The sequence below is a fragment of the Juglans microcarpa x Juglans regia genome, chromosome 6S, assembly GCF_004785595.1.
Source record: "Juglans microcarpa x Juglans regia isolate MS1-56 chromosome 6S, Jm3101_v1.0, whole genome shotgun sequence".
NCBI classification, from domain to species: domain Eukaryota; kingdom Viridiplantae; phylum Streptophyta; class Magnoliopsida; order Fagales; family Juglandaceae; genus Juglans; species Juglans microcarpa x Juglans regia.
Window position 1 is genome coordinate 10,904,779 of NC_054605.1, and position 72,089 is coordinate 10,976,867.

At 38.3% G+C, this 72,089-nt stretch overlaps 3 protein-coding genes across 5 annotated transcripts; 2 read left to right on the forward strand and 1 right to left on the reverse strand.

Annotated features, from left to right (window-relative positions):
• The first annotated feature begins 3,497 nt into the window (after window positions 1-3,497).
• LOC121237510 (boron transporter 1-like) lies at window positions 3,498-9,481 on the forward strand. Of its 3 annotated transcripts, none has more exons than XM_041134255.1 (12): window positions 3,498-4,854; window positions 5,071-5,153; window positions 5,306-5,498; window positions 5,589-5,727; window positions 6,002-6,167; window positions 6,406-6,572; window positions 6,697-6,870; window positions 6,999-7,094; window positions 7,566-7,703; window positions 7,790-8,109; window positions 8,460-8,730; window positions 8,912-9,481. In XM_041134255.1, the coding sequence occupies exons 1-12, from the start codon at window positions 4,751-4,753 to the stop codon at window positions 9,203-9,205; spliced, it is 2,145 nt and encodes a 714-aa protein (XP_040990189.1). In that variant the 5' UTR covers window positions 3,498-4,750; the 3' UTR covers window positions 9,206-9,481. The 3 variants fall into 3 exon arrangements, with proteins under 3 accessions (XP_040990189.1, XP_040990190.1, XP_040990191.1); XM_041134256.1 differs by having other exon boundaries at window positions 8,918-9,481; XM_041134257.1 differs by having other exon boundaries at window positions 5,109-5,153.
• Window positions 9,482-17,825: 8,344 nt separating this feature from the next.
• On the reverse strand, window positions 17,826-21,139 carry LOC121237908 (topless-related protein 3-like). Its single transcript, XM_041134837.1, has 2 exons — window positions 18,352-21,139; window positions 17,826-18,238 (listed from the first exon to the last, which is right to left on the reverse strand). The coding sequence occupies exons 1-2, from the start codon at window positions 19,315-19,317 to the stop codon at window positions 18,233-18,235; spliced, it is 972 nt and encodes a 323-aa protein (XP_040990771.1). The 5' UTR covers window positions 19,318-21,139; the 3' UTR covers window positions 17,826-18,232.
• Window positions 21,140-21,735: 596 nt separating this feature from the next.
• On the forward strand, window positions 21,736-41,158 carry LOC121237666 (GDSL esterase/lipase At5g62930-like). Its single transcript, XM_041134509.1, has 6 exons — window positions 21,736-21,910; window positions 22,017-22,094; window positions 29,645-29,785; window positions 39,652-39,728; window positions 40,224-40,388; window positions 40,770-41,158. Exons 1-5 carry the CDS (start codon window positions 21,812-21,814, stop codon window positions 40,258-40,260), a joined length of 432 nt encoding a protein of 143 aa, XP_040990443.1. The 5' UTR covers window positions 21,736-21,811; the 3' UTR covers window positions 40,261-40,388; window positions 40,770-41,158.
• Window positions 41,159-72,089: the final 30,931 nt, after the last annotated feature.

Below are 72,089 nucleotides of genomic sequence, written 5' to 3' on the forward strand. Positions count from 1 at the left end.
TCGCCTTTCTGGTTTGCTATTTCGATTTGTCACCGGTTTTCTATTGTTTTTCTTTCTTTTTCCAGTAGAACATAAATGTTTGGTCTGTCACTTTTCGGTTGTCAAACTACCACATGTGCTCCACCATTGTGCTCACTAATCGTCGATCTTCAAAACCCCAGTGGAAGAGCTGCCAAACGTGTTGTGCAAGCTGTGCAGCTTCTTGACACATCGGTGCATTTTCCCATCCTACCAACACACGCGCAACACAGTTGGACTCCTCATCTCTAGATCATTTAGATCTCGATACCTCTGCTCCATCTCCACAAACACGTGTAGCATGGTCGTGCAGCTCTGTCGCCCATTCCTCAGAAAGGCCTCTAGCGATCCGAACTGCCTGATTTTAGCTATCTGGTTATGTTACAACTTTGCCTAACTGAAAATCTAGGGGAAAAGGACCTGAAGATCTTCACCAATGACTTCAAAACAGATGGTTCCAGTGCTACTTTCATAGATGCAGATCGCTACCGCATTTTACAAATCCACCAATTGAATTTTAGAACTGCTACTGTAGCGATCCCTTCCTTGACAAGCCAAGGAAACAAGGACTCAGGTCCAATTTATTGGTCCTACCGCCCGTTTTTTTTTTCTACTGTATTCACTGCACTTTTTGTAAAATGGGTTTTTGTTATGTCGCTTGTACTCTCCTCTTGTAGTCTGTCTTTTAATTCAATGCAAGTTTGTTGAAAAAAGAAAAACTGCTAAGTTCTCTGTAAAGTACTATAGTTTTTTACCATTTTTTAATAAGTGATGCTACTTATAAATGTGTGTAAATATACCATGTATTGTTAAATCTATTATAATTAAAAAAATATTTAATATTTAATTTACTAGAATTAAACCCACTAAAATAAGGACTTTTACACTCTTCAATAGAGAGCCAGCACATAAGTATTCTATTGGAGAGAAGGAAAAAACCCACTAAAATTTAAATGAAACCACCCTAAATATAAAATATTGAGATTTATTATACATCAACTATTATTCACTCGCACACCTTACGCTTAAAACTTTTTCTAGATGTGAGTGTATTTTTCATAAGGTAAGGAGTGTGGGGTGTGGGATGGTGACAAAATCCACTTGGGTCCGAGCCACTATAGGGTAGTCCAATAGCCCCTGGGTGGTTCTAAATTTTTCTTGTGATGAAATTTGGTGTGATGCAACTCTATTAAAAAAAATAAACTGTCGTGACTTTATGTGACAATTAACTTGTGAACAAAAGGTGTAAACTAAAACTTACACCATATCTAGACAATAGCAACTCTCAATATCAAGATACAGATGTTTTTTTTTTTAATGTTAGTTGATATACAGGACTTCTGTATCAATAGTGCGTTTTGTGGGTTGACAAGCAAATTTACAAATAATTTTTTTTATTGAATGGTATTGGGAGAAGTTGGTTTAGCCATGCCTAAGGGGTAAGAATGCAATAGCAAGGATAAGGAATATCATGATGACTATAATAAGATAGTGATTCGGAAGTTAAACTCAAGATGTGCTGTAGATGATAAGGTGATGATAAAGTTGCAATAAAATTAAGAGTTAGGTATGTGAGTGATTAATTAATAATCTTATGATAATGGTGATGTATGGTACCAATTAGGAATCTGCGCAAGCAGACAGAAAGTTTTGAAGCTTCTTTTCTTTTTATTTATTTATTTATTTATAATTTATTTATTTATTTCAATAGCATTCTGAAATGGTTTCATTTAACTCTTTGACGAACAGTTATGATATTAAATGCTTCATCTTTTTGGTGGAATGTTTTATTATTCTCCTGATTTTTCACAATAGTCATCTAATTTATTATTATTATTTTATTAAATGCCTTGGATTTTATACAAAATTAAAAAATACTAAAAAAAGTGAAACTTAATACAAAAATTTCAAACTAATCATTACAATTTTTTCAAACTAATTATTACAACTTTTTCAAAATTTTAAATAAAAAATAAAAAACAATTCTAACTCTTTCAAATTCAAACAAAAATAATATAATGAAACTATATTCTTACAATATTTTAACTTTATAATATTTTTTATTCATTTTTTTCTTTCTCTTTTCTCAAAATCTAAAAAATACTCAACTCAGATTATCTTACTACTATTTACAAACTGTCTTACTACTATTTACAAAATTCTCATCTTATCTCACTCTCCAAACGAGCCCAAATTATGTTTGAGAATAAAATGAGATGAAATAAAATAAGATTAGATGATAATTTTATGTCTCATCTCATATCCCAAACATACCTTAATTGAATTTTAGAGTGTTAAGAAAGCATAATGCACATCAACATTCATAATTTAGATGAATTACATGGGTATTTAATTTTAAGATAAAAACTTAAATCCTAAATCTTTACCATAGTGACTAAAAAAATGGATTTTGTATAACTCATGGAATGAACATCTAATACTCCATCCGAGAGTTATCAGTATTTATCAAATATATTCTTATCTAACGGAGCGCTATTGGATCAAATGATAAAAACATTGTTAAAAAAAAGATAGCTCATGTGACAAGATAAATATTCCTTAGCTGGAAAGATATGTGGCCATGAAATAGAGATTAAGCGGAACAAAATTGACTAAGTGGTAGAGTCGTGAAAACACCTCTTTTTTTCATATTTTGAATCTTAATTCCGTGGAATAATATACTACTACTGAAGTACGGAAGAATTGAAAAGGAAAAAAAGAAAAAGAAAAAAGAAAAAGGTGGTGTGTTCATTTTATAGCAAAACTTCAAAAAAAAAAAAAAAAAGAGTTCAAAATTATAGCCACAAGCGTAGCAAAGTCTCTGATATGGGCGTTTCAACTTTCCTTGATCCGGGTCTTTTCGGCCGCTTTGGTGGCTATTCGGAAGAAAGCTTTTCAGGTCATCAATGTTTTTGTTTTGAGTCTCGTTTGTTTGTTTTTACGTATTATTTCAATTTATCTTTATTATAATTTTTTTAAATTTTTATATAAAATAAAATAAATAATTCAATTTTTTTTAATTTTAAAATAAAAATAATATTAAAAAATATATTAACAATATTTTATTTAATTTTTTAATTTTAATGTCAATTTATCTCATTTACAAAAACAAATAAGCTTTCCTCTCGGCAGTTCCTTGAAGCCCAAAACTTTTCGTTCTTTGCTGTTTAAACACAACCTTCGAATAATGGAGCGAATGGTGGTAACAAAGCATTTGAGGCCTCAAAATAAGGATTAGGATAAATAATATACTCTTAATGACGTCATTAAAAAGTATATACCCGTACTATAACATGTTTTTGAGAAGGGAAGACGGGAAGTACACTGAATACTTTAGCGATAGTTTACAATTCAACAGAATCCGAAGAAGGTAAGTTAAGTAACATCTGTTTTTTTTTTTTTTTTTTTTTTTTTTTTTTGTCAATTTTTTTTCTTATTTTCTCAGCAAACGGCAGGTTTTTAGTGAGTTTTTTTTACTCTTCCTGTCTCCATCTCTCTCTCCGCTTTCTCTCATCATTTTCTTTGTTCTTCTCCACTGCTGAGAGCCCGAGAGACTTATTTATGCTTAGTCATCGCACACTGTCTTATTCACGCGAAAATCCCTCGCAAGTTTGCTGAAAGATCTATAAGTTTCACGTTCTTTGCTCGTTTATTGCCTGAGTTGTCAGTAGAACCTTTCCTGCCTTCTTTTATATCTCTGTGCTCTCAGTCTCTCGCCTTTTGCAACTCCAAGCCTTTTTTTATCTGCCAGTTCTCCAAGTGTTCGAGTTGTTGCTAAGAAGGGTCTTCTTTGAATAATGTAACTTTGGTTTAGCTGTTCTGATTGGTTCTTTTCCCAGTTTGGTTGATGCCCATTTGCTTAAAAGTGTTCTGAATCAATCTTGTTTGTGGTTTTAATCATGGGTTCTCGCTAGTCTTGCTGAATAGATAATCTATGTTCATCTTTCTATTGATACCCATTTGCTTCAAATAGTTCTGAACCATTGCAAATGCAGCTTTTACTAATGGGTTCTCCTTAGTTTGGTGCTTGTTGCTCTTTTTAATTTCCGAACTCTAGAGCTTGACTGCGATTTCCACCAATTTTAGGATGTAAAAGTTATATCCTGTAATTAATTCTTAGCATTCCGCTTCATTTTGTTATGTTGATGTACTTCTTGATAGTTAGAAGAGAGGGACGGTGATGGATCTGAGCTTTGTCAAAGTCAACCGCTAGTACTGATCTGAACATATGCAGAGCGTCTGTCAATTTTATTAAAGTTTAGAACTTCCTAATTCACTATGAATTCCATTCGTTAATATCCTTGATTCTTTACCAAGATAAGGAATCCATGTAGTTGCATCCATTACCAACTAGTTTTTTTGTTCTTCCTCGTAGCAATATACTCCAACATTCTTTCTAACTCACTAGAGATGTAAATTCTTTAATTGTAATCATTTGCCGATGGATATTATCAAGGGTCTGTTATACTTGATGAGTCGACATTCTTTTTTCCTTCTCTCTCAAACTCCAACGATGAAGAAGAAATCATTGCCTCTCTGCCCATAATTTTGCCTATACATACACAGATATATTTTCTCATGCAAGTCTAGTTACCATGTTGGCCTCTCGAGTCCCTTAAAATCCGAACCTGAATTAAGCATCTTTCATTCCACATATTTCCCGGGTTACTTGTTACTCAAACAAAAAGCTAAATAAGTTATCATCCCTTCTTCACAAACTATTCGACCTATCATGGAAGAAACATTTGTTCCCTTTCGTGGGATCAAGAATGACCTCAAAGGAAGACTTTTGTGCTATAAACAAGACTGGGCCGGTGGTATCCGGGCGGGTATCAGGTTTGTGACTCTTGTAATTCTTATCCATATATAACAATTTAACTAATATGTTGGTAAAGATATTGAACTTAGTAACTTACTACCGCAATTTGCTAGCCATCACAGTTTCTGATCCATGGACAACAGTTTCTGATCCATGGACAACTTTCAATTCTGTAGATATTGCCACTTTTATATTTTTACTATGAATATATTATCATTATCTCCAATCACTAGGATCCTGGCTCCAACAACGTACATATTTTTTGCTTCAGCAATTCCAGTTATATCTTTTGGGGAGCAGCTGGAGAGAGAAACAGGTGTGCTGGATTTTCCTTTTTTGGCTGCCAACTTCCTATTCTAGTTACTTATCCCCCCATCGCCCCAAATAAAAAATACACAAACATATTATTATAGCTGATAAATTGGGAATTGTTTTCTCAGACATGCTTCGTTTGATTATATGTTGCAGAAGGAAGTTTGACTGCTGTGCAAACTCTTGCATCAACAGCACTTTGTGGTGTTATCCACTCAGTTGTTGGAGGACAGCCCCTACTTATTCTAGGAGTGGCTGAGCCAACAGTGCTGATGTATACATTCATGTTCAACTTTGCTAAGGACCGGAAGGATTTGGGGCAGGAACTCTTCTTAGCCTGGACTGGATGGTATCACATAAACACTTGGGTACTTGAAAAATGCAAAGGGCTTGATGTTTAGTGATATTTGACACTCTTTATACATAATTGGGTTTTCAGGGTCTGTGTGTGGACGGCACTTTTGCTCTTCTTGCTGGCTGTTCTGGGTGCCTGCTCGATTATCAATAGATTTACACGCCTTGCTGGTGAATTGTTTGGTCTGCTAATTGCAATGCTATTTATGCAGCAGGCCATACGGGTGAATATCATTTATGGTTTTAATTTTTTAAATAATAACTTCATTTTGATTAATGAGGACTGGAAGGTTCTTGATATAACATTAGATCTGAAAGTTGGTTGAAAAGCTTCTATGGTATTGAGTAGTTTTCATGGTGGTGATAAGTCCTCAAATACCAGACCTTTTCCTCAAGTCACTTAACAAGCTAATTTGCTTTGTTAACATTCTATTTTTTATCAGTACTTGGTAAAAATTCTTTTCGCTGGACCTTCAATTCATGGATCTTATGATACAGGGACTTGTGGAAGAGTTTGCCATACCCAAGAGAGAGAATCCAAATCAGACTGCATTCCAGCTATCCTGGCGATTTGGCAATGGAATGTTTGCATTGGTTCTGTCCTTCGGCCTTCTTCTTACTGCACTAAGCAGTCGTAAAGCTAGATCCTGGCGCTATGGGACTGGTATGCGGAGTTTGCTTTCGAAGTATCAAGCATAGGGTCAAAAGATTAAATTTGGTCTTCACCAAGTGTTCTTCAATTAGTAATTTGATATCATCTTTTTATTTTTTCCCTTTTGATTGTCTTTTTAATGAAATTGTTAGTTTCTTGCTGTCAGGGGAAATAAATATTTTTCTTTATCTATGCTGTGCATCATATATGTTATTAGTTTTCTTATGTTATAGGTGTTTCAAATTTATAGGTTGCCTACGGGGATTTATTGCGGATTATGGAGTTCCTTTAATGGTGCTTGTATGGACTGGTGTCTCTTACATGCCTGTAAATGATGTCCCAAGAGGGATCCCCAGGCGTCTTTTCAGTCCAAATCCATGGTCTCCAGGGGCATACTCAAATTGGACGGTTATAAAGGTGAATCTTATGGTTTGTCAAATAGCTGCTAAGACTCCTCTCTGGCATCTGCTTCAGGGACGCCCAAATTTTGTTTCTTTGTGTCTGAAGCTTGGCTACAAACTCATGTTGTTAAGTTGTGCAGGACATGTTGAACGTTCCTCCATTATATATAGTTGGAGCATTTATACCAGCAACTATGATAGCTGTACTTTACTACTTTGATCACAGTGTTGCATCCCAACTTGCCCAGCAGAAGGAGTTTAATCTGAAGAAACCTGCTTCATATCATTATGACCTTCTTCTTCTGGGTTTCTTGGTGAGCTGTCTCTAAGGAATACCAAATTCACTTGTAATTTTGTCAAAAAACTCCATCTTTAAAAGAATTTTTATTAATCTATCGAAGGAAACTTCTCATTTTAGTTTTTGAATTATTTTCCTTGCCAGGTCATATTATGTGGGCTTATTGGCATTCCTCCTTCCAATGGCGTAATCCCGCAATCTCCGATGCATACAAAAAGTTTAGCCACTCTAAAACATCAGGTAAACCACCTTATTGTGTTCTGGAAGTTAAATAGTCTCATTTTACAGTTCTAAAATCCCGTTATTTTTGTTTGCAAGTTTATCAGAGCATAGAATTCAGATCATTAGAAAAAAAAACTCTCCCTATGTTTTGCAATCCCAGCACAAAGGACAAACCAAAATCCAACCATTCTTTGAATTCACTCCAATGATCCTAATCATCTGATATACTCGTTGCATTGGTACTAATTGGACAGTTGAGAATACCTGTCTCTGACAGTTTGAACTCTAAAATAAATCCTTGTCCTATCTTCCAATTTTGACTTATCCTGCAATGAGAATGCATCTCCTTGCCTTTTTGTTTCTTTGCCTTCCTCTTTGAATGACCCTTTTCTGTTAGTTGCTTTCTGAATTCTTTTTGTTTCTGAATTCTTCTTTCTCCTGACGTATATGTTAATAAATACAATGGGCCTTTTGGTTTCTCTGGAGCAGCTTTTGCGGAATAAGCTTGTAGTGACAGCCCGACAAAGTATGCGTAAGAATTCAAATTTGGGTCAATTATACCAGAACATGCAAGAAGCATATAATGAAATGCAGACTCCACTAACCTACCAAATTCCATCCACTCTGGTAAGCGAATGATTTTTTATATTTACAAAGATATATATATATATATATACACATATTTTCTTTTCTTAGATCTGTGCTTCAAACAGGGTCTTAAAGAGCTGAAAGAATCCACTATTCAATTAGCCTCCAGTAATGGCTATATTGGTGCCCCTGTTGATGAGGCAGTTTTTGACGTGGATAAGGATATTGATGATCTTTTGCCTGTCGAAGTTAAAGAACAACGCCTCAGTAATCTGCTTCAGGCATTAATGGTTGGCAGTTGTGTTGCTGCGATGCCTCTTCTAAAGAAGATCCCAACTTCAGTTCTTTGGGGCTACTTTGCTTTCATGGCAATTGAAAGCTTGCCTGGAAATCAGTTCTGGGAGAGGATATTGTTGCTTTTCACTGCTCCAAGTCGAAGATACAAGTAAGTTTCTGCTCATATTTCTAGTTACTCTTGTTAATCGCCATGGGTTTGAGGACTTCAAGTTCTTCCGTACTGGGAAAAACATATTTTCATATCTTCGTGTTCTCTAATGCTTATCTCTTTTTTTCCTTAGAAAGTGGCTTTATAATTCTAATTCTCATATGTAGAATGGTCTCATATACAATCATGGATATTTTTTCTTTCAGTTTTAATTTCTTATATATCCATGGATTTTTTTTTTAATTCCACTGACGGCTTTTCACTGCTCCATATGTGTGTGAAATTATGAACATAATTAGCCTTCTTATTATTTTTAGAAGAAACAAATGATATTTACATAATTTTGTTAGGGTGCTGGAGGAGTATCATGCAACCTTTGTCGAGACTGTGCCCTTCAAAACAATTGCCACCTTCACCTTGTTCCAGACAACTTACTTGCTTGTATGTTTCGGCATAACATGGATACCATTAGCTGGGGTCCTTTTCCCACTGTTGATCATGCTTCTTGTACCAGTGCGACAGTATTTTCTCCCCAAGTTTTTTAAAGGTGCCCATCTGCATGAGTTGGATGCTGCAGAATATGAGGAAGCCCCTGCGATTGCTTTCAACATGACAGTTCAAGTAAGTGTCTTAACCATTCTGTTCATTTAGGTAGACATATTTAAATATCATATCTAGAAATTTCGTTCTTGCGTTCCCTTCCATGATGATGATTCAAAATTGCATTTCATTCTAAAACAGGCCTTTATCAGCTAATCTCCTGAAGCTTATCACCACATCTTGATGTTTTATGCACTATCAGGGCCAGGATGCTCAGGCAAGAATTCCTAACATTGATGGTGCGGAAATTCTTGATGAAATCATCACAAGAAGCCGTGGTGAGATCCGTCTCACTCAGAGTGCTAAGGTAACAAGTTCGACCCCTATTTTGGATATCAGGCCTACTCATAGCCTGCAGGCATCACCAAGAAAATACAGCCCCCGTGTAAATCAACTGAGGGGGGAACAGAGTCCCAGATCGAAAGGAAAAGAACTTGAAGCAAAACAAACTCCCAGTCCCGGGCCATCTGTTCTTGGACAAAGCCCTCGTAGTTAAGTTTTAAGCTAAAACCTAAATTTGTGATTATTGTGAGGTTAGTAGTCAAGGGTGCTCGAGAGGTCCTGTTCTAAATCATGTAACCAAGTGTTATCTTGTAGATGCGTGTTTCTTTTATTTCGTCCAACCTTCTATAATGGTGTAGGTTGACTTTCAGTACTAATACTACTCTAGCTTTGTATTTACTTATAAAAAAAACTACTCAACTTGTATCTCTCATATAGGCTGGGCAGAGAATGCACTTATGATAATGGATAACAGGTCTATTTATTTTCATTTCTTCTGTTGGTTGGTCATCTTATATACTTCCCTCTTTAAGTAAATCTGCGTTCTGAAAGTGGTAGTGGGATCAGGAAGAGATGAAATAGAGGGAAGATCAATTTAACTAGCTTTTGATAGGGCTGCACAGAGCAGCATATGGTTGTTGTTGTTTTTTTTTTCCTTCAAGTTGAATAAAAATAAAAAGTATCAATAGAAGCAGAGCGTGCTCTGTGCTTCTATTACTCGATCTATTCAGCATTGATCATAAACATTAGTGCTCCCATCCTTCCTTTGTGTGGGGGCGATTCATTACTGAATTCAGCATTCATATATGATATGTTCATGTCAATTACCTTAATTACTACCCTTCCACTTGATCCAAAAATCAAATTATGAGATTTACAAATAACAGTTATACTGCTAAATCTATGGTAATCAAGCCCCTCTATGGATGTGTCTTCTTTAATTTGACAGAATCCTCCATTTGGGAAAGGAGGATATGTTCTTGATGTAGGAGGCTTATTCATTAAAAACACTCATTTACAAGCTTGTCTATTGACACATCAACCACACTACTGATGTAGAAAGAAGTATTTATGTTTTTATTTTTATATTTATTATAATGAGTCTCATAATAAGTGTTATATTTACACACTAGCTTCAGCTTGTAAGTAGTAGAAAATGGGTAAAACATGGATATATTGCTTGAGGTCCTCCTTTAATTCATGTTATAGGCGAGATATTTATGTTATGGCTGTTTAAATTCAGGGAGGCCCATTCTAACTCTAATTTTAACCTGTTTTACACTCCTGGTCTTGGTTGTCATCAAGGACATTGAATTCATGGGATTTGACACCTATATGTGTCATCTTTCGTAAAGGGAACTACAGCAAAGGTGAGCCTTTTTACCAGATTTTTAAAGCCATGCCAATTGCATTGCAAGTTTGATGAAGTTCATGTTGACCAGGCTTCCACTCATGTCTTCATGATTGTTGGGGGAGAATCTTTTCCTACACAGCATTGAGAGCACCACACTATTAGCTTTATATGTCCTTTGCTGCATTAGTAATGGAGCAGGCCTGCTGCTTTTGTACTTCCCATCTTTTCTTCTCTTTTTCTTGAAGCATTTTCTAATCCTGTATTCAAATCTAACGCTATCTTTTTCAGCTGCTTTAGTTCTAATCAACCTCCTTTCTTAGAAGATGTAATTAATCTCTGTTTTGGAAGATTTAAATAACTCTCTCTCTCTCTCTCTTCTTCTTGTGTTATTATGCAAATCTTCATGGATTCTACATCTGAATGTCACTATAAATTCAGTTCTGTCTATATCCACAGTAAAAGCCTCATCATTCACAAGGATAAGAAAGTTTGGTTGGTACAGATTTGGTGATTGATTAGATAGGTTAGTGGAATAAGCATGCATGCAATTCCTTCCATTATCTGGACCCTGCTCTCTGTACTACTGGATCTTCGTGATCGTGTCACTCAAATACTTGTCAACATATATATTTAACAGTGAGATGAGATGATTTAAAAAAAAAAAAAAAAAATTAAATAAAATATTATTATAATATTATTTTTTAATATTATTATTATTTTGAGATTTGAAAAAATTGAATTGTTTATTATATTTTATGTAGAAATTTAGAAAAATTGTAATGATAAGATGAAATAAAACCATTTATGTATTCAAACGGACCTAAATCTAGGCATTCAAGTATGCTGAGCCAAGGTATTTTTATTTTTGTGTGAATATAAAAAGAGTAATGATATACAACTTTTCTCATTGTTAAGGCATTTTTCAGTCACGGTGGCTGGCCAGCAGTATGGTCTGATGGCCCATGTCTTGGTCTTTAGACGGTGTTTGATGGTTGTGCTTGAGATGAACATTCATGGTTTGCAGAATGATAAATAACAATGAATAAAAAAAAAATGCAGAGATTTAAGTGATTTGGTAATAAAACCTGCATCCATGGATCTTGGAGAAGTGAAATCTACTATAAATGTGGTTTAATACAAACTTTCATGGTCTCTCTAGCTCTTTGATACAATATTCATGGATGAAAGAATAACAAGGAAGAAGAAAAAGGTGAAGTCAGGTTACCAAAGTGAAGTCCCTTGCCTCTCTCTCTCTCTCTCTCTCTCTCCCCTTTCGTCCTGCAATCTTTCCTCTCTTGTCCTCATCATTATCAATTTTAAGCCTTGCGCTTACGTTTTTGTTTTCGTTGTATAATCCTATCAAGCTTTGATATCTTCTCCCTTTACCATTTACCAATGCCTTCGCTGCTGTGAACCCTAACTGCAGTTTTGTCCCCAACACTCGTTAAACTAAGCTTTTGGATCAGCAGTGATGTACGACACGTTTGATTAAGGATTATTTGAAAGCCTTTACACCGCACACGATTCACATGGTACAGAAAAATTCTTTTCATCAGTCACTATTCACCACTCCACACTTTACATCATATAAAAAACACTCTCACACTCTACGAAAAATATTTCTACACTTTATAAAAAAGTTATATGTGTAGGGTGTGAGAGTGAATAGTAACTGATATATAACATTCTTCTTTAATTTTTAAGAATCAAAATTTAAAATTTAATTTTTAAATCAAATTATAACACATTGATTGTGTGGTGTAAAAGGCCTTAAATAAAATTATTCTCTTCACGTCTCTAATTTTGAAAGCTTTTACACAATCGAGGAGAAAAATTCAATGATGATGCAAACACAACGCATCTTTTATCCCAATTAAATTTTGCACATAAAATCATGAGAACTAACATATTGCAATTGCAAGCGTAACTTTAATGCCAGTGAATCTTGTACATAAAAACATCATATCTAACATATTGCACTTGCAAACTATCAAAGTAATTATATATATATATATATTTATATATACCATTCATTAATGTCACATATCTATAATATTTTATTTACGTGAATAGACAAAATAAAACAAGAGCAACATATATTTCAGTTTTGGATAGGTGAATAGTGCAATATCAATTTTGATAGTTCCAATTTTGATAATTTGAACATATACATGAAGGTGCAAAATGTATGAAAGGATAATGGGAAGATTTTGTAAGCAAAGGTGAAAACATCATAGTTAAGGGCTCGTTTGTTTTCAGAGATGAGATGAGATGAGATGAGATTAAAATTAAAAAGTTAAATAAAATATTGTTAGAATATATTTTTTAATATTATTTTTGTTTTGGGATTTGAAAAAGTTGAATTGTTTATTTTATTTTGTGTGGAGATTTGGAAAAGTTGTAATGATGAAGTGAGATGAGATGAGATGAGATGAGATGTTTCTTGAAAACAAACGAGACAATTTCGTTGGAACAGTTGGAATTTTCTGTTCTGCTATAGTACTCAATATACTATACATCCTCATTTTGTTTCATTCCAAATTCCAAACCGTTCTGATCTGTTCCATACTGTTTTAATGGTAATTTTATAATTTTCTTGTGTTTGGTTGATATTTTTATAAATTTTAAACCTAGATGTCATTCATGTAATTTTAAAATCTGAAAGGAATTTATATAATTTAAATTTTTTTGTAACTTTAAAGATGCCCCCTTATTCTTTTTTTTTTTAAAATCTAATTATTATTATTATTCTTTTTTTGTATATCAACTCAAGTTTATAATTTTTTAATATTATCTTTTGATATCAATATATTTACATTTTTTAAGGTATATATTCATTTAAAAAAAATCTCAATTCTTCCATATGGAGCCAAGTGTAGTGTGTAGTAGTAGGCACTTTTAGGCCCCTTCCCATGTAACACCCCGGTCCTGCACGGGTTGAAGAGTTACTTCCTATCACTTAAACTCACATTTCAACAATATAAATATAGACTCCAAATTTCCAATATCATATAGAATTTTTGATTCAAACTAATTTCCTCAATATAACCAATTTTCTAAAATGTCAAGTCATCATAACACAATAAAATTTCTTAATAAAAATCGTAAATACTTATAAAACTTTCTATGCTTAAACTACTATACTTAAATCATTTCACCCAATACTTCATAATCTTGATCTTTAGCTGAACCATCAGAATATCTGAAAAATATTATGGAGATAAAGAGTGAATTATCAACAACTCAGTAAGCAGATAACATATACTATTATGTAAACATGAGCATTTTCAGAATTCAAAATGCAAAACAAAATGTTTACCTTCATAATGCAGAAACAGAAACATGTACTTTTAGAATGCAAATATCAAAACATGTTACAACAATATCAGAGCGAAACTTTCAGAAAAACATTCTTATTCAAAAATCTTTGGCATATCAAAATCCGATACTTCATCTTCATCAATCAGAGCATCACATCGGGATAAATACCATATTTAACTCCTGTGGTAGGGTTATAAACCACCATTATAACCTGTGGAAGGGTCGTATCCACTATTATAACCTGTGGTTGAGTCGTATATCATATTTAACCCCCGTGGTAGGGTTATAAACCACCATTATAACCCGTGGAATGGTCATATCCATTATTATCACCCGTGATTAGGTCGTATACCATGTTTAACCCCGTGGTAAGGTTATAAACCACCATTATAACCCGTGGAAGGGTCGTATCCACTATTATAACCCGCGGTTGAGCCGTAACGGAAAACAGAACAGAACAGAACAGAACGTCATAATCAGACTTAATCAGAATGCAGAATTAGAATCTCATGCCCAAGGTTTTCAGATGTCATTTCATATCAAAAGCCAAAAACTAAACGGTTTTAGATAATTTCACATATTCGAAATAAACAGAATAAAAACATCTTCATTTATTCACAGCAAAACTTTTTAGATATCATGCATCAGAACATCTTTATTTCATCAAAACAAAACTTTAGAGAAGAAAAAGACTCATATTCGCTCTTTTCCAAATCAGAAACATAATGCACAAAAACTAGCTCATGTCTACACCAGTTGTGACAAAAATACTCTTCTCTTTCTTACGGATCTCATGAGTAATGCAGAGTAAATAACTTAGGTTATTTTCACATGTCTTTTCAAAAATAAATATATCATGCACATTTTCATAAATCTATCCCAGTTCATTTTTTTATGCAAAGTCTAGTATAAGAACTCCGCTTACCTAGACTTCTTAGCTTTTTCAGAATTTTCCTAAAAAATGCCGAATAATAATTAATCGTCACCTATAAAATAATCATGTAATTCTCAATCAATCACGTATTTCGATATTTAAGCCTAATCTTTTAAAATAACATATTTTAGTTCCTCAAAAACTAAAATTCTCATAACATTAAAATATATCATCACTTTCTAAAATCATCAATGTCTATTTAATAACTTCGACTAAAACATTTAAAAGTCTGACCTATTTACTATTAAAGTGTAATTATAAAATATGATACTAGATAATATAATTATACCAAAATATTTTAAATTATACAGCAACAATATAATAAGATCATAAATAAAAAAAATACAATATTATTGTTTACTTTTTGAAGAAAAAAAAACCTTGCTTAATACCAATTTAATTTACTTAAAAGATTTTTGCAAAACATAAATAAATTAGAGAGTACTTATACATAATAAAAGTTTAAAAGCACATTAATACAGCTTGTAGTAAAGGGTAAGGTATAGTTAGGCATTTTGTTGTTTGAAAACATATATAACATACACATGCGTGAAATTAGCTTTGCATGGCAGGGGCTCATTAAGAAGGGAATGTGTGATGGCGCAGGGAGCTGGCTGTGGTCGACAGCGGTGAGGGCAGCTGAAAATGATAGAGAGGGAGAGAGAGTGATGAACGAGAGAAGCACACGGTGAGAGAATGAGGGGGAGACCGAGAGAGACCGAGAGAAAAGAGAAAAACAAAAAGAAACGGTGTGAGCTTACCGAGGCCTAAGGCGGACTGGGGTGACGGGAAGTCTTCGTCGGCAGTTTCTGTGTACACTTGCCGTAGCTGATGGAAGCGAGAAAGAGCTGGGGATGGCTGTAAGTGGTGGCTCTGTTTCGGTGTGAGAAAAACAGAGGACAACGGCTGGCGACTGTCCGCGAGATGGGGGGAGGGGTGGTGGCGTCGGTGGCTTCTAACGTGTGAAGGAAGTCTCGTTCTGATGCTCGGGGTTGTTGTGCCGCGAGGTTGAATGGTGGTGCACAGCTAGGTGGGCTTGGGAGATGGAGGTTGGGCGGTTTCCATTCGGGGCTAGTGTCTTCTGTCGTGCAAGGGCCAATCGTGTGGGTTGCGACGTGAAAGAGCTTGGCAGTGGGACTGCCCTTTGGTGGTGGTTGTGCGGTTTCTCATGGGGCTCGGGCAGTGGCTATCACATGGTGGTATGCATGGCTGGATTGGCGAAAGCGCATGAAGGGTGGTGCATGGCAGTGTGCATGAAACAACCAATATGCTGCTGGTTGCTGGGCATTCCTGGACAAGGAGGCGTGGAGGCTTGGAGATGCTAGTTGCGGCAGTGGTGGTTTTAAATGGAGGGCTCACTCGTGGCAGTGGGAAGCCGAGAGAAGTTTGGGCAGCACAGAGATTCAACGGCAAAGGGGAGAGCTTGATAGGGGTTTTATGATGGTTGCCGGCCAGTGGGGGAAAGGTCAGAGAAAGTTAAACTGGTGGTGCGGCAGCACTCTAGTCTAGGTTAAAGATCATTTACATCTTCCATGTACGAGTTCTATATATATATAGGGACGGTTGCCATGAAAATAGAATGGAGACGTGCGTGAACTGTGAAGTTAACGTGTGAATATATAAGTGATTGGAACACAAAAAAAAAAAAAAAAATACAAAACCCTAAAGCTGAGGAGAAGAGAGGCATACGTGCATGGAAGTGCTAGAGTCGTGCGTGGTGGAGGTTTTAAAAAAAAATTTAATGTAATTATCAAACCCAATAAAATCATAATCTGCCAAAACAAAGATTTTAAGCCCGTAGCCTATTCCAAAAAAAAAAAAAAATACTCGAACACTCAATTGGGTTTTTTAGACGCATAAGTCCAAAAATATTTAAAAATGGCGCTTGGCTGGGTCCAGGTGTTACATCCCAGCTACTCGATCACTCTAGTGCTTTGGCTGCTACGGACATCACATTTACATACACATGCATTTCTTTTATTCATTATCAATCTGTATATAGTTAATTTTGAAATGGTATACTCAAACATATTGGTATCGAACTATTTCAGTACTTAAATCGGAATAATCATCTGAACGCATTACATACAAAATAAACCATTTAAAAACTTGATAGGGATACTAGAAGGGCCTTGGCCATGAAAACTATTTTTAGCTTCATACTTGGTCGCATTACATACAAAACCGTTCAATAAAAATATAGAATTGAACTGTCCTCTGTGAATAAACCAGGATAATGCTAACTTTATTATGACGCCTACTCCCATATAAAACTTGTCGTTAAAAGGAGTCGTATACCAGATTCTATGGTACGAACGATTAGAAGTGGTATAGATAAAAAAAATTATATAAAAATAAATCTACAAAGGCAATATGTTATATCTGTTTTATAATAAAAATAAATTATAATTTAACATATCACATCAAATCAAGTCAGTTTGTGGATTTATGAGATCTGTTAAAGAAAAGAGAAATGTGTTTAACACGTTGCGTTTCATATTCTTTTCCATTTTTAATTTTTTGGTGGATCCACTTTCAAGTCTCAACAATCGATTGAATTAATCATTTGCTCTGCTCTGTGCGCTCTCTCTGACCGTGTTTGTGTTATGGTCCTAATAGTGAATGGAGACCTTGTGGATTCAAAAAAAGTAATAGAAAATTGATGAACTGATTGTAATTGAATTAATGTAAAATGATAACAGGGCATTTCGAGGAACCCTAACCTCTAGGAATACAAGATAATTCTTAATAAGCCTTCAGATAATCACCTCCAGGCCCTCCTCCCTGTACATATACTACTCGACCTAGATTAGAAACTAACAACACGCTAGTAATAAACGAAGGCCATAGGCCAATTTCTACAGACAACAAAATAAGCCCACATGCCACTAGGACAACTTAGTAACCCAATAGAACAAAAGAAAACAATTTAGCCCTCAAGCCCAATCCAAGTTGATTGGGTTCATGACATTGTTCCCCCCTTAAAAACAAACTTTTGTCCTCAAGGTTTAAAATAGTGATGCAATCTTGGTTAACCAAGGTTCCCGTGTATATAATTACTACTAGTAAAGTTCCTACCACCTGTGCCATGAACATCGATCTTGGTGGAACCTTCATGAAATGTCCAAGTTTAAAGTCTACTACCAAGAGGATTAAAGCTTGAGTCATGCTGATGTATCATACACTTTGAAGCACATGTTAGCAACAGAACGCTTAGGGTACATGTACCCAATAATGTACTTTGTTATAATATTCAATCTTGCCATTTGGTTTGTGGTGGTAGCAATGATACCAATTGAGAGGGTGAAGAAATTGGCAATGCCATAAGTCAGTAGGACAACCCATCAAGGCATACATTATAAGAATAATGTTCAACACAAGGATGACAACAAACCACCACGTAGAAACTGATTTGTACTTCTTCCTAAGCTTGGTATGTATATCTTCCTTTTTTTCTCCCTCCAAGGGCACTTTTACCTTACTCCCATAAATCACTTCCACTTAATAGCAAAAGATGCACCTTAGTAGCAGTAAGTGTGGCAAAAACCAGTTGGCTATTGCATTAGTATGCAACAGAAGAAATGGGCATTGAAAGCACATCTTGTGGGATCCATTGTCGAATGCAATCCATCTTAGAGGTATCGCTATCGTATACAACTAATTGTGTCTCATGAACTACCAGCAAATGGATTTGATCAGAGTGAAACTGTACTCGAGTGTCACCAACAAGTGCCTTTCCCGATTGTATTAACTGCTTCCTCTTTTCCCACCTGTCAATGCTCCACACACAAAGTTGAGCATTTGTACCCAGATAAAATAGGATATTAAGATTTGTCAAAAAATCCAAACCAGTAATCCACTTCTGGTGACCCCTCAATTTTGATTTAACCTCATCCACACTAACATTATATATGTGGATTGTTAAGTCCTCCATTCCAATAGCTATGATGCTATTATACTGAGGATGGAATGTTAAAACCGTAGAAGCAGGGGGTGGTGGCTTGAATGTTGTCATTACCTTGAATGTCATCATGTTAAATAATGAAACCTTTCCACCACAAGTTGGCATTACATATGAGTCATTATTTGATAGAGCTATACACATAACTGCTTCTTCAAGATTGACACCTGAGACATAATCAGTCATAAGAAGACATTGTTTGGTTGCCAATGATTCAGAACAACACTGGTGGTGACCTTTCCACTTGGGATTTTGTTCATTGCGTGTCCACTTCCACAGCTTCTGAACACCATTTGCTCCCAGTGCCAAAACTCCAACACCAGAATTTGTATATAAAAGTCGTACAACCTTGCTGGAAGAATCTGTGCTATTAGGCATGGTAACTAATCGACATTGGACAACACCCACAATTTCAGACAATTGCCAAAGTTTAGTTATATCAGTTACATCTTCCACATATATTTTCTTATCCATGCTTCTACCCATTAGATCAACGCCATTAAGAATTGGAGAAGGCCTGACCGAGGAGCTTTTTTCCACTTTACAATTGACTGGATTGACATTTGTGATGGCTAAAGAGCCAGAAACCTTATCTGTAGTAGATTCAATGGGTGATCTCAATGCTTCAAACGATTGGACTTCAATTGCTCTAAAAGATCTGAGGCCAACAACATTTGCAAGTATCTTGAATCCATTGTCTCCTGTAGTAACAGAAAAATGTGTGGTAGGAAAATGTGAACATAAACGGCTTCCCATCGGTGATTGTATTGCAAATATGAGAAATCATCGTCAAATCTCCTACAGGTCCCAAGGTTACCCTTAGGCGAAATTCATATCTATTTGGCCAGACTTCACATCTTCTTCAGAGTGCTTAAGAATCAAGACAAAAATAGGCATCATTGGAATCACCTTTGCACACCAAACCTTCAATAAATTTTTCAGACCCATCCTAATTCTCACTCAAACCCACTCTCCACTCCACACTCCAAATTCTTTTCCAGCACATCACCCAAATAATTACTCTCCTTCTTAGTGACATGATCTATTATATTATTTGCTACAAAAAATTTATGAGGTTCTTTCAGAAGCTCCATGGTGTCCTGGTCATTACAATTATTTCCCACAGGGTTTCCTTCTCTTCCTCTATCAAAGGGCTTAAAAATAATTTTTATGGGCAAAGCATCAACCAACTGAGGAGCAAAGATTTTCTTGCCCGTAAAATTCTCGGCAAACTCAACCATGCGGCCTTCTTCATCAATCTTCATCAAACCAAATGCAGTGGTATGCTTTTCAACCATGGGCAGTGCCACTGTAATATCAGCTTCAATCTCTTTGCAGTCATGTTGCCAAACAAACACATGAGTATGTCATTCCCAAGTCGATACCATTTGTTGGACTCTCACCCTTTGCCATGGCTGGGTTCACATAGGTGGAAACGAGAAATGTGGAGCCATCGCCGTTGAGCTTTAGTTGAGCATCGAGAGTGAGAGCGAGCTCTGAATTAGCCTTGAGCAGAGAATGAGAAGGAGCTTCCTCTGTGTACTGCTGCACCAAGGCTAGGGAATGACCATCTTTGAGTTGCCTTCCGTTGAAGATGAGACGTTGCTAGTCAAGCCAAGTGCCCTTTTTGTCTTGGACCTCAGCCTTCACATGGTCGATGGTATTGATGGTATCAATGGTATTGTTCTCTTCCAACCTTTGACAAGAATTATGCTCATAGGCTTGTCTTGATTCTACCAAGAGTGAGGTGTGGGAAGAGGTGGAAGTCATCTTTGTCGATGATTGTTCGCTCACTGATTTTTCTATAACGATATTCTGATTATGAAGTTTGTTCTGATTTGTCATTAATTCCATCTCCATCAGCTAATTCAAGCGATCCTTGATCTCCTGAAGACTCTTCTCATGAGACTCTACCTGCCGCTATAAGATCTCTTGTTGCTGCTTGAAAAGTGTTCCATCCTCCATGAATCGTTGGCTTTAAATACCACTTGTTATGGTCCTAATAGTGAATGGAGAAATATCCCTTGTGGATTCAAAAAGTGTAATAGAAAATGGATGAACTAATTGTAATTGAATTACTGTAAAATGATAATAGGGCATTTCGAGGAACCCTAACCTACATGAATACAAGAGAATTCTTAATAGGCCTTCAAATAATCACCCCCAAACCCTCCTCCTCATACATATAATACTTGACCTAGAATAGAGACTAACAACACGCCAGCAACAAAAGAAGGCCATTGGCGAGTTTCTACAAACAACAAAATAAGCTCACGGGCCACTAGGACAGCTTAGTAACTCAATAGAAAGAAAGAAAACAATTTAGCTTGAGGCCCTCAAGCCCAATCCAAGTTGATTGGGTTCATGACATTATTCCAGTTGTTTGGTTCCTGGATTGCAATGTAAGAATGTAATGGATGTGAGGATGGGTTGTAAGGCTACTGGACTATTGATATAATGAATTAAGACGAATCCAAGGTGTTTGAGAAATGAACTGTGAGAATTGTCAAACTATATTAATAATAGGTTCTTCGAGAAAATCCCTAAACCTCCAAAATTTTCGAACATAAGCAAATTTCAAATAACCTTCCCCCTTTGCTCATCTTCCTCTTAAATCTGACCCTTACCCAACAAACTTTGTACCAGACTATTAAAATGATAGAATAATGATAGGGTTACTATCTTACTACTACTTATTTATTATTTTTTTTTGTATTTTATTTTATTTTATTTTTTTATTTTACTTAATGATTAAGGAAGTGAGTATTAATAAAGTTATATATTTTTTTAATTTTTTCTTAGTGATTAAGGATGTTAAAAAATACTTAAAAAAAGATAAAAAAATAAAAAAATTTGAAATAAACTAGGGTAGTAGAAGGGTAGTAACAGGGAAATAACCCTATCACTGCCCAAAACGATAACCTGACCCACTGTAACATAAGAAGAAAATAAAAGTAGCTAAATGCACTGTTTGGTGTCTTTAATTCCCAAACGCTGCGTATTACAAAAGACCACAAAACTACAACTATGACTTATTTAAACGGTGTGTATCACAGCACCAAAACGACAGACTCTGCCCACAACCATCAAAACGCCTCGTTTTGCCTAATCTTCACAACACTGTCTTCCTCGTTCACCAGACGACGCCGTTTTTAGTTTAAATCTTTCGTCACTTCACTTCGTACTTCGTAGAACCACATCTTCCAGTAACACTTCACTTTCTTCTAATGACAGTTTGAGACGCGAGAGAATGAGGCCTCAGATCGCGCTGTTTGGTGATTCGATAACGGAGCAGTCATTCAGATCAGGTGGATGGGGAGCTGCTCTTGCCGACACTTACACTCGCAAGGTTTCACATTTATTCATTATTTTTTGCATTTCTTTTTCTTCTGGGAAAGATTTGATGAAAATGTACTTAACTGTAGTTTCCGCCTTTTTGTTTGTTATGTGTCAAGGCTGATATAGTGAATCGTGGGTATGGTGGATACAATACCAGATGGGCTTTGTTCTTGCTGCATCAACTTTTCCCTTTTGTAAGTTTTCCTCCTTTTTTCTTTCCTAAAAACAAAAAAAAATCCCTTCTTTTGGTGGTTGTCGGTGCTCTAAATTCAGATCGTACCCTTTTGCATTACAATTACTGCTTTTCAAAAATGAAGAAGGAAAAACCCGAACTAGCCCAGTGATTATAATTTTGTTTTCTTTCCTGTCTTTGGATTTTTTGAACTCCTTGAAGCACGTTGATTTCATCTCTTTGAGATGTTATTAGTACAATTTTGCTCGTGTTTGTGTGCGCGAGATTGCTCTCTTGACCAAACTCATGATGTTTGTGGATAATTCGTAATTATATTTTTTGGAAGCACACAGAAATGACGATTTAGATGTACCTATGAGCAGAGGGTCTGCATTTAGTACCTTCTCTGATCAACCTTCATAATCTCTATAAAATCCTGAGAGAAACATCAAGGGTTTTGGATCACATTTATTATGCCAGCAAAAATTTCACTGTCAGATACGTCAAGCTTCCTGCTCATGAGTCAAGGGAGGGAGGGTTACCGTCTAGTGGGTTTCATGGAGGAGGGAGGGTGACTTACAGTGGAGATCTAAAGAGAAAAACTTCCTGCAGGCTTAACCTTTCTCCCCTAAAAACGGCATCCAATTTGAATGTGCCACGTAGACACTCTATTTTCAAACCTTGTGGCCTCATTGCAGAGAAACTCTCCCCTTTCCATCTCCCTCCCTCCCTTCCCTCTCTCTCTCCTCTCTCTCTGTGGAACCACTCGCTTCCTCGAGCTCTAGCCCCACCCACTCCTGAAAGTCCTGTCGGGCTCGGGCCCGAGCCCCACCACTCCCTCCCTCCTTCCCTCTCGTCGAGCCCTAGCCCCACCCCTGCCTCCCTCCCGTCTCTCTCTGTACTCTTTCTCTCCAGCAGGCGAACCCATTCCATTAGGTAATAAGGCGTGTGTAAGGGAAAGTGGGAATTTGTGTGGTAGACAAAAGAAAAATATTTGAATTGATGGGGGGCTTAAGTGCAATAGAACACATCGAACATCATAAGATAAAGGAAAATGATACTCAATAAATGAGGACAGCTAAGTTAGTAGGCAAATTCGGAGCCCATCTATCCCTCGAAAGCAAATTGTTACGAACATCAAGAAAAAAAGTCTTTCAGGAAAAGGATTTTACATCAAAAATTTTCAGATTCAGAAGATATAAATAAGATTGCATGGGTCAGCTCTCTCGTTGATCTCAACATGGCAGCCCTTAAAATCACCAAAAAGCACCACAAACACCTTAATAACCCTTCCCCGTTGACCCCAACAGGCCTACCTTCCATCCAAGTACCTTCCATCCGAGGAACTTTGTTTTTCAGTTCCCAAAGAGTGCCTTCATGCCAAATCTTCTCGATCAGGGAGGACTTCCAGATTCTTTGGAGCTCCAACCATGGTGGTTATATCTCAATTTATCATTAATCAAGTCCTTCTAGATCCATATGGTCTACCATACCGGGCCAAGCCTGCATTGGCTGCGACGGGCTAGGGAGGTTTGCCGGGCTGTGATGGATTGGGGAGGTGCGGCGGTTTGGAGTGTAAGTGAGGTGCGGCAGAGTGCAAGGGATTTCATTGAAGTGAATATGTTCTCTGTTTTTCTAACGTATTTGATTTTGCTATCCCCTGTAATGTGGTTCATGGGATTTAGATGTGGATTGCTAACGTGTCCATTTGTTATTTGTTGCTGTTGAAGGACTGAGAATCGCGTAATCGTCCAGAAGAGGGCCTAAGATCTAAAAGCCTGGCTCAGAGAGAGAGAGAGAGAGAGAGTGACTTATGGAGCTCTGACGGTGGTCCTGCTCCTCGAAGGTTTGCTTGCCAAGGAGAGAGAGAGAGAGAGAGAGAGGACGGAGTGAAATTTGGGAAAAAAATGTTTCTTTCTTATGCAGTGCGGTCTACCATTGGGTTCATGTGAGGTCTACGTGGCAGCCTACCATTCGCTGCTGTTGATAGGGGAATATCGGTTGGGACTTGCGGGAAGGTTTTCTCTTTTAAATAACTTGGGTTTTCGTCCATTTGCAAATGACCACAATATTGGTAATATTGATACTTGAGATTTTTAAAGTCTGCAATTAATAACTTCCGTCCATCTTCATCTAATCCACTAATGGGTTATTTTCCATGTGGCATTTTTGACACATATAAGCCAATAAAAAGTTGACAAGTGTCCCCTTAATGACATGTCAGCAAATTTATTAAATAATAAAATAAAAAGTTTCAAATGAATTTTAAAACCTAAAAGTATTGAAAAATTTGAAATTAAAAAAAGAATGTTGGTTTAGGGGAAATCTCCCACCTCCCTCCTTGCCACCTCTCAAGGGTCTGATCCGGTCGCAGAGTAGCCTGGACTCACCCCATGACGCTAGCTTCGGTATCTCTTGCTTGCGACCTCCCCGTGACCACAACTAATCGTGGGGTTGCTGGTAGCCATTCTGCAACCTGCTTTGGCATTGCGGGGTGACTGCGAGCCACCTTGTGAATGCTGCTGATCCACCGGATTAGCACCATGTGGAGTGACTGCAGGCCACCTCATGAGAGAGAGAGAGAGAGAGAGAGAGAGAGAGAGAGAGAAGGGGGGCGGGAGGGTAGCTACAGCCACCCATGGGGGAGGAGAAATCTATTCTAAACCAACTTTTTTTTCTAATTTTGAATTGTTTAATAGTTTTTAGGTTCTAAGATTTATTTAAAATTCTTTATTTTAATGTTTTAAATTTGCTGACATGTCGTTAAGGGGACACATATTTTGATTGACAAACACGTGCCAAAAATGCTATGCGGTAAAATTTTGTTAGTGGATTAAACAAAGATGAATTGATGTTTTTAATTGCAAATTTTAAAAATCATAGGTATTAATGTTGCAAATGTCAAAAGTGTACCACTTTTGGGCCATTTCAAGCTTACCACTCAAATGGCCCTCTTGACGTGGCACCACCATGTGGTGCTATGCAGTTTATTAAAAAAAAACTATTCAAAACGAAAGGGCGTTCGAAAACACAAAAAGAGGAATACTAAAAACCCTAAGTTCTCTCTGCTACTTTTGTGTTTGTGTTTTTATTTTTTATTTTTTTAATAAACCACATGGCACCAGCCAAGTTAAGAATGCCATTTGAGCGGTAAGTTCATGGCCAAGTAGCATTATTCATGTAAAAAACCAAGGTGGTCATTTGCAAACTGCCAAAAACCCAGGAACTGAATTCATAATCAACCCTTAAATAATAGCGTTTTGTATATAATGTATATTTTTATATATAATAACATGAAAAGGAGCACTGCAACATATTCCAATATATAAAACAATTATCTACATGTTTATCAATCTAAAGATGATTAATGAATATCATGGGAGTCATAAATCATGAATTAGAGATTTTGATTCTTTCTTAAATGGAAAAAGCTTGTTATTTCGATTTGAAATTTTGTTTTTGAAGAAGAGCAAGAAAGGGTTGAAGAGACTATGAGATACAGAAAAATATACTTTGTGCTTTTAGAAAAATACATATTTTGACCTTTAAAAACTTTTTCAGGTCAAACGTTTGAGTTTACAGTTTTTCTTTTTGATAAGTAAAACTTTATTAACACCAATAGGCGTAGTCGAGTACATTAGATGTATACAAGAGAAACACCTAGTTGGAGTGCAAAAAAAGATACAAGGAACAAAAGAACATAAAGCCCATCAAGAAAAAAGATCCTAACAAAGCCCAAGCCCAAAGACGCGCCTACCTCGAGCTCTCACCAAACCACCACCAGTGCACCAATGCCTATCCCCAACAAACCAGGTTTTGCCCATTCACCAAGCCGCTGTAAAATCCCTAATACACTCCTCCATACTTGTAAACTTTGAAACAGCCTACTAGAAATATACAATTGGTTCTTTCTTCCCTCTGATCCTCCATCGACTTGGACTACCTCCCTTAGCGTCATAGTTGATTGCCCAAGTAAGACGCTTTAACTTTCTGATCTTCTTAGATCTTGATTTTGTTCCAAGTACGTGACCCGCCTCTATTGCAGTGAGTAGTGCTGTGAATTGTTCCTAAGGCTTCGTTTGGTTACTAAACTCATCTCAAATTATCATTACAACTTTTTTAAATTCCAATACAAAATATAATAAACAATTCAACTTTTTCAAATCCCAAAATAATAATAATATTAAAAAATAATATTCTAACAATATTTTATCATCTCAACTCAACTCAGTTCAACATTCAAACGCAGCCTAAATCTCGCATCTCCTCGATTCTGTCACCTCCTTGGCCAGAGCTATTTGTTGACCCACAAGGTGCCTGAAGAGGTATCGAGGAACTAGTTCCCTCCATCATGGGTGGTGGTAGGGCTGAGCAAAAATCCGACAATCCGACTCAGAATCCGACTCCGCACTGGCTCCGCTTGGAGTCGGAGGTTTTTTCCTCTTGGAAGTCGGAGTCGGAGTCGGAGTCGGAGTCATTGATGAACCGACTCCGTCTCCGCTCCGATCCGACTCCGACCCTCCGACTCCACCTCCGCCTCCGACGTGGCCCTCCGACTCCGATTTTATACATATTTTATAAAAAGATGTGTTTTTCTATATATTAATTATTTAAATTTTATACAACTATATCTTATATAGTTAGTTAAACTCAATAATATACTAGTTAAATAATATATTTATACTATAATATATAGACTAAATTGACTAATAATAGTTTAGTATATGACTATATGTAAATATCATACTATTACAAATTTACAATATTACTACCATGTAACACTAAATTACTAATGTATAAATATAATAGCATGTAATACTAATGTATATATAATATACTATAAACACTAAGATGCATAATAACATCAACATGTAATATTGTAATACTAATGGATAAACACTAATCTATAAATTTATAATAACATATAATACTAATGTATAATAACTAAAGTATTATTCATATAAATTACTAATAGTATTAATTACTATATATAAATTAGTAAACCACTTTAAGCCTATATATAAATTACCATATAAATCACTATAGTATTAATTACTAATACTATATTACTATATGATACTATTAACTATAGTGATATACTAGTATTAGACATTAGTGTACTAATACAATCAGTGATATAATTAGTATAATATTTATACTAATACTATTATATAGTTATACTAAATTAAAATCACTATAGCAAATACTAATATATAATTATGCTAATCACTATAACTAATACTAATACTAATATAGACTATAGTTATAACTTATAGTATTATAACTATACTAAATCACTATAACTTATACTAATATAGTTATATTACTATAGGGTACTATTAACTATAGTGATATACTAGTATTAGTATACTAATACTATTAGTGATATAGTTAGTATAATATTTATACTAATACTATTATATAGTTATATTAAATTAAAATCACTATATCAAAAGTTTAATCAAAAGTTAGTATGTTACTTGTTTTATTTAGTTGTATTTTTTGTTATAATCAAAAGTTTAATTAGTTTAGATTGTAATGTTGAGAAAATTGAAATTTGAAAGCCCATAATTTTTTTTTTTTTAAAAAAAGTGGGTCAAATATGAATTTAAAAAAGACAAAAAATAAAAAATAAAAAAATCTGACTCTGCTCCGACAAGTCGGAGTCGGAGTCGGAGTTGGAGCGGATTCTGTAGGTCTCGGAGTCGGAGTCGGAGGTCGGATTTGACCTCCGACAAAGTCAGAGTCGGAGTTGGAGGTTGGGCCCTCCGACTCCGAAACGGTCGGTGCTCAGCCCTAGGTGGTGGAGCCATGGGCGCCATTTGAAGTTTTGGGTTAGCAGAAAACCCAGAAACTCCCGAAAGGCTTAGCAATACTCAGGTTCAGTCGGCGAACTTTTCTATGACACCCTTGGTGGGGGGCAGTCCGTTTCAGCAATCTTTACGCCAATACCCGACATAGAACCCACTTCAAATATAGATGACCTGCTTCTCCTTTTAACCCGCCACACTCTCCTAGGTTTGGATATCGAAATTGGGCCAAACCCAACTTTCTTTTTTCCTTTATCTAATTTTATAGGACTTGACCCATCTCTTAACATGTCAAGCCCACTCTTTTGTGTAAATGACTTGTGATTCGACTCCCCTTGATTGGGCCTTACAACTCCCTTACCACCTCTTAACACGCCTGACCCATCCAGTTTTGCTGATAACATGGCAACCGCTGCCTTAAACTCAGCAAGCTGGTTTTGCATCTCTTTCAATGTACAATGCATGCCATTAGGAAGACCAAAACCATCCATTGTTTCGTAAGAAATGCTTCTTAAGCTTTCAGAGGAGTCGAACCCTTTCTGACTATGTCCATGCGCAGTCTGTATAGGCTGCATACCCCTTTCACTGCTTCCTTTCTTGCCCCTATTATCAAACTGAGTTGCCGAAGCATGACCCTGTATTCAGAGCTTCTGCATATGATCGCCTCACCACCGTGGTTGTGCTCGGGTCGTTTGCTCCGTTCCATATTGTTTTTCTCATGAGTAGATAAATTCCTTTGGCTTTTCCCCAATGATCCATCTCCATGATTGCGTGAAAATAGAGCAGCAAATCTGTGCAACTCGACAACAAATTTCTCCCAACCCAGGCCATCATACACGTTCGAAATGACTAGAACCCCCCGTCGACCTCCTTCACCATACTTGGTTACAGTTAAGAATCTACCGTGTACGTTGGAACATCGTTGAACCATGAAGGCTCTGTTTCCTTCGCATGTGTTTGATGAATTCCGATTGTCTTTCCGCCTGAAACACAGCTTCCACTGCATCCACCAGCCCCCCTAAAAGTAGACTTTTATTAAAGATCTGGATTACATTTCTAGTTTTATAAAAAGTCTCTATGCATATTTTTTTTAGCATATTTGGAGGGACTAAGTTCTTTAAAACTATTTTGTTTAGGAGGTCATTTTAAATTTTTGGGAAGCCAAAGAATTTTTTTTTAAACTTTTTTTTTTTTTTTTTTTGAGGATAGAGGAGCGTTTTGTTAGATTTTTTGGGTTTTAAGGTTTGTCTCAAAGTTTGGGGGAAGAAGTTTTGTTAGAACTTTTTAGGAGAGTAGTGAATGGGTTTGCTTGGGGTTTTTAGGGATCAAAATTTATTTTTTGGTAATTTTATAAGGGAGGCAGAGAGATTTTATTGATTATATACTTTTTTTTTTTTTTGGGGGGGGTGGGGGCTTTGCTCGCTACCTCCGCTAGAGCTACACCTTTATGTGTACTTTGGTACTTATGGATGTTGCAGATTAGCTGAGGATTGAAAGGGATGGAATGTTTTTTTTGTTCTTTTTCACCTGCAACTGCAACTGGTACTCATTGGTCAATCTTTTATCTGTTTTTTTGCCTGCATTTTCATTTTTTTTTCTTTTTTCTGTTTGAGGCGTTCCCTTTGGTAAACTTCTTGCGACCCTGTGTGGCGCTTGGTGTTTTTTTTTTTTTCAAAATGAACAGTGCATGTGAATAAAAAATAGTATAACCACTGTGATACTGTTAAATTCAAGCAGGTCACTCATATAGCTTCCTCTGCAGGACTCTACAAAACCCCCTGTTGCTGCAACAATTTTCTTTGGGGCTAATGATGCAGCTCTTTTGGGAAGAACCAGTGAACGACAACATGTTCCTATTGAAGAGTACAAAGAGAATCTTAGAAAAGTCGTTCATCATTTGAAGGTTCAAATTTTGTTTCTTGCTTTTAATAACCATTTTAGTATCTTGAATCCCGCTTCGAAAACTCACTCTCTACTAGATGTTATACTTTTGGTTTGACTTATGATCTGTAAGTAATGTGTTCTTTTCTGTCCATTCATTGTACCAGATCTGCCAACTGATATTCTTTTGGCTCATGCTTTCAAGAAAAATAAGCCAAAACTTAGGGGGGAGGGTTTTTTTTTTTTTTTGGGGGGGGGGGGGGGGGGGTAATAAAATGACCTGAAAGAATGGTCAGAATATTGCTTCCTACTATGCATTTTGGTGTCTTTCAAGGACTACATGCATGGATTGGATTATTGGTACTTCTATATTGTATTTAGCTGCGTGTAAGCTAGATATTTTGATTCTTTAGGCTAACACCTTTTTGTTCGACTCAAGGACATAACTCAAGGACATATAAATTTTTTTGGCACATTTTCTTTTCCTTTTTTTTTTTCCCAAGGAAAGTGTTGAGGATTTCTGCCTAGACAGCACCCCTATACACTTGCTTAAATGTAGTCTTTAGCAGCTTCTGGAGCAATAATGACACGTGGTGCATGTTTCTGGGTTTTCATTTTATATGATTTGACAAGAATCCTATTATGTTTAGAATCATTTATATCACTGCCATATAACAGCAGTCATGGGATGCCTGTAGGGTTAATTGATAGCAAACGTCAGGTAGGTATGCTCCTTCCAAGGTCCAAGGTTTGAATCCCACTAGGTGCAAACAATCTCAAGGGTCATCGGACTAGGGGATTTTTCCCTTGAATTACCCAAGGTGCACTTGCGGGAAGCTTCTTGCCAAGGGCCTGTGCACCCTTGAGATTAGTTGGGACGCTGTTCCTGGACACTCGGTGCCAATAAAAAAAAGTTCAGGTAAAACACTGGTTTGACATTTTGGAGTTTTGAGACTTTTGGAAATGACTCTCAGGAAATCTGGGTTGCAGTTGTTTTAGGGTTTAAAGATAGCAAAGGCTTTGAGTTTTATACCAGAAAAAGCTTGGAAAATATGTCGATTCGAGGTTTGTTTATGGTATTCAAAGTACTACTTTTAGAGAAACCCAATTAGTTAGAAAGAGGCAAAATGCAGGGGCTGCTGTTCCAAGTGCAGTGGACAAATTCAAGAACAGCAATTTGATTCTTGAGCTGTTTGAGATTTTCCTTAAAATAGTCTTTTGAGTTATTGCAGTTCGGATTTCACGAAGGAAGATTATGGTGCTGTTTGGATAGTGAGATGAGATGAGATGGTTTTAGTTGAAAGTTGAATAAAATCTTGTTAGAATATTATTTTTTAATATTATTATTATTTTGAGATTTGAAAAAGTTGAATTGTTTATTATATTTTGTGTAAAAATTTGGAAAAGTTGTAATGATGAGATAAGATGAGATGAAACACTTTCACTATCCAAAAAGGGCCTATGTGTATATTTGTGGAATTGGATTGAAATGTCTGGAAAACTAAGGGACATCTATTTAATTATATAAAAGCCAAGTTTTCAATTGTTGACTTGGCATTCATACCATTAAATTTGGGAATGAAAGGGTGCAAAAGAGACTTGCACCAAGTGAAAAGAGAAGGTGATCTGAAACGTCAAGCGGTGAAAAGAGAGAGAGATGAATGCCAAGCGGTGAGTCCAGAGGGTTAAACTCCCAACTTGGTCTTTGTTCAAACACGTTCTCCAAGCGGTGAGTCTCATTACAGAACAACGATAAAAGAAGATAATAGATTTATAACCAAAAAATAACAAGCACCTGAGTCACCAACAACATGTACCCGAACCTGCCCACAAGGCGGTCCACTGTTTTGCTCTTTGTTGTCCCTCTCACGGTCCCTCCAAAACATGTTTTCCTCCGAAACTTTAAACCGAACTCACCTCCAAACAAAGACCCACCAATTTACTTCCTTGCGTATTCACCAGTCCAAGTCTAATGAAACAAACCCAAACACCGTGAAAAGCAAGAGTCTCTCAATATGGATACCCCGGATTTCAATCTCAAATCCATATTAGATGAGAAATAGGCTAAGATCTAAGCCGCAATTACATAATCTATTACAAAACATCTGCTATGAGAACGGATACAATTACTCGCGATGCTCAACAAGAAAAACACTGGAAAGCACCAACAGATCTGGCTTGAAATCTTAATCCTGGAGTCGGTGTGTATTGATGCAAGCTTAGGCTACAAAAATCGCCAAAAATAAGAAGTGGGTCTCTTCGAATGCAAGTTTAAACTCAAAAACGGCAAATATAAGAAGCGGGTCTTGCTCAAAACTGATGGTGGAAGTGAAGTAGTTCGTGGAACTAAAAGTGACTTAAGTGTCTAAGAGAGAGAGAGAGAGAGAGAGTGAAATAGATACCAGGGCCAAGTGGGGCATTTAGAGACGACGGAAAGGAAGACTAGATGGTAAACCACCGACAGTAAACCATGGGAACAACTAATGGTAAACCACAAAAGCCACACCACTGAAACAGGGGAAGTGTTTCCACTGTGAGCCACGTCGCCAAGCCCCAACCCATCGTTACCACTGGCACAGAGAACTCCAACGGGCACTCCATGTCAATGATATCTATATATGGCAGTATATATATATGGCTGTAAATAGTAGTAGTTGTATATAGGCGCCAACTTAAGTTTTATTTCCTTTCTTGTATTGTTTTATTCTTTCCTAGAATTTTCTGGGCAATTTTTTTTCTCGGCAGATTACTTCCTTTGCTTGTGTTGGCATTGTCTGTTTTCAGACTAGTGCTTTCTGGGTCCATCGGCACAGATTAGTGTTTATCTTGGTTCTTTGGCTTGTGTCGGCACTCTCTGCCTTCACTTTCTAGGTTAATTTTTTCTGGGCAACTCTTTCTACACAGTTGTCGGCACTCTCTGTTTTTCCGAGCAATGTTTTTTGGCCTTTTTGGAGCTTTCGGTTAGTGGGTCATTTGCTACTGGAAATTTCAGCAGTTTCTATTTCATTAGAGAGGTGTTTTTTTTTTTGGGCTCTTTCGGTGCACTCTTCTTGGGCTCTCTGTGTATGCTTTTGCAGAGAGATTTTCTCAGGTTTTCGGTGCATTTTCTGGTAGTATTTTCTAGTAGTGGTTTTGGCATTTTCAGGTCAGTGTTCTTTGTGTTGTCTATCGGCAGCAAATTTTTTTTTCACTCCTTTTGATTTTGTGGTCATTATGTTGGGTGAAAATTCAATCCTTCGATTTAATGGAAAGAATTATGGAAGCTGAGAATTTTAGTTTCGAATGTTTGTGAAAGGAAAGGAATTATGGGGTCACTTGGATGGGTTTTCTGTGGCCCCTACTGATCTCAAAGAACTTAGTTCTTGGTCCAGCAAGGATGCCAAGATTGTTTCTTGGCTATTAAGTTTCGTTGAACCACATATGGCCAACAATCTTCGATCATTTACTACTGCTAAGGAGATGTGGGACTATTTTAGGCGCGTATATTATCAAGACAATATTGCACGCAAATTTCAAGTTGAGTTAGAGATTTCCAACTACAGACAAGGTAATCTCTCTATTGAACAGTTCTATGCTGGATTCCTAAATTTATGGAGTGAATATTCTGGGATAGTGTATTCTAAAGTTCCTAAGGAAGCCCTAGAAGCATTCCAAGTTGTTCATGCTGAGAGTCAAAGAGATCAATTCTTGATGAAACTAAGACCTGAGTTTGAGACTGCACGAGCTGGTTTGATAAACCGTAATCCTGTTCCTTCCCTAGATGTGTGCTTGGGGGAATTGAGAGAAGAGCAGCGTCTTGCTACTCAACATGGACTCACTCAAGAAACTGTGACAACTGAGATGGTTAATGTGGCATATGCTACTCAAGGGAAAGGAAGATCCAAGACACAGATACAGTGCTATAGTTGCAAGGAATTTGGGCATGTTGCAAAGGCATTGCAGCAGAAAAGTATGCAATTATTGCAAAAAGGAGGGCCATATTATTAAAGACTGTTGCGTGAGACCTCAAAATTGACAGGGCCAAGGATTTCATACTGCTGCCCAGGCTAATTTAGCTGCTGTCCCCTTTGTTTCTGCTCCAGGGCAGCCACCTACAACTAGTTCTTCATCGACTCTTACACCCGAGATGGTCCAACAGATGATTGTTTCCACTTTCTCTGCGCTTGGTCTTCAAGGTAAGGGAAATTTCCTCACCTCTCCTTGGTCGGTTGACTTTGTGGCTTCCAATCATATGACTGGAAATGCCGATGCTTTACATGATGTTCGTAAATATAAGGGTGACACATTCAAATAGCCAATGGTAATACTCTTCCTATCACTGCAATTGGAACTCTAGGGTCCTCTTTCAACAATGTATTTGTGTCACCAGAATTATCTACGAATATAATTTCTGTTGGACAGCTTGTAAATAATAATTGTGAGATTCATTTTGATTGTAATGGTTGTGTGCAGGATCAAGTGTTGGAGAACGTGATCGTGAAGGGGCCTAAAGTGGGACGTCTATTTCCTCTTCAGTTTTCCATTTCTAGTTTTGATTCCTTTGCTTGTACTGCTGTTACTAATAATAGTGATGTTTGGCATAAAAAATTGGGCCATCCCAATTCTTCTGTTTTGAATCATCTTATGAAACGAGGTCATTTGGGGAATAAAAATTCCGTTTCTATTGTGTCTTCTGATTGTAGCTCTTGTACACTTGGTAAAAGCAAATCTTTACCTATTCCTTTACATGGTAGTCACGTTTCTACATGTTTTGAGATAATTCATACTGATGTCTGGGGAGTGAGTCCCGTTCTTTCACATGCTCAATACAAGTATTTTGTGACCTTCATTGATGACAATAGCCGTTTCACTTGGATGTATTTTCTTCGATCAAAAGCCGATGTGTTTTCCACTTTTCAAGTTTTTGTTGTGTTTGTTGAGACTCAATTTTCTGCTTGTATTAAAACACTACGTTCTGACTCTGGGGGGGAATATATGTCTCATGATTTTTAGGATTTTCTCAAAACTAAGGGTATTCTCTCCCAACGCTCATGTCCTTACACCCCTCAGCAGAATAGGGTCTCTGAGCGTAAGAATCGTCATCTTTTGGATGTTGTTCGTACTTTGTTGATTGAATCTTCTGTGCCTCCTCGTTTTTATTGTTTACCCTCTCCAAATTTACAGTTTGACTCTCCATATTCTCGTCTGCTGGTGTTGTTCCTGAGTATAATTCTCTTCTTATATTTGGTTGTGTTTGTTTTGTTCACTTGCCATCCACTGAACGTCACAAGCTTTCTGCTCAGGCTGCTTGGTGTGCTTTTCTTGGGTATAGTAATGTTCACAAAGGGTTTGTGTGTTATGATGCGAATGCTCACAAACATCGTGTCTCTCGAAATGTGGTTTTCTTTGAAAACCAATATTTCTTCCAGTCTTGCGTTTCACATGATTCTACTTCTGCTCAGTTGCCTATTTTTGATGATGTGTCTTGTACTCTTGAACGTTTTAAGCCAGGGCTTGTGTATCAAAGACGTTGTCCACAGTCTCCGCTGCCCCTTCTTGTCACAGAATCGACATCTGATCCCATCCCAACTGAACCTCGATGATCATCTTGAGTTTCACGTCCCCCGGACAGGTATGGATTCGTACATACTGCCCATTAGGCTACTCTTGATACTACTTTTGTGCCCAAGTCTTATTCTCAGGCTGCTACTCAAGCTTGTTGGAGGCAAGCTATGCGAGATGAACTTCAGGCTCTTCAGGATAACCACACTTGGGACATCGTCCCATGTCCTAATGGCGTAAAACTCATTAGCTGCAAATGGGTGCATACTATTAAACTCCGGCCTGATGGTACTATTCAAAGATATAAGGCCCGTTTAGTGGCTCTTGGAAACTATCAGGAGTATGGCCTTGATTATGAAGAGACCTTTGCACCCGTCGCCAAGATGACTACTGTACGTACTCTTCTCACCATCGCTGCTTCCAAAGGCTGGTCTCTTAGGCAGATGGATGTGAAAAATGTGTTCTTACATGGGGATTTGAAGGAAGAAATCTATATGTCTCCTCCTCCTGGTATGTTCAATTCATCCTCCACTGAGGTTTGTTAGTTGAAGCGGTCTTTATATGGCTTAAAGCAGGCACTGCGTGCATGGTTTGAGAAGTTTCGAACCACTCTTCTTGATTTTCATTTTACTCAAAGTTGGTTTGATTCTTCTCTCTTTATTCAGAGAATTGCCATTGGACTTGTTGTTCTTTTAGTATATGTCGATGATATAGTTATCACAGGTTCTGATTCTCACCTAATTGAGCGACTACAGCAGCATCTGAAAACTACCTTTCATATGAAAGACCTTGGCTCACTTCAGTATTTTCTTGGTCTCGAGGTACATTCTTGTCCCAATGGTATGCTTTTGCATCAGTACAAGTATACACAAGAGATTCTCACCTTGGTTGGGCTTCAATCTGGAAACTCAGTACTTGCACCTCTGGAGGTCAATTTAAAGCTTTGTCAGGATGAGGGCGACCTATTATCTGATCCATCTCTGTATTGGCAGTTAGTAGGGAGTTTAAATTACTTGACTATTACCTAACCTGATATTTCATTTGCTGTCCAGCAAGTCAGTTAGTTTATGCAGGCTCCTCGTCAATCTCATCTAGCAGTAATACGACGGATCATTCATTATCTCAAAGGTACATCTGGTAGAGGGTTATTCTTTTCTATTGAGAATTCCTTACAATTAACAGGTTATAGTGATGCTGATTGGGCTGGTTGTGTGGATACTCGTCGTTCAGTTACTGGTTGATGTATGTTTCTTGGTAATGCTCTCATTTCTTGGAAAAGTAAGAAGTAGGATCGAGTATCCAAATCTTCTACTGAATCTGAGTATCGTGCTATGTCATCAGCATGTTCCGAGATTGTGTGGCTTTGGGGTTTAATGAGTGAACTTGGTGTTCCGCAACTTACTCCTACTCCTCTTCATGCCGATAACACCAGTGCTATTCAGATTGCTGCCAATTCTGTGTTCCATGAGCGCCCCAAACATATTGAAGTAGATTGTCATTCCATTCGTGAGGCATTTGATCATCATGTGATTACACTTCCTCACATTTCCACCGAATACCAAACTACTGACGTCTTTACCAAGGCTATGTCTCGCCACCGTCATCAATTCATGATGGACACATTGATGCTTCTTGATCGACCTGCACCAATTTGAGGGGGGATGTCAATGACATCTATATATGGCAGTAAATATATATATGGCTGTAAATAGCAGTAGTTGTATATAGGCACCAACTTAAGTTTTATTTCCTTTCTTGTATTGTTTTATTCTTTCCTATTTTACAGATGATTAGTAGGCTGTAATTAGGGCTTGGCAGTTGATATAATATACGGAAACTCTCATTTGAGGGGTATTCAAGCAAACTTGACACTCCATGCCGCTCCAGGTCTGCCGTGTTCTCTCCATTTTCTCTCTCTCTCACTCTCTCCTTCTCTCGGCGTTGCACCACCACTGCCCAAAGAACCCAGTCGTGTCGCCGGTCTTTCCCCAGCCACCCAGAGCCGCCGCGCATCAGCCTCCTCTCTCGGTGAGTCCATCGCAGAACTTCTCCCTTTCTCAGTAAGTTATCGCACCCCTCTCTCCCACTCTCTTGATGGCCTCTGTTTTCTTTATAAGTTAAAGTCACTTTTAGGTCTTTAGTTTACTACGTACATATGTTAACATTATTACAAAAATACCCCAGCCTTTTTAGGATTAACAGTTGAGAATGATTTTAGTGTTATTAAGATTTTAAGTTTTGAGAAATATAGGTTATTTTAGTATCTTAGGTTATAAGTGTTATTAAGATTTTAGGTTTTGGGGAATATAGGTTATTTTAGTATCTTAGGTTATAATTACAAAGTCGTGTTTAATTAGAGATTTATGAGGATTTTAGGTGTGGTATGGCACCGCACCTCACTCTACACGGTTTAATTCGTGCATCAAGACCAAAGCAAGAATACGTGTTATAACACCTACTCAGCGTTTTGACTTTGACATACCCAGTGCCAACTCCAAAAATAAATGTAGTGGTTGACCCTGGTCCAAGCTACCGATCCAGGTTAGTGAGCAATACACAAGATGATTTTCCCATGCTCAATATAAAGTCTGCAGGCCGCCAATCAGATCCAATATATTAGGACCCTTTTAATGATCCAGGACCTTATATTCCAACTATTCCAAACTATTCACATTCGTTACAAGGTCAATACAAATCTGAAATGGCATCGAATAGGGCAATTGACAAGAATTGGATTAGTTGGGATAATTTTGAGGCTTGGAATGATTTTTAGGAATGGAGCCGTGATTAGTAGATTAGTGAAGGCATATGATATTTATTTTTCGATTAAAACTATGTATTTTTTCATTTTATGTTTGTTAGCAATTTTCTGACAATAATTTATTTGATGAATATGTAATGTATCAATGTATTACCATTTTATTATAATTACTAGCAATGACTCTACTATGCACGGTTGAAATGTGTAGTGTAAGTGAAGACATTTAATGAAAAGTTGGTGTGATTTTATTTTCCATCCCATGATTTTTTTTTAAAAAAAAAAATACATGCCAAGATATCTGGTCGCTTGGCCACTGTCTCAATTTTCGTTCTTTTGTATTTGTCAAGTATGTGGATTGTGCGACGTAGAAGATGAACGATAATGGATAATATAGGAAGTGCAACAAGAATGTGTGTTGATGGTGAATGAAGCAGAGATAGTACAATAGACGAATATCTAATATATATCTATAAAATCCAGCATAAATAACGGTCTGCGTAATGCGTGGGTATAGGCTCGTTAGAATAATATAGAGTTCACCTATATAAAAAAAAGAAAGAATAATATAGAGTTCCTTTCCTACTTTCGGCCACTTCAAAGCCATCAAAATTCAGTGTTTACAAACATTAGCCGAAAACCCTTGATTTTCTTTGGATCCTTTTAGAACTTTTGAAGTCACAAGTTTTCCTCAAACTTTGCCACCAAAATGATTTTGTTGCTGCTTTCTCACGTTATTTTGGTTTCTATGCTATTTTTCCTTTGTGAGAGACTTTGGGAAGTGTACGACTTCTGCATCCACCTAATTCTCTTTTACATGTTTATATTAATGCAGAAAATAGTATATGCATAAAGGTCTATAGAAAGCACTAGTCGCATTTGTGCTTTATACATACCAAAACGACTTATCAAGATTACAATTGGAGCTCCTTGAGATCATTTACCAATTAAAGAACCAATGTGAGACTTGACACTCTTTCAACTCTACCATACTTCGCCCATCCAATCTCACCCATTCATATCCTGAACATCTTTGTCAAGTTCCACCTTACACTATACATGGTGTTATTAGGTTGACTTTGAAACCATTTGTAAAGAATTAAGGAAGATACTTGCCTCATTTTGTGCATATACTCCAGAATGGCCGGTCAATGTTGCAATCATAGTTCATTGAAGTAATTTATAAAGCTTAGTTCCTCCTAGTAAGGAATCAATGAGGGACTTGAGACTCTTTCAATATTATCATGATTCACCTATCCAACTTAGGAATTAACTAATCAGAGCATTACAAGATATACTCCAAAGTCCTTTGAAAGATTTGGATCATAAGAATTTTGTTTTCATTTTAGAATGAGTTTTTCGTGACAGATCTGTCTTGGCCAATATCTTATCTTAAAGGATGCATCTTGACGGAAAAATGTTGTGGAAAACAATAAAAGATGATAGTAGAATTGATAGAGTTCACTTTTCATTTCACTTTGTTGTCGATTGGTGCAACTCACACTCCATCTTTTTCCTAGTAAGAGGCAAGCGTGGTGAGTGGTCAATTGCTAAATCTCTTCTCATTGTGTTTAGGGATTTTGTTGCAGGAATGCTCCCCCACCATGTTAGTTGTGCTTATTACTCCTCCTCCAGTTGATGAGGTTGGGCGTAGAGATTATGCTCAGTATGTAACCTTCTCATATGAATTCAATAGATGCTTCTCTTTTATTGGTTTAACTTGGCCTTCACAAGTCAAAGGGCGGGGATCCCTAGTGAAGGTAGAAATCAATCTTAGGCCCTGGTAGAAAGGCACTTTACCAGCTAAGCTTGCTGGCATCTCCAATGAAAACTTGCATACTAATTGTTGAAAACTTGGAATTGCTATCTCCAGCAATGCCTTTACTTATCATAAAAAAAAAAAAAAAACGAAAGAAAAAGAAAGAAAAAAGAAAAAATCGCCAACAATGCCTTCGTAGTTGCTCCATCAATCTCTAATAGCTCCAATATCATGATGCCACATGCACTGCAGCTACTGCTTCGCCTCTTCTTAATCAATGCTATTATCAGTCATAGCTGTCTGGTATAATGTTAGAATACATATATGGTCTAATTTTATTTTCTTGAAAATATTGTTTGTTTGTTACTTTATTGGAGGTAAGATTTTAATTGGATTCAGCAGATCTGTATATGGGGAGAAAGCGATGGAACTGCCATAGAGGACAAATGAAGTGACGGGCCTATATGCCAAGCAGTGTGTTGAACTGGCCAAGGAAATGGGTCTCTGTTCCATTGATCTATGGTCAAAAATGCAGGAAACCGGGGGCTGGCAGAAGAAATTCCTAAGGTTTGTTATAATTGGATCTTTAAAGAAACTAATCTATTTGGCAGAAAAAATCATTTGACATTCTGCTGGAATTTCAGAAAAAACTGGGTCCAACCAGATTTTTCTTGGTGAGAAGTTCCTTTTCGATATGTGATTATGTTAGAGGCTGGCACGAGAATCTCATTGGGTTAAACTTTTCTCCATGATTTTATACTGAAAAAAAAACTTTTGGTTAATGTCACCTTTTCTCTGGAAGTATCATTGTTAGGGATATCCAGATTACACAGAACGTGTACTGTCTTTTAAATATAGAAGCCCTTCTGAGAAATCTGCTGAAGATTTCATCATGGAGGAAATAATGTGAACAGAATGTTCTCAATTTCTCTTGTTTTCACTTTACAGTGATGGGCTGCATCTGACACCAGAAGGCAATGCAGTGGTACATGAAGAAGTCGTAAGAGTGTTCAATCAATTATGGCTTTCTGCTGCAGAAATGCCAGATGATTTTCCTAGCCACTCAGAAATCGATGGGAAGAACCCCGAGAAAGCTTTCCAGCAACAATGCATTTAGTCTTTTACACCCTTATATTTGTTTTCATTTTACTCTTTGATCAAAATTGGAGTCATGCTCAAAAAAAAAAAAAAAAAAAAAAAAAAAAAAAAAAAAAAAAAGGGATCTCATTTTACACCCCAAATAGTTAAGAAGTCGCTAATCTTCGATGAATGCATCATGTATGCTCTTACCGTGTGCTGTTAATGAATACACTTTCAGTTCTATCTAGCGATTCCTGGAAATAAATATGTTCTACGTCCCCTGTTAGTATGGGTCCTGTCCTGTACTCTATTTATCGGTCTTAATTGGATCAATTGCTTTGTTGGAACTCTTCCCTTGCTTGCTTTGTCTCGCCTATAATTGGATAGTATGGCATTCTTTCTTTAGTAACAAGCTGAAGTAACAAGGCTTGTTCAAACAAAAGAGATACGGAAGTTAATGAACTACTGATTTGAAAGCGTAATCTGGGCGAATATGTCAAAGTGGTCATCTACTTAACAGTAATTTCTTTGAAAAATGAACTACTATGTGAATTTGATGAACATTTCTATATTCTGAAGCTCTTGGATGTGTACAGAATTTGGCTGGCTGGCTGGAAAATTGGATACTTATGGACTGTGGAAACAATACTTCTGTCTTTCCCTGTGTAAACACACAATTCCCCCGTCTGCTTTAAAAACAGTTTCTGTACAATTAAGGTAACTAAATGCATGGCGTTATCATAACCTCATTAATTAGGAAATACTGGTGGTTATGCAATGCGACATGTTTCTGTTGTGTTTCATTTTCCACCACCAAAGTGGCCATTAAATTTCTACTTTAACCTCATTTTGTGTCATAATTCAATTAATTTCAGTTACTCGGGAACAAATTTAATACTTGGAGTGTATATATAATATTTTAGATGTTTTCAGGGTTATGTTGGATATATAAGAAAAATGTCCAGGAAAAGGAATATATATATAATGAGAGCAAACAGAGTGAAAAATAGATGAAGCACCAAAGTTTGCATTTATAAATGGCTATTAGGATGTTTTTCATATATATATATATGTATATATATTTATCAAAAACTTAAAACTGAGGTTTTTTACATTTGAGTTGATAATTATAAGACCATTATATATAGAATATTTACACCCCAAAGTGAAAATGCTGTACAAAGTGTTGCCTCTTACACAGGTGTTTATTCTATGAGTGATGCTAGGCTGCCGCCTAGCAGTGACTGTTGGGCGTGCTGTCTAGGTAAAATTTTTATTTTTATTTATTTTTATTTTTCCTTTTCATATTTTTTAACATCTTTAAACATTTTTAAAAAATAAAAAATATAAATACACTAATAGTCACTTATTTAATCAGTAAGTAAAAAAAAAATTAAAAAAAAAATAAATAGATGAGCGGTCAAAATGAGAGGACATACTAGTATTATTTTTATAGTATATATCACTTTTATGAATAAAAATAATAGCTTTTTTTACTCGAGTTTTAAATTTTACATAATTAATGTCTCGATGCAGAATTGTATAAAGAAAGTTAAATAATGTGTATTGTTCTTTACTTTCATGACCCGAGTTTTCGAGCAACTGAAAGTACTGCATCTTGATTTCAATGCCATGGTAAATTGAAAATTAATGCCTCATTTATATTAACAAAGTTGAGAAAAAGCTCAGAATTAATTAAATAATTATCATAAATATTTCATTATCTTTACTAAATGTTGCAGGGCGTTTTGTAGAATCCCATAACGTGCATGACTACTCATGACTCGATCGATAAATATTTTATCCGCAGATGTCTGAAACCATGAACTTCTTTGACCATTCGACAAAGTATACATAACGGCTAGCTGGATCATATTTAATTCGTCATTGATCTTCATTCTTCATTAAATATTGCAGTTGCAAAAGTACCCATCAAAAACTAAGAAATGCCAAATTATGAGACCTCTGAGTGCAAAGGTCTGTTCACAAAAGTACTGTCTAGCAAATGCTAAGCAACCCTGACCATTGGATGAGTTAGAATTAATGTGCATGGTCTTCAACCTCAACAATTAATGCCTAATTCTCAAGGTCACGTATTAAGGAACACAAAGGTGATAGCTCCAAACCACAAAGCCATTTTTTCTTCATGATCAGTTTCTGCTCCTCTCTGATCCCATGGAGCTTCAAACTAAGCTGATGGAAAATCTTGGCTCCCAACCCATGCTTTTCTCTCCAACTTACTGCTTGAAACCCTCCATGAAAGATGAACTTTCGTTTGGAACTCCTTCATCAAAGTGTTTGTTGCAAGATTTTCACCATCCTGATCATGAGTTTCATGCTAATGGGTTTGCATCAAATCCCATTTTTGGGGTCCAAACCCATGAATGTTATGATTCATTAGATAATTTCACTTATGGATTCTCAACAGAGTGTAAGCCATTTGCAGAAAATGGTGGGCATGGTCATGTTATGGACAATTTCCAAACTGGAGGATACTTAAGTTTTCCTCAAACAAATCCCGCCGATATTGTGGCAACAGATGATCATCAGGGTCCCATGGCCTTCACAACTACTTTCCAAGATATGAAACCTGTGAATTTTATCGTACCAGATGAAGTCTCATGCATAACATCGGAAATTGGGTACTACAAAAAATTTGGCATGAATAAGAATAGGGCATTGCCAACAACAACAAGGGAATATAAAGGTCGGAAAAGGTCTAATTTGGTTAAGGGCCAATGGACGACTGAAGAAGACAGGTAGAGAAAGTTCAATTTCTCGTAATATATATAAGTTATGCTATATCACTACGAGAAAATTACTTATTTGTAACCAATTATTTCCTGCTAAAATGAATATATTTTCATAACAAATAGTTACTCTCGTCACAAATTTTCGTTTTTGTAGTGTATATACATCCATACTTTTATTCCACTTTCATCACATTGTACCGATATAGTTATGTCCATCAACTCTTGCTTTTTAGAACAACAAATTCACGGATCGATAGATAATACCACATCAATACAGTAAGATATAAGGGTACTGAGGTATATAATGTTGTGCATGCAGCAAGTTATAACTTTATATATATGATCATTCTCCACGATTGGTGTATTCCTATATATCAGGCTCTTGATTCAACTGGTTCAGCAATATGGAGTGAGGAAATGGTCTCATATTGCTCAAATGTTGCCAGCTGGGAGGATAGGAAAGCAGTGTAGAGAGAGATGGCATAACCATCTTAGGCCTGATATCAAGGTTTAAGTTTCTTAATTATTTATTTATTTATTTATTTTTTGTATATTATTCGATCTTCACACCATGTATCTGCTCCAGCTTTCTTAATTATTCACGCATGCGTTTGGTGTCTAATCAGTACATTATATGTATCTGATGTTTTTATCAGAATTCAATTATATATTATATCCATGACCACCAATATGAGCGAGTACTTGTGCACACAATATATAACTATAGCTAATTTTATTCATGTTGTCATCTTCTTTTTTATTACTTTGCAGAAGGATACGTGGAGTGAAGAGGAGGACAAGGTACTCATTCAGGCGCATGGAGAAGTAGGAAACAAATGGGCAGAGATTGCAAAGAGGCTGCCTGGAAGAACCGAAAACTCCATAAAAAACCACTGGAATGCAACCAAAAGAAGGCAATTCTCGAAACGAAAATGTCGTTCAAAATACCCTAGAAGCTCCCTTCTACAAGAATACATCAAGAGCTTGAATTTGGACTCAAACACGGTGCAAAACCAGACAAAAACAAATGCTAGTAATGACGGCGGCACAACCATTCATGATAACACACAGCTCAAACTCAAAGCACTAACTCAGCCAAAGATCATCACCAGTACGGAGTTTTACCCTGACAACTCGGTGTACTATGATTTTCATGAGGTCCTGGATTTTTGTTTCGATGGAAACTTGTCTCGTGAAAGCTGTAGCATTGGTTCTCTTCTCGGTGACTACATGCATTGCACTCTAATTGCTGACAAGAAAGATTTGGACGAGGAAAGCTGGCCTAATTCTGCTCTTCATGTGGTTGATGATCATGAGGAGAATGTGGTTTGTGATCCAGTTGTGGATGAGAAAGATTTTGAGATGGATGTCCCAGAACTGGATATGAATCCAGAGGTAGAGTGTGAGTCGAAGAAGGAGCTGGATTTGGTGGAGATGATCTCTCAAATCATTGAAATCAAATGACGTAGTAGTACTGCATGGCCTTAGAAGCTAGTATCATGCTATAAACATTAATACTAGGCTTCCAACTCAAGGGGCTTTAGAGTTTATGAGAGAGAGAGAGAGAGAGAGAGAGATTTGGCATCAGATTTTCTTTTTTCTTTTTTTTCTGTGGGCATGATCGGCTGAAGTTTTTTTCTAGTTTACTTTATGATACAGAAGTAGTACTTTAAGATTGGGAAAGATCGAGTTGGTGATCACATGCGGTGTGGGAAGGGGAAAATATACATCATAACAAAATAAAGGCAAACCTTGTTGGAAATCTTGTGAGGTATATATATGTGCTCAACTGTATGCAAATATTGCATTTTAATGATAATATATTTGTACAAATTATTGGCCACGTTTGTTGATCTTTGCAAATTCGAACTTTAGAGTTGAAAAAAGTGGAGTCTATTATTAAAAAATAATTTTTTTATGTGGTCTAGGGAGTTAATTCGATAATCAACTTCGATAATGCTAATATATTTTCCGAATCCTAATATATACTTCCAAATGCTCCAAATCAAACATAAGTACCTCTAATTCAATTAACCACACATATTCACATATCAGATCCTCAATACCATAAACCAGATAAAATAGGTCAACTTCTCCACATGTCTCAATTAACGTAATAAAATGAAATAGGGTTTACATAAGTCTTCATAATCATCTAAACATACTGAAATGTGTCTACTGAATAAATAAATCTACCAACAACACTAGTACCTCAAGGTACTCAACTCTATCCTCAGCTAATCTTGCACATGTACTCTATTACTGATCATCAGCTGAACCATCAAAGCCATTTGAAATATTGTGAAGATAAATGTAACGCCCATAACCGGGTGGGTTGGAGAATTACTACCTGTCACTTATAAACATGTAATCCAACACATCTAAAAATCTCTACAAAACTTTATAAGCAAAAACCAATCTCATATCTTCTAAATAAACACATTAAAAACTCCATAAAGTCAATACTACAATAATAATAAACCAAGGGGTTCACAATCTCCTGGTAGTTGTAACATACCAAACTGATAATTCCATAAGTCCTATTAAACCAAAAACATAATTAAATCTAAAAGACATCAAATCTAAAATACATCAGAATTCCTTCTTTTAACATCCTATCCTCGGCTTAATCATGCTCACAATTCCTAATCTAGGTCCTCAGTTGGACTCTCCACATCATCTGAAAATATTATAAAGATAAGGAGAGTGACTTATCAACAACTCGGTAAGCAGAGGAGATGTGCTAGCGTGCAAACATGAGCATTTACAAAGTACAGTATGCAGAACAAAATATTTTTCAAAGTTATCATGCAGAACAAAACATATTTTCAAAAGTAACAAATCGATGGTTTTAAGACAAGAAAAACCTAGAGTACTTTGACATAACATAACCTAAGCATCATCATCACATCAAAACAGAGCATCTCACAGAGCAGAGACCATGTTTCACCCCTGTGGTAGGGTTGTGCTAACCGCGGTGGCCAAACCAGGCAGAGACAGAGGTGAAATCTTTCCCTTTTTACTCTTGGAGCCCCGAGTGTGCACACATGAAAGACCATAATAAAACCACTTTGTTTCCAAAGTGGGTGCACTCAGAGACAAAGAAATTGGTACCAACCCAAACAGAGCAGAGCATAACAGAGTAGAGCAGAGCGGAGCAGAGACAAAGTCAGATACAAAATCAGTACACCATGCCAAAGGTTTTCAGATGCCATATCAAAATAAAACAGAGTACCAAAACATAATCAGATCATTTTCACATACTGAAAACAAAAGTCGGAGCATCTTTCTAAATCAAGGCACAAATTTTCAGATTCTCAATATTGTTCTTTCTCAAATTTCAAAGACAACATGACAAAATTTAGCTCATGTCTACACAATGCATGTTAGAAAATATTTTTCCTTTTTTCGTACAGATTTCATGAGTAGTGTAAATAAGCGACCGATGTTGGTTTTTTTTCCAAGTTCTCGTTTCATCACAAAAATATGCAAAGTTTTCAGAAAGTCAACCTCAGTCTCAATAATTCATGTAAAGCCTAGCATAGGAATCTCGCTTACCTGACTCCTGCAGCGTATTATCTATGCCTTAAATTCGACTTCTAATAGTCTCATCACCAATTGATAGCAAACAAAAATACACTAAGTGTTAAAATGACCATTGACACAACTTCGATCAAAGAAATTAAAACTCATGATTCCAAACCATATTTCAGCAAAATAACTTAACTCAAACAACCAAATAATAATCTGGACAGCCCACACTTCAACCCAAAATACTATATACCAACTCCAATATTGACCTATACACCCACCAAAACCAACGTCCACTCAAATAATCAACAAATCAAATCCATTTTAGCAGCCTATAACTCCAAGCAACCACCAACAACTCAACCAAAACAACACTACATATTAAACGTTTTTCTCCATTCACAACTCCACAAAAGAAAATCCAACACCTCTAAATATTAATCAGCACCCAACAAGACCCACTACTATTTATTTCTAAAGCACAAATCCAACAAAACAAATTTCATTCCTCTTACACACGTAAACAGGTGACTAAGGAAGTGTACACCAAGATCTTATACCTAGCGTCGTGTGATGATCAGTGAAAGAAAGGAGCGACGCAACACTGTCTAAAGACGAAAATAATTCCCTGTAATTTAGTGAGAGTTAGGATTTTGTTTCTTCAAGAGAGAAAATTTATCCAACTTTGTGCATAACTTACGGTTGGAGGCTCTACGGTTATGAGAATTTGAGTATAACAACACAATCATGGCACTACAACAAACCCGAAGACACACGGAAAAATCCACCAAAACCACGGACTGCACTAAAAACAAAATCTATTCAATAGCCATTTCGTATGAGAGGAAGAGAGATGTGAAATCTTAGAGAGGGAAAGAGAAAAGAGAAAGTTTACCAAATGAAGGAACTCTCGGCAACCCAAGTATGAGTTTTTGCCCCAAATCGCTGCACCAAACTCACTGGAAAGTCACTGAAATTCACAGGAGGTCAAGGGAGAGGAGATGAGAGGGGGCTACTGTTGAGAGGAAACTGGTGTGAGAGAAACAAAAGAAGAAAGAAACTATAAAGAATGTGGGGAGAATAGGTACTGGGTGAGTGAAAATCGGTTGGAAGAGAAACAAAAGAAAAACCAAAAAGAGAAAGAGAGGGAGAAACTATCGGAAAAAAGAAAAGAAAATAAGAGAAAGCAGGTGGGGGGAAAAAAATACCTACCAATACGATGTCGTTCAAGGGCCACGACACTGGGTCTTACAATAAAAGAGTAAGTTATCAACAACTCAGTAAGCAGAAAACATATACTAGTATGTAAACATGATGATTTACAAAGTTTAGAATGTGAAACAAAATATTTACTTTCAGAATACAGAATCAAAATATATTACAAAATAGTAGAGCGAATATTTCTAAAAAACATTCTTATTTAAAAAACAAAAATCATTTGGCATATCAAAATCTGAGAGATCATCTTCATATCATATCAGAGTATCAAATCAGGATAGATATCATGTTTAACTCCCGTGGTAGGGTTATAAACCACCATTATACCCATGACGGAGTCATATATCATGTTTAACTCTCGTAGTAGGGTTATAAATCACCATTATACTCATGGCGGGGCCATATGCCACTATTATACCTGTGGTGAGCCGTATACCACTATTATTCCCGTGGTAAGGTCGTATACCACTATTATATCTGTGGCATAGTCGTATATCATGTTTAACCCCTTGGTAGGGTTATAAACCACCATTATAATTGTGGTGGTGCCGTATGCCACTATTATACCAGTGGCAGTGCCTTAACGGAAATAGAACATAGACGACATCAGAACCATATTAAATGAACAAATTTATTCCAAGGTTTTCAGATGACACATTTTATCATAACAGAGTACTGAATAGTTTTAGATCATTTCACATATTCAAAATAATAGAATCAAAGCATTTTCATTTAATCAAAGCAAACTTTTTAGATCGCATATTCGCTCTTTTTGCAGAACTCAGAAACAGAATGCAACAAAATAAACCCATGTCTACATCAGTCATGATAGAAAATACTTCATTTTTATACAGATTTCATGATTATGCAAAACACTTATCTAAGGTTGTTTTCAGGTTTCTTTTCAAAACAAACATGCATATTTTTCAAAATCAACTGCAGTCATTTTCTTTTATACAAAGTCTAGTATAGGAACTCTGTGTACCCGACTTTCGTATTATCTACGTCTTGAGTTTGCACTCTAGCCGCATCACAGTAATCTAAATAAAAGTTTAATCACTTGTAAGTTAAACATTAATCCCCACACAAAAACTTATTAGTAAGATTTGCACAAGCTTACACCAATGTAACACAAACCTCTAGCTAGTTTAGTTTATAACCACCCAAACAACCATATCTCTTCATTAACCAGCATATAACATTTCACAGTCACTCCCTACATTTCACAAATAGCCAAACCTTCAAATACTTCAGTCTCGAGCATCCGCACAACTAGCCATAGTGCAAATATAATCAACCCATCATGATCAATCCAATAACAGTCATATTTCTACTCTTGTATGGAGGCACATAAAGAGTAGAAATAGAAGGCCCTTGAGGATTTTGATGTGAATTGGACTCATTCCTCAAACTTAAGTTGGGGTGATTCCTCCATCTAGGATTATATGTTTCACAATAAGGGGAAGTAAAAGATCTTTTATAAGGATTTATGGCATTTGCTTGTTCATGCAACATCTCTTTAAAAGCAGCGATTGTTGGACAACCCTGAGTCAGGTGCCCACTAGTTTCACATATGCCACAATTTTCTTCTTCTTCTTCAATGACCTTAGCTGAATTTACCTTCCTAGGTTCCATGGCCTCGACTTTTCTAGTCAAACTAGTTATCCTATCATTCATATCATCATCTCTTTGAGGACATACATACCTTCTTGAGACACGGCATTAGGCTTGGACTTATTTGACCGATTAGAAAGATTTGTGTTGTCCCAAGATTGGGCATTTTTAGTCAGTTGGTCAAAATAGTCCCAAGCATCATCAAGATCTTTATTTAAAAATTCAGCATTACACATCATCTCTACAAACTGGTGCATTTGAGAAGTTAAACCTTCATAAAAAATTAAAAAAAAAAAAAACTAATGGTGCGCCAAGTCTTGAAGACATGATGTGGGCAAGTCAGCAATAATTCCTTAAAACGCTCCCAACACTGAAAAAAGTCTCATTTTCTTTTTGAGAAACATTCATAATGTTTCTGTGAAGAGTGTTGGTCCTGTTAGTAGGAAAAAACTTCCTCAAAAATTCTCTTTGGATTTGTTTCCATGTGCCAATAGATCTTGGTCTAAAGGAATTAAGCCAATTTTTAGATTTTTCCATCAAAGAGAATGGGAACAACTTTAATCTAACAACATTATCATTGACAATTTGGTTTTGCAAAGTTGTGCAAACCCCTTCAAATTCTTTTAAATGAAAATAAGGACTTTCTGAGTCTAAGCCATCAAACTTGGGAAGTAATTGAATTACTCCTGGCTTTAAATCAAAATTCCCCATATTCATAGGAAAAATCATGCAAGATGGAGTACTTGTCCTTGTAAGCTGCAAATACGCACGCAAAGTTCTTATTGGTGGATTATTTTGAACATCATCATTTTCGGTTTCTTCATGAACACTATGATCGACAGCCAAGGTGTCAAAATGAGAATTCTTGGAATCCCCAAACAATCTATTAAACAATTCTCCTTAAACAATTTCCTCATTCCACAATCTACCAGTTTGATCACGTTGCCATGAGATCATTCATCATAGAGGCTAATCAATGCATGCACCACCTAAAGTCCTCTATTCTCGTCAGCCTACGAGGCTGACGAGTCCGCGGAGACATGGTAATGCCTAGAATCATGGCTACCTGGAGGATTTGGAAAGAGTAAGAGATCACATGCTCCTGAATCTCTGAAGCAATTCAAGAGCATTAGAAGTGTAAGTACTCTTTCCAAACCCGGTAGCTCTGAAGCGTAGGGCCACAATAAGGATGGAGCTGATGCCAAGCTCACTCTCGAGTCACCTTGTCAGTGCCAACCTCACTAGAGGAACATTCCCCTTCTTATATCGGCGTATTTCTTGGGTCACAGAGAGAACGGGCCTATATTCTGTTGGGAGAGAGGTTAGGATGCCTTAGGCTAAGCCACTCCTCTTTACCTTTCCGCTGGGTGTGAGCCATTCCATAGTTGAGGGGTAGTCTTGCCCTGGCCTCTGTTTTGGTGAAGGAGTTCGGCAAGGATCCTGTGGCGCTATTTGTCTGGCGTTCCATCATTGGAGATGGCGTTATGTCTGGTAGTCGAAGGACTAAACTTGCTCTCCATCGATGGAGGGTTCAAAGATGCCTTAGGCCAAACCTGCCCCTTTGGTCATCTGAGGAGGTAATTTGCAGGATGACTAAGAAGGTGGCACCGCTGGACAAAATAAATAAGTTAGTATAATGCATTTGTTACGCCTAAACTTTGACTTAAAGTAGTGAACCAAAAATTCAGAATTGTTTTACCTACAAGTATACAGGTGTTGTAGTACCTAACAGGGTCGAATCCACATAGATTGACTTATATGATAAAGAAAATAAACTTAAACAATGAAAATAAATTATTAAAAGGAACATGCAATCAAATAGAGGAGAAAATTACTGAGATGAAGATTTTTGAAGTAACAGAATACAACTAAAATGATCAAATAAATCAATATGGAGACCAACTAAGGTTTCAAGAATCTGTCGAATAATTTATAATATTGTCTCTAATCAATTTACCTCAGTTAAATTAGAATAATGATTCTATCTAATTGGAATATTTAGCATTTAAGGACAAGAAAACTAATCACCAAAGATTAAGCATGAACAATTGATGGTTAAAACAATCACAAACCGATTTGAATATCAAAGGGATTTTTCAAGCAGTCAATGTATTCGAAAATCACAATGAATCAAGATAAATATATAGATAATCAAAGTATCCAATAATAAGACCATCCAACCGATCAAACTCAAACATAAACTCTATTGTTGATCCGAAACAATATCTAAATCATTAGACTTCACCTCTAGCCTTAGTACGAAAATTTAACCAACCAAGTTCATCACAAGAGCCATGGAATTCGAGGAAACATTCTTCATAAAAAACTAAAATAAAGCACAACACTAGAAACTTCATTCACAAGAGAGCAAAAGTGGAGAGAAGGCCGAGCCGAAAACTGGGTTGCGTCTCCTCCTGGGTCCTTTTCTTGTTGCCCTAACTTTGAGCCTCTGTTTGACCTCCTAAACTTCCTAACTAGGAAAATTCCATTAGATGTGAATTTTTTGGTATGAAGTAAAGTTTCCAATGCACCAAGAATTGTATCAATCAGAGATCATATGAGAATGTTATGACCAGAATACTGATATGCTATCAATTTCCTTCTAGACTACAGGTATTTCCAAATTTGTCTCGATTGATTTTCTGTGTCTAGCCTAATCACCCTAAATCTGAACGTCCAGATCAGCTTTTTCCTTTCATCTTGGCCTTTGAATATCTTTAATTCCTTTTGATTTATTGATTATACTTTTCATTGAATTTCTGCAAAAGAGAATATTTGCGTTAATGTTTCTGAAAATATTTGCATTTGAACCTCATGACAAACACCACTTTATTACTAAAACTTGTATACTATGTAGTGGTGAAGAGAGTGATATATAATTCTGCATATAAGTGAATTTACATTCAAAAGTGATACAATAATGCCCAATATGAAATTATATAAATGAGATTTTAGACAATTATCATAATCCTCAATCTATGAGTGCGAAGTTTGTAAACCTAAAAGAGAGGTCAGGCGTTAGTCGCTCGATGCCCCATTTGGTGGAGGAGGAGCGAGGTGAGGAGTCTGAGGCGTCGCTTGTTTTGCGTTCCATTGTTGGAGATGGCGTTGTGTTGGGTAGTTGAAGAACTAAACCCGTTCTTCGTCAGGGGAGGGGTCAGGATGCCTTAGGTCAAGCCCGCCCCCTCAGTCCTCCTTGGGGGTAATTTGTCAAACGACTGAGAAGCCAGTCCACTCTTCGTCGTGTGGAGGTGGGGTAAATTGTCAGGCAGTTTGAGATTAGACGCGCTCTCGCCCGTTGGCACCATAGGGAAGGTAAGTGTTGGATTAGGCCAGCGCTAATCCCATTATTCATTGTGGTGGAGGTCAGGGTAAGTTGTCGAGCAGCTGAGGGGCTGGACCAACTCACCGACGCGGGAGGGACGAGGTGGCCTTAAGGTGCATCTCGCCCTCTATCTCCTGCAGGGAGGTAAGTTACCGAATAGTTTGGGATTAGACCCGCTCCTGCCTGTTGACACCCATGAGGAAGGTAGATGTCGAGTAGCCGAGCGTTGGCCCACTCTCTGCCATGAGAAGGATAAAGTAGCATTTGACGTGATTCATCCCTTTGATGCCTCGCGAGGAGGTAAGTGTCGAACGGCTGAGCATTCGGTCCGCTCTTCACTGTGATGGGGGTGAGGCAAGTTGTTCAGGGAGCATAGAAGCTGCACCCACTCTCCCTGCGATGGAGGTTAGGCCACCTACCCATCCTTTAGCCTTCGTGGGAAGGTAAGTAGTCGGGCAATTTGGGACTGAACCCGCTTCTGCCCGTTGACACCATAGAGAAGGTAAGTGTTGGGTCAGACTGGTGCTTATCTCACTCTTCATTGTAGTGGAGGTTGGGGTAAGTTGTCGAACAACCGAGGGGCTGGACCCTTTCTCCATCGCGGGGGGGATGAGAGGGCCTTAAGGAGCATCTCATCCTCTTCCTCTTGTAGGGAGGTAATTTACCAGGCAGTTTTAAACTGGACTCGTTCCTGCCTGTTGACGCTAACGAGGAAGGTAAATGTCGAGGGCTAGCCCATTATACACCTTGAGAAGGATAAAGCATCCTTAAACGTAACTCATCCCTTTGGTACCTCGCTGGGAGGTAAATGTGTCGATGAAGATTCTGTTGATGGAGATTCGTCGGGGGAGATTACGTTGATGAAGTAAGGAGTCGAGATAGGCGAGACACATTTTACCCCTGAAAAAGCCACATTCTCATTAATAGAATTTGTGCTATCGATATGGAAATGTAAATTACAAGTTATAAGGCTTTATCGCATTAAAACTTGCACAGACGCTCAGCACCTTGCGGGCGTGGATCATGTTCACCCCCCCCCCCCCCGATCGTCCCTCGACTTCAATTCTTGCACGTAACACTCCCACGCTAGGACCTGTTCTCCTCGAATGTCTCCCACCCCTTGAGAGGTTGGGAACTTCATCTTCAAGTGATAGGTCGATGTTACCGCCCTTAGGTTGTTGAGGGTAGGTCTGCTGATTATGGCGTTGTATGACAAATGAGCCTTCACCACTAGAAAGTTGACCATGGCAGAGGTCGTCAAGAGGGAGCTACCTTCCAAGACGGACAGTGTGATGGTTCCAACCGGCTGGACCATGTCTCCGGAGAAACCTTTCAGTGGCATGGGGGCTGGTGACATATATTCCCATTTGTGTAAAGGCTTCCCAGAATAAGATGTCTGCTGAGTTGTCGTTGTCGATAACAATCCTCTTAGTAGTGAAGTTGGCACTAACATCATCACAATTATAGCATCGTCATGTGGGTTGAGGACCCCCTCCTCCTCGTCCTCTCCAAAGGAAATGATGGAGGCTGGGTTGTTTCTTCTATACGTAGTGGGGCAGCACTTTATTGAATACACTTCTTGGTATCTCGCTCGCCTGGCATGCACCTTTCGCCCGAATGAGGTTTCACCCTTGCCAGCGAATCCTTCTACGATGGCTCTGATTTCTCCCAGAGGTGGCTTTTCTTGATGTGGTGCATGGGGGCGATCAAGCTGGGGTCCCTGTGTAGCCACCCTTTGCCTCGGGCTCCCTTCCCTCCTTGAACTTCTGACTCTCTCCGCGCTTCTTTCCCTTGATCCCTGCCTCCACTCCCACTCTAACCTCTGGGTTGGAGGGAACCATGGCCTCGGCCGCCCAACCAGTTCCCTTCCCTCTTTCAAGGAAAGGCAATTTTCGGTGTTATGAGTGGGGGACTCGTGGTAGGTGCAATAGCGGCGGCTGGTGCCCTAGTAATCATCTTCTTGGGTGGGTTGGTGATCATCTTTCTAGATGGAGAGCACCAATCGGTCAAATCGAAGCCCCAAACCCATCGTAGGGGCCTCTTCTCTCTTGTTGTCGTGCAACCCTTTCTCCAACTTCTCGCAGGCTTTGCCCTGGTCAGCACCTTCCATTTCTTTTTTGCCTATTCTAGTTTTTTCCTCCTCGGCTCAATCAATGCCTGAAGTGTGTCCTCGGCATTGATATAGTTGTTGGTTTGATCCTTAAATTCTCGCAGCGTGGCGAGAGTTTTTCTCACCAATTCTACCATGAACTAGGATCACCCCTCCCAGGAGCACCGTCAGGGCTATCTTCTCGTCCTGGTCGTCCATAGTCATTCATTCTTTGTTGAACTGGGATAGGTATGCCTTCAGGCTCTCGTCCTCCCCTGCTGGATAGTGAGGTGGTACATTGTGGGGTGTCTCCTTCTTCGGCTCACCATAAATTGTGTCAAGAACATGCAGGCCAGCTCCCCAAAGTCGTCTATGGAGGGTACCAAAGACCCAAACCATACTCTCGACGACCCTCTCAAGGTCCGTGGGAAAGCCCTGCAGGCCATTTATCCTGAAAAACCATGCAGAGTCATGTGGGCTTTAAAGGTTTCTAGGTGTTCGAGGGGATCTCTAGTCCCATGGTACATGTCCATGAGGGGCACCCGGAACTTTGGTGGTACGGGCACAGCTATCACCTCCTCGCCATCTCATCGCACTTTCCTTTGAGGTTATGCAACTCGTCCTACATGTGTTTTCTTGCTTTCTCTACGTCACCTCCTTCTTCTACATTCTTGGATCCAATGTCCTACTGTTGTTGGGTTTCGCTTCATTTTCTGGATCGTTGGTGGCTATTTTGTGCGTCTCGTTCTCCTTTCGAAGGGTCTCCACCTTGATAGTTAGTTTTCCCACCAGTTGTTCTATTACGGCGAGCCTTGATTCCATGTTTGTTGACGTTGCTTCTTCTTGTCCCCGAGTTGTCTGAGAATAGGTTGTCACATGCATACAAAGGATACGTGAAGTTTATAGAGATCCCCAGGTGGCACCACTTTTAACTTCATGTTTTGCATGCCATTTGTAGTTTGTGCATTAAAGAGATCAGAGAGAGTTCTTCGTACCTGGGGATCAACTTTTATGCTAAGTTTCAAGTGGGGACAACACATCTCTAACTTTGAGGAACCTTTGTCCTTTCCATTGTTCATTTGTCAGAATCCTTTAAAGTGACGTGGCTTCTTGTCATTAATGCGACATGGAGTCTAGGCAGTGGTGTCATTAATGCTACATGGCTTCCTGACTCATTTTATCCACTAGGCGTTTCCTGTTAAGCCTCTCAATGCCTTCTATCAGTAGATCGAGAATTCTTCATATTTCCTGCCTACCTGCCTGTGCAGGCTCCAAAGGATGGTTTGTCATCGGGGTGGTGTCAAGACAGCGAGTCCCATCCACACCTACCATTTACTTTCTCTACAAGGGATTGTTTCGTGGGTGGGTTTTGCTCGTGGGTCGAGTACTCTGCAAAGGCCCACTGACTCCTTTTAAGATGAGAGTCATTAGGCTTGACTAGACTTGGCCAGGCTCTTTGACTTACTTCCCCAATGGTCCCTTGTGGGCTTGCTTTGTGGGCTTCCCCAAAGTTAGTAAATGCACTTGGAGTGTAGTAAATAAATAAGAAAGTCTAGGTATCAGAGAGAGTTTTCTCGTACCTGGGATCAGCTATTTATACTACAGGTTTGAAGAGCAGATCATGCCTGCTACTATGAGGTCTGAGTTCCTCGTATTGCTCATTTTGTCAAAACGTTTAAATGCGGCGTGGGTCCGACCCCATTAATGTGGTGTGGCTTTGTGACGGCATCATTAATGTGGTGTGTTGTCCGAGTGGCAGAACTATTAATGCGGCATGGTTCTCCAACCTTCTCCTCATAGTCTACCTTTCTCATGGTCCGTTCATGCTTCCTTTGTCAGTAGATCAACGGCTTTCCATATGTCATGCCCGCCATGTGGGCAAGCACTCGATGAATGCACACTAGCCGAGGGACCTCAGATCGATAAGTCTCGTCTCTTGCTGCACCATCCTTCCTACAAGTCACGTACAAAGGATTCTCCTAGTGGGCCAAATTTGTGACTTTTTGTCCCGAACAGGGCTTGGCTAGGCCTCCTGAGCCTTAGGGGGAGGGAACATCCCCTTACAGTTACCCCGCTAATTCTCACCGGATGAGTACGATGGAAATTTATCATGATTTAATCATACCTTCCTCCCAAGGCCGAGTACTCTATTTAGGTTCTGTACCGTCCGAGAAGCTCTTTTGGGTTGGTCACTCCTGACGGGGTCTTTCGACTCATTTTTTCATCACATCTTTTCAAACTCATTAATGGAAGGGTGTCAGGCAGCTTTTCGTGTTGATGTCGCTTCGTGAACCGCATCTCCTGAAACTGAAACGGCGAGTACCCTGGTTGTCACAATTTATGAGAGTCTAACTGTCACCTTCTTTTCTAAAACATGGGAGTGGGACTTGACTTGCTCCCATTACATTGTGATTATCCCACTATTCTTGTCCTCTTAATTTTCCTTCTCTTCAACCAGTCTCCTTTGTTACTTTGCGTTCTAGTAGTGATGGCTTCCGAAAAATCTGTTCAACCCAACGTTCCTGCCGACATTGGGCCAATGTTTTTGGGTAGTAGATGGCGCTTGACTACTGACAAGTCAACATTGGCTTCTTTAGCCTTCACCTATCAAGTGCTAGAATCTGTTTCCTTTGAAGTTCCTGACCCCGACGAGGGTGCCGTTGATGCAGAGGGACACTCTAGTAAGGTAGCCTTATATCCTTCTATGTTTTCGTGCAGTTTGAGATTGTCATTTCATCGCCCCATTTGTGACCTTCTAGACTGCCTTGGTTTTGGCCCCTTCCCAATTGCACCCGAACTCCTGGCAGTTATTGATTTGCTATAGCATTATCTGGCGTCAAGCTTTGTTGGAATCCTACCCGGAAAATGAGGACTTCATTGGCCGTGAGTTTCTTCTTGCCCACAGAGTGTTGCACTTAAAGGGGAATGTATGCAGCTTCAAGGCGTTCCATGCCTTGGTTACCATAGAGCAGCGGTACCGCAAGGTAAAAGACTGGTATCCCAAGTTCTTCTTTGTTTCTGACAATGGTTGTGAGTTTCCGATGGGCCAGGTGAACGACTAAGAGTTTCCCATACAGACAGATTGGGGAAAGATTCCGGAGGATAGGGTCGTGCAACCGACAACCACTCCTTATGAATCGAAGCGTCTTGCAATCATGCTAGAATAGGTGCATAAACATCCCAACGGTGTCCATTCTGAGGTCCTCCTTTCTGAGGAGAGTCTAGAGAGTTCTCTACCTCCCCTAGGACACCTTCCTTCTGGTGATAGGTCGATGGTTATGTGGCCATAGGTTGCTCCACTTCAGAAGCGTTCCTCGGACCTTCATACTCCGGATAAAGGGACGAAAGCCCATCGAGAAAGTGTTCAGGCTGAGGACAGGCCTCTTCCCGAGGTTCAGGACCCTTCGATGTAGGAAACAGCTACTTTGGAAGCTAACCATCTGATTACTGAGACGACCCCTACACTGGTCATAACGGGCAAATTGGTGGGTAGTTCCCTCGTGGTGCCCCTTCCTGCGATGACTAGTGAGGCACCCAGGGTTGAGGCTGAGATGGGCCCCCTCCTCGAGAGTATTTTCACGTCTTCCCCTCCTAGTGAGGGGCAACATTCTTCTTCTTGGATCTCTCCCCCTTCCTCGTCTCATTCAGCCGTTGGGAGTCACTCTCTTGAGGTGGCCAATGAGGGGGGAGCTTCTTCCAGTAACCGCATGATGACTTGCATAATTTCTTATATTTTATTTCTTCTTAACTTTAAACTTTAGTCTAAATACCCTATTATTGGACTAAAATGCTAAAATGTTAATAGAAATCATTGGAATTAATGTGTATTCTTGAATTGAATTTCTATTTACTTTGGGATACTCCTGAGCAGATTTTTATGTTTAATTTCAGAGTTTATAAAAGAGCAAGTCCAAACCCATTCAAATTCAAAGGACTTTCTAGTGGGCAAGACGTTGGAACAACCTAAGAACTTTCAATGAGTATAGAACTCTTCAAATAAGGATAATGATGGGGCTTGAGAGTAATTCAGATTAGAGTCTAAAACGCGCTAGCAGACAACATAGACACACTTTAGTATTTTAATCATAAATTTCCTTTCTAATATCTGATTGATTCAATTCTTGATGTGTTGAAAATCTATCTTAAAGGGCTACAAAGTTGTCTCTAATAAGGTTTTCCAAATTCAAACTCCTGAAGTGCATACGTGGCTGCCAAGTTGAGTCCTAAAATTTAGGCGATTTTGTGTGCGGGAATATGAAGACATTAGGATTTTTTTCCTACCCTATTTAAGCATATCATTAGCACGAAATTGAGAGTTTTTTGGAGAGGCATTTCTTTGGAGTTTTTCGTTTCAGACGTTGCGGCTTGCGAGGGACGACACTTTGGACTGCGAGGAGCATTTTCAGTGTTCATTTTCTTCTATTCATCTCTCAGAAAAATTATGGTGAATTCGTTTATGTTGAATTTAATTTTTAGTATGAACTAAATTTTCTTTATTCTAGAAAAATGATGTAATCTAGTTCTGAACTATGCTTGCCTTTCTATTCTAATTCGAAGTAATTATTTTCTATGTTTGTCTAATTTATTCTGAGTTTATTGCTTCTAATTAACTGGCCATTAATTAGATGATTTTAATCTTGTGATTTGCTGTCAAAAGAGGGAATTATAGGATAGATCTTGAATATTTCGGCATAGGTAAATATAGAGATCGAAAGACTTATATGAACCTATGTAGTATTAAAATCATTGGTCTTATTGCTTTCTTGCTTTGTTAATTTGCATACTCTTGTGTAAAATAATGAACAAGAATAATTTTCAATTGACTATCGAAAGAGACTTTTGGATGTTTGTGGAGATTTGCTAACACACAGAGAGAATTAAATTCAATTAGTTAGATAAGTAAAGCATAGTGAAGAATTAGGTGAAATCGATTCCTAGAAGTTTTCTTTCTCATTGATTTGATCTTTGAACAACATTTTTCCTTTCCTTCGAGTATTTTCTTTGAATTAATTTTATTTTAATTTGCAATTACAAAAATCTTAGTGACTTTTCTAAATAAAGTCGAGATTAGTATAATTTTGGTATTTTTCAAAAGTAAGTTACCAATCCCTGAGGACGATACTCTTCTCATCACTTTACTATAAAACTACGATATTGTGCACTTGCAGTTTTGCACCGATCACCGCGCAGAGGCAGAAGATTGCACAGGAGTCCAGTTTGAGGGGTCCGGTTGCAAATTCTCTTGTTCAGGCCGACGATGGTTTGATGGGTCCGGTCATTGCTCCACTAGTCCAGGTTGATCCTCTCGCAAGTGGCAATTTTGTAGGTGATGCAACCGGTGAGGGTCCGCATGAGGAACCGCTCACCCGGGCTGAATGTCCAATGGCAGACAACTTTCCTCCGGGTGCTACAGTTGACCCCCTACTAGGGCGTTTGAGTGAGGAACTACCTACTCCTCCCGAGGTTTCTGGAGGAATCTCCTGAATTCATAAGTCTTGCGGAGGCCCTCCCTTCTTTGTCTCAGCTGGCCATGGAGAGGAGCCGGGAGGGGAGGAGGCTATTGGCCAAGTTGTCGAATGCCTATCAGCTTTCTTCCATGAGGTTTGATTGTTCATTTCCCACCTTTTACTTTTCTCTTCCTACCTCCTCCATTTTTTCTCAGTCTTGCCTTTACGTCATCAGGGTAGCTCTCAGCTTGCGGCGTTATCATGAATGATCTGGAGATCTTGGACCGCGCTCACAACAACAGGGAGGAGAAGGAGCAACTGAAGCTCGAACTCGAGAAGACGAGGCTCGACTTGTTGGGCGAGTGCAAGATATTGAAGAAGTTGGAGCGTCGCCAATAGAGGCACAAGCAGAAGTGGGAAGATGAGAAGACCCGACTGGAGCAACTCAACCAAAATCTTCAGGTGGCCTGTCCCGAGAGCAGGAGGAGACGAGGCAGTTGCGGGAAGAGGTTCATCGGTTTGGACAACTGCACACAAATCTTCAGGACTCCAACATTTCCCTGCAAAAGCAGCTAAGGTGGTTCCCAACGCTTCGTGATAAAGCGTGGACACGGGATTTTTTAGGGCCGTAAATCAATGCGGCCATTTCTTCTCCAAAGTTCTGAGCTGCTTTCAAGGTCTTTCGCCAGGTACCTTCAGCGACTTGTGCCTGACGATATTCCTACCAGTGAGACATCTTTTAAATCCAACGGTAATCTAGGGAGGGTGGAGATGCCAAACTCTTTTCCTGCAGTCGTTGAGTCGAGTGACCCCACTTCTGTTGTCGTTGAGGCCAATGCTCCTGGCATAGAAACTTAGGGATTTTATGCATTTCGTTGTACTTTCTCTTTTCTCTCTCTCTCTCTCTTTTTTTTTTTACACTTGTATCAACATTTTGCTATTCAGTGGCCTGTACATAAAGATATACTGATCAATGCACATATCTTTGCTCATCATGCATTCGCCTTTGCCTTTTCTTTTCTTTTTTTTGTGTGGCGGACCCCGAGAATCGGGGTAAAAGGGGTCCGCATAGCCCATGTCTACCCTGCTAGCCGGTCACATTGTGCTTGTCTACCTTTTGTGGATAGTTGTCCTTGGAATGCGGCTGTCATTGTAGTCATTATTTGGGTGGTTGTATTCGGTTATACCTTTATATTCCTCCCAACCTACGACGCTGGCGTCCTTCATTTCGTTGGTCGAGATTTTGCTCTTCGGGTGGCCAAAGGCTAACCTACGCTCCTCTGCGAGTAGGACAAGGCAACCTTCTAGGCCTATATTTCTTTTCCGTGAGTGGGACATGGAGTTCCCGCTTAATGGAGTTGATTTCGCAGATTGAAACTAGTTAATTTTCTCGCCATAGAAAATAATTGCATTAGTGAAACACAATTCATACAAGTTTTTAAAGAAACAAACCAGTGTGTTTAACTGTTGCAGCTGACGCGAGTTGTTATGTTGACTTTCGGGACGACTTGCATTGTTGATTATTTGGAGCCCCCAAGCCGAGTAGCGCTTAAATAATAGGAATAAATCCCTTATAGTATAGTTACCCCGCTAATTCTTTCTGGATAAGTCCGGGAAAAATTCTTCTTACACCCTGCCAACTTCCCGGCTTGTTTGCCCGTATGCTAAGCGACGGTTTGTATTTTACGTACGTGGCTATACAATGCCAGTTACGTTTCCACATTAAATGGCATCCCTTCAATTTCTGCATTATGGCTCCATTCTTGGCTAGCATTAACTCCGCACGTTGTATCAGCAGATACATTCTGTGGCGGTTGCAACAATCGAGGGATTCTAGTTCTCTGGGGAGGGAACATGTGTCGTCTTGTGGTGATTCGTGAAGTTATAAAGCTTGGGCAGCTCAAGCGCCCACCCTGCCTATATAAGGACCCCTCTCCATGAATGCCTACACCCGACTCGCTATCTGCTTGTTCACAGTGGAGAAGTGCTTTTGTTGCAGTGGTAAATGGCTTGATTACCATGGTGGCTATCGACGACTTCAACACGAGCGGCCTTTGTTTACTGTCTGGTTTCCTAGCGTCCGGGACCACCTTTCCACTAGAACACTTCTCCTCCTTGTAGTCTGTGTGGTTGTATGCGGCCTTGTGGTGTAACTTGTTCCTTGTAGTCTTACAGCTTAGTGATGTAATTTGTCTTTTGTATTCCTGCTTCATGATGTAATATGTTCCTGGCAACTTCATGATGTAATTTTTCTTTTGTATTCCGGCTTCATGATGATATTCCTTGTAATGCTGCGTAGTTAATAAAATGATTTTGGGTATCCGGCTGTGTCCTTCCCGCATTGTCCTTGTCGCATTGTTTCTGGCTTTCTTAGCAGTATTGTTTTCGTATTTTCCTCGTTGTATTTCTTCTCGCACTTCCTGCCTTTTTTCTTTTGTAATCCTGCATAAGTAATAAAATAATTTTGCGTATACAGTTGTACCTTCTCTGTATTTTTCTTGTTCATTGATGCTTTGTGCGGCCTCTTTTGCAGTACTTTGCTTCTTTTCTATTGAGTTTTCTTTCTTCGGGCAGTCATAAGACTTGGACCCGCACTCCATTGGGGAGGGGTCGGGCTACCTCAAGTTAGCCTGTCCTTTTTCAATTCCCCAAGGAAGTAACTTCTTCGGGCTGCCATTAGGGCAGTCTGCTCTTTCACCGTGATAGGAGTCGAGGTAAGTTTTTTGGGTCACCTCACGGGTGGAGCCCGCTCTCCTCTACAGGAAGGGCAAGGCCACATTTAGGCCGGCCTTCTCCTTTTGGGTCCCCGCAAGGAGGTAGGTTGTTCAGACAATCTATTACTAGACTCGCTCCCGCTTGTTGACACATAGGGAAAGGTAACACTTTGAGCCAGACTGGTGCTATTCCCACTCTTCACTCGTAGTGGAGGTCAGGGTAAGTTTTCGAGTTGTCGTGAGGTCCAAACCCGCTCTCCTCTGTGAGGAGGACAAGGCAACCTTTTAGGCTAACCTTTCCCCTTGTATCCTGCAGGGAGGTAAGTTTTTCGAGTAGTTTGTTACAATACCCGCTTTCGCCTGTTGACACTCACGAGGAAGGTAAATTTTTCTGATGTAGGGTAGCTGAGGATTAATCCGCACTCCATCACGGGAGGGACAATGCAACCTTAAGGCCTACATTTCCCTATAGTATCCCGCGAAAAGGTAAGTTCGGATAGCGATTTGGCTGGCTGCTCTTCGCCATGATAGGAGTCGAGGTAATTTATTTGGGAGGGCCGTGTGCCAGTCCTGCTCTTCTCTACAGGAGGGATAAGGCCACCCTTGGGCCAACTTTTCCCTATAGTGTTCTACGGGGGGGTAGGTTGTTCGTAGTCTGTTATTAGACCCACTCCCACTTGTTGATATCACAGGAAAGGTAAATACTGAGTCAGGCTGGTGCTAATCACACTCTTCGTTGCGAAAGAGGTCAGGATATTATATTTGGGAGGGTTGTGGGCGAGTCCCGCTCTCCTCTATAGAAGGGATAAGGCCACCCTTGGGCCGACCTGTCCCTATAGTGTCCTACGAGGAGGTAAGTCTTCGGGCAGTTTGTTATTGAACCTGCACCCACTTGTTGATGTCCACAAGGAATGTAAGTTTTATCTTCAGACTGCCATCAGCTAAAGCAACCTTTATGGTGCCTTGCGGGAGATAAGTTGTTGATGATCTTATTGTCATGGTAATGTAAGAGTGTGTAGCAGATGTTTTGTGTTGCCCTAAAATGTTGCATTTCATTAAGTAAAAAGGAATGTACAAGCTTAGTGCACAGATATTACAAAATTTAAGGAGCCCAGGATCCTACTCCAGGGAGGTCGTCGCTCGTCCTCTTCTCCAAAGCCACGCACCATCCCTTCTCCCCTAGAAACTTGGCAAGGCAGATTGCAAATGGAAGCATGTCGTTGTTTCTCTAGCGATGGCCAGCCTGTTTTGCCCTCTTGGTGTCGTCCAAGGAGAGTTCTTCGTCTTTCTACTTCAGTTCCTGAACGTAGCACTCCCTTGCCGACACATGCTCCCCTCGGACTTCTCCCACTCCCTGGGGGCTTGGAAATTTCATTTTGAGGTGGTAGGTCGACGTAACAACCCTTAAACAGTTGAGGGTGCACCTCCCGATGATGGCGTTGTATGCCAACAGAGTTTTTACCACCAAGAAGTCGACCATAACAGGGGCCATGCAGGGGCTACTCCCCACCAAGACGAATAATGTGATGTATCCTTCTAGACAGACAATGCCTCTAGAGAATACTTTTAAGGGCATGGGGACTGGCAGCAACTGGGAGGTCTCAATACCCATCTTGATGAAGGCTTCCTAGAACAATATGTCCATGGAGTTCTCGTTGTCGATGAGGATTCTACGGTGGTGACGTTGGCGACAAGCATGGTGACCACCCGGGCGTCGTCGTGAGGGTACAAGACCCCTTCTTCATCAGCCTCTGCGAGCAAGATTACCGGGATGGGGTCGCCCCTCGTTGCTTGGCGGGATGATACTCAGCCAAGTATACCTCATAGTATCGGGTCCCAACGAGTTGATGCCCCCACCCACGAACCCTCCCGTTATGGTTCGAATCTCCTCAAGAGGGGGTGGCTGCCTTGGTGGCGATAGGAGGGGATCCGACGGTGGCCCCTCTATTGCAAGCCTTTGGGGGTTGTTCTCCCGTCGGTGCTGGTCACCCCGATCCTGACTCATTTCCCTCGATTTTCTCTTTGACTCTTGCACTTGTCTCCTGGCTGGGGAGTGGCGACACCCCTGTGCAATATCGGCGCATTGCTCCCCCGTCGTCCACCCTTTGAATGGTGAATATGGGCTGGTCGTATCGTGGCACAGGTCCTTTTTCCGAGACTTCATCTCGTCTCTTCTCCTGGGAGTCCCTTTCCCCTTTCCCATGAGGTTTGGCCTTAGTTGGGGCCTTCCCATTTCTTTCCACGCACTCTATTTCCTTCCTTCGGGGCTCAATCAACTCTCGGAGAGCGTCTTCCACATTAATGAAACTGTCGGCCTGGTCCATGAATTCCAGCAACATCGCAGAAGTCCTTCTGGCCAGTTCTGCCATAAACTGGGAAAGCGGCCAGACACCTCCTAGGAGTGCCGCCAAGGTGATATTCTCGTCTTAGTCGTCGTCGGTCATGCGCTCTTTATTGAACCTAGTCAGGTAGGATTTTGGACTCTTGACCTCCGTTTGTTTGATAGTGAGGATGTATGCGGCCGGGCGCCGCCTCCTCTGACTGAACATGAATTGAGTTAAGAACAGCCTGGCTAGCTCGCCGAAGTTGTCCACTGATTTAAGTGACAGTGACCCAAACCATACACATGTTGACACCTTCAGGGTCAACGGGAACTCCCTAAAAGCAATTTCCAGAGGGAAACCATGCAGCGTCATGTGAGCCCTAAAAGTTTTCAGGTGCTCGAGAAGGTCCCTACTTCCGTCATACGTCTCCATAGCGGGGACGCTTTACTTCAATGGCAAAGGGAATGCTATTACCTCTTCAATATAGGGTAGACTCGTGCTTGTGAGCAACTAGTTCACCGTCGACAACGTACCCACTTTCCCGCTATTTCCTCGTACTTCCCCTTAAGGCTGCGGAGCTTGTCCTACATGTGTTTTTGCTCCTCTTCCTTCTTGGGTCCCACTTGCGTGTTTCGGGACCCCATTTGCTTAGTGTCACTAGCCTCCCCGCCCTCTTGATCACGTTGGGGTTTCTTGAGTTCTGCGTTCTCCTTGCGGAGTGTTTCCACCTCACTAGTCAGTTTTGTCACCCACTCCTCCATGGCTTTTAGCCTTGCTTCCATGGCGTCTCCCACGTTTCTCCTGAGTTGTTCGGAATAGGTTGTCGCAGGCATGAGAAGGACACGCAAGATTTATTACGATCCCATAAACGGCGCCACTATTAACGTCGTGTTTCGCATACCCTTGGGCCAAGCTCCAACAACTCAGGTCTTCTACAACAAACCCTGCACAGAGAAGAATGTAATGCAATTTTGAGAGGGTGACCTTGGAGCCGAAGAACCTCTTATGCCAAAGTTAGTAAATATTCTTGGAGTGTAATAAATAAGTAAGAAAGTCTATGGATCAAAGAGAATTTTCTCATACTTAGAATTAGCTATTTATACTACAGGTTTGAAGAGCAGATCATGCATGCTACTATGAGTTTCGGGTTTCTCATACTGTTCATTTTTTCAGAACCTTTAAATGAAGCGTGGCTCTGCAACGGCCATATTAATGTGACGTGGCTCTGCGACAATGTCATTAATGTGGCATGTCATCCGAGTGGCAGAACCATTAATGTTGCATGGTTCTCCAACATTCTCCTCTTAGTCTGCCTTTCTCCTGGTCCATTCATGCTTCCTTTGTCAGTAGATCAACGGCTCTCCATATGTCACGCATGTCATGTGGGCAGGCACTCAATGACTGGACACTACCTGAGGGACCTTAGATCAACAAGTCTCATTTCCTGCTGCATCATCCCTCCTACAGGTCACATACAGAGGATTCTCCTAGTGTCCAGACCTTAATAATATAGGGCTATACAGACTTGTCTTAGAACCCATTTTAAATTATTATTTTTTTTCCTTGCAAAGAACTAGCTATAAATTATAATGAGGTGTTTTAAGGTGTCTCCACGTCCGGCTCATGTATTATATATTTTGTTATTATTAATATAAAGCTTGCTTAGAAATAAATATTAAAAAGTGTTTTTTTTTCATACTTATTACTACTGTACTTGATGGACATGGCCTGATGAAGAGAACTAGCTCCAAAGAATCCAACAATGGATCGGAAGACGACATTTATCGAACAAGTAAAGGCCTTGTCGTATCTAGAATCACCAAGTTAATAACCAGGCCGGCCCAAGGTCAAGGTCTTGGGCCCCTGCCTAAGCCCAGTCCTATGAAAGGCCCTAAAATGAAAGTTTGGTGGATTTTTTTTTTTTTTTTTTTCTCTTCTCTAAAATGAGACCAAGTCGTAAAGGGAATGTTGACAAAAAATGATAAAAAAATATAAATAAATGTATTAGATAAGTTTCTGCCAGTTGTGAGAAAAGACAAAAAGCCCTGTCAATAAAGCAAAAGTGGCCAAAAAAGAAAACGAAAGTTGTGGATAAGTCTTTTAAGTCCATAAATTTAATAATAATGATAGCGTTATTATCTTGTTATTATTTATCTATTTTTTTTTATTTAATTTTTAAAATTTTTTTTTATTTAATAATTAAAGAAGTGGGTATTAATAAAGTTATATATTTTTTTAATTTTTTCTTAGTGATTAAGGATGTTAAAAAAATACTTGAAATAAAAAAATTTGAAATGTACTTAAGTAATAGATGGGTAGTAATAGGGTAGTAACCCTATCACTACCCTACATACCCTAGATTTAATTAGACTTTTCATCTTGAAACTCAGAAGAATAATTTTAAATAAAAAATTCAAAAATTTCACATTTAATATAGTAATTGATATTATTTCTATTATATTATAAATAAATATTTTAATTTTAATTTTACTGGTTTTTTTTTTTTTTTTTTGCCATAGACCTCAATTTATGTTGCGCCTCCCCCTTATATATATAATTTTAATCCACATGAACCTTCTGTTGTTTCCGAAGCCACTCTTCTACTTAGTTGCAACCTAGTTTTAATATATATATAGATCATCAGCTAGGTGGGTGTAAAGACAAAGAAAATGTTTTTGTTTTTGTTGGAACACTTTCGTTGAGCAGAAGGCAATCCCTTGATCATTTTTTCCCACCCCTCAGAAAAGTAAGAGTTTGGTTTCTAGGGTTTCTTGGAACCGAAGCATTGACTGAACATAAACATGGTGAAAAACAATTAATAAAAGTACTTGTCGGCCTGGTTGTCTTCTTGTGCTGTTCTTTTCGACCTTTCTCTTTATTCAGAAATCCATTACTTTAATTCATGTGTCGGTTGATTCGTTACTTGTTTGGTTGTCTTCTTGTGCTATTATTTTCGATCGACCTTTCTCTTTATTCAGATATCTATTGCTTTAATTCATGTATTGGTTGATTCGTTGCTTGTTTGATTATATTGCTGCTTCTTTTCTGCTTATTCTGATCCTATAATACCTGTCATATTGTCTCTTCTAAGCAATCACATACGTAGTTTGTCACTCAAAATATATATCTGATGGACTCATGTTGTAGTGTGGGTTCTCTTCACGGTGACTACATGCATTGCGCTAAGGAGCTGGATTTGATGGAGATGATCTCTCAAATCATTGAAGTCAAATGATGTAGTAGTACTATTGCATACCCTTAGAAGCTAGTATGCTATAAATATTAACACTAGTAGGCCAGCTTACAACTCCAGGCGCTTTAGAGTTTATGAGAGAGAGAGAGAGAGAGATTTGGCATCAGATTTCCTTTTTTGTGTGGGCATAGAAACTAAAAGCTGAGAGCTTACATGAAAGACATTCAAATTTCAGGCGTGAGGTACAACCATTTTTAGAGAGCTAGCTGACCTTAATATATATAAAGCTTGCTTAGAAATAGATATTAAAAAGTGTTTTTTTCATACTTATTACTACTTCCACTTGGTGGACATGGCCCAATGAAGAGAACTAGCTCCAAAGAATCCAACAACGGATCGGAAGACGACATTTATCGAACAAGGAAAGGCCTTGTCGTATAGTCACACCTAGAATCACCAAGATAATAACCAGGCCGGCCCAAGGTCAAGTTCTTGGGCCCCTGCCTAAGGCCAGTGCGATATTGAAGGCCCCTAAAATGAAAGTTTAGTGCTTTTATTTCTTTTCTTTTTTCATTTTGTCCAAAAAGAGACCACTTCGTAAAGGGAATGAAAATTGACAAAGAATCATAAAAATAAATAAATAAATAAATAAATAAGTAAATGTGTTAGATAAGTTTTTGCCAGTTTTGAGAAGAAAAAAAGTCCTATAAAAAAAAAAAAAAAAAAAAAAAAAAGCAAAAGTGGCAAAAAAAAACAAAAGTTGTGGACAAGTTTTTTAAAATACATAAATTTGATTAGAAACTTTTCATCTTGAAATCCAGAAGAATAATTTTAAATAAAAAATTGAAAATTTTCAAATTTAATATATTAATTAATATTATTTCTATTATATTATAAATAAATAAATATTTTAATTTTAATTTTAATTTTTAATTTTTTAATTTTTTAATTTTTTAATTTTTAATTTTTTAATTTTTTTATTTTTTTATTTTGGCCATAGACATCAATTTATGTTGCGCCTCCCCCTTAATTATATATAATTAATCCACATGAACTTTCTGTTGTTTCCGAAGCCACTCTTCTACTTAGTTGCAACCTAGTTTTACCATATATATAGATCATCATCAGCTAGGTGGGTGTAAAGACAAAGAAAATCTTTCTGTAGAAACACTCTCTTTGAGCAGAAGGCAATCCCATGATTTTTTTCCCACCCCTCAAGAAAAGTAAAAGTTTGGTTTCTAGGGTTTCTTGGAACCGAAGCAACGACTGAACATAAATACGGTGAAAAACAATTAATAATAGTACTTGTCGGCCGGTTGTCTTCTTGTGATGTTCTTTTCAGCCTTTCTCTTTATTCAAAAATCCATTGCTTTAACTAATGTGTTGCAGGTTGATTCGTTGCTTGTTTGGTTGTCTTCTTGTGTTGTTCTTTTCAACCTTTCTTTTTATTCAAAGATTCATTACTTTAATTCATGTATTAGTTGATTCGATGCTTGTTCGATTATATTACTGCTTCTTTTTTGCTTATTCTAGTCCTATAATACTTGCCACAGTCTCTTCTAAACAACCACAAACGTATATACATAGTTTTGTCACTCCAAATATATATCTAAGGGACTCATATATATATATATATATATATATATATATATATATATATATAAGTACATAATTTTCCTTAATTTTTGAGTTTTATTTATTAGTTTCTATTTTGGAGAACTTACAATTAGCTGCTAATTGTAGGGTCCTGAAAAGGCATTCATTCCCGTGGGCTCTACAGCTCTATAAAAGGGAAGCAATTCATGTAAAGATAATTAAAATTAATTTTGGCTTGAAGTTGGTAATTTCAGATCTAATGTAATTGCTATATATATTGCCTTTATATATATGGGGAGGGGGATTCGATCCTTGAAGTTGGCTCGAAGGATCATTGATCCTTTATTGCCTACTTAAAAAGGAGAACCCAAGATAACCTGTTATCGCCTGCCTCCCTCCCATAAATACAAAACTACTCTTTGTTCATACCAAAGTTGCAACTTCTTCTTCTCTTTCAAATGGATGAGATTGTTCAACTGGATGAGATTTTTGCAGAGCCATGGAATGAAGCTAAGTCAAAAGGTATGTATGCAAGTCTTTTTGACATGATGATTTGTATCTTTTAGAATTCTTGTCATTTTATAGGGAGATCGATATAGAAATTAACAAGTAGAAATGGATCATATAACATGTGGCTACAGTTATGTGACGATTTTTTTGTCGCCTTAAAAGCAATCAAAATTCACCACAAAAAAGTATTTGTGGCGACTTTCTCACTTGCGGCAACAAAAATGTATCTGATGTGCTTTTTTGCAACCAAATCTTTGTCACCGCAAAATACTTTGAGGCAAAAATCCAATTTTCTTGTAGTGACATACATGTATTGGCATTTATCTATGTGAATATGTCAAACAACAATAAATTATGCTATATAAGTCCTGTAGGATTCATTTTATAGGTTTATCTGTCCTCCAATTCAGAAAAGAAAAAAAAAATAAAATAAAAACAATTGTCCCATTTGAATATATTGCTTGCTCTCAAAATATCATAATAGTTGTTTTCGTTTTGGTTGATTGTCTTCTATTTTCCTTTGTTGCTTATGTCTCGATCTGAAAGTTATTCATGAGAGCTTTTGATTTAGTAATTTGTTTAAATTTCATACATCGTTTTAAGAAAGGTTAAAGTATTTTAATTCTAATGTGCCAATTGCTATAGAACTCATTGTTGATGTCGTCTTTCGCGGGCTTGGATAACTTCACACCCCTGGTATACGAGCGATCACCAGCACAGTAACTATGGGGGGGGGGGGGGGGGACCTTGGGGTCCGTTGATCCTCCGATGCTGAAGTCAATATGATGAAGAAGATAAAAAATAATAGTTAAAAAAAGATAATGTAAAGTGTTAGTGATAGATTGACCGATTACCTGGTCTGCTGTGAGTTGGA

Bases quoted from the DNA above. Each gene is read 5' to 3' on its own strand.
- LOC121237510 (XM_041134255.1), top strand. From the start codon at position 4,751: ATGGAAGAAACATTTGTTCCCTTTCGTGGGATCAAGAATGACCTCAAA. The intron at 6,168-6,405 runs GTATGCGGAGTT...TCAAATTTATAG, and splicing joins ATCCTGGCGCTATGGGACTG to GTTGCCTACGGGGATTTATT. The intron at 6,871-6,998 runs GTGAGCTGTCTC...TTTCCTTGCCAG, and splicing joins TTCTTCTTCTGGGTTTCTTG to GTCATATTATGTGGGCTTAT.
- LOC121237908 (XM_041134837.1), bottom strand. From the start codon at position 19,317: ATGGGAAGCCGTTTATGTTCACATTTTCCTACCACACATTTTTCTGTT.
- LOC121237666 (XM_041134509.1), top strand. From the start codon at position 21,812: ATGAGGCCTCAGATCGCGCTGTTTGGTGATTCGATAACGGAGCAGTCA. The intron at 21,911-22,016 runs GTTTCACATTTA...TTATGTGTCAAG, and splicing joins CCGACACTTACACTCGCAAG to GCTGATATAGTGAATCGTGG. The intron at 39,729-40,223 runs GTATGTAACCTT...TGGATTCAGCAG, and splicing joins GGGCGTAGAGATTATGCTCA to ATCTGTATATGGGGAGAAAG.